This window comes from Oncorhynchus tshawytscha, linkage group LG18 (genome assembly GCF_018296145.1).
Source record: "Oncorhynchus tshawytscha isolate Ot180627B linkage group LG18, Otsh_v2.0, whole genome shotgun sequence".
Classification (NCBI taxonomy): domain Eukaryota; kingdom Metazoa; phylum Chordata; class Actinopteri; order Salmoniformes; family Salmonidae; genus Oncorhynchus; species Oncorhynchus tshawytscha.
Genome location: NC_056446.1, coordinates 14970630 through 15034217, shown reverse-complemented (window position 1 = coordinate 15034217; position 63588 = coordinate 14970630). Strand labels below are relative to the sequence as shown.

The 63588-nt window shown below is 44.0% G+C and overlaps 2 protein-coding genes across 6 annotated transcripts; one reads left to right on the top strand and one right to left on the bottom strand.

The window, feature by feature from the left end:
• Window positions 1–4351: 4351 nt before the first annotated feature.
• On the bottom strand, window positions 4352–8924 carry il20ra (interleukin 20 receptor, alpha). Of its 2 annotated transcripts, none has more exons than XM_024377949.2 (7): window positions 8687–8924; window positions 7644–7776; window positions 7273–7478; window positions 6971–7146; window positions 6626–6770; window positions 6131–6270; window positions 4352–6033 (listed from the first exon to the last, which is right to left on the bottom strand). In XM_024377949.2, the coding sequence occupies exons 1-7, from the start codon at window positions 8724–8726 to the stop codon at window positions 5119–5121; spliced, it is 1755 nt and encodes a 584-aa protein (XP_024233717.1). In that variant the 5' UTR covers window positions 8727–8924; the 3' UTR covers window positions 4352–5118. The 2 variants fall into 2 exon arrangements, with proteins under 2 accessions (XP_024233717.1, XP_024233716.1); XM_024377948.2 differs by lacking the exon at window positions 8687–8924 and adding an exon at window positions 7981–8418.
• Window positions 8925–10893: 1969 nt separating this feature from the next.
• On the top strand, window positions 10894–39121 carry med23 (mediator complex subunit 23). Of its 4 annotated transcripts, none has more exons than XM_024377944.2 (30): window positions 10894–11083; window positions 11645–11676; window positions 11862–11949; window positions 12068–12192; window positions 12279–12390; window positions 14559–14657; window positions 14751–14852; window positions 14971–15040; window positions 15155–15267; window positions 15372–15467; window positions 16001–16018; window positions 18463–18663; window positions 18873–19016; window positions 19490–19635; window positions 20305–20550; window positions 21483–21625; window positions 21856–22030; window positions 22802–22965; window positions 27327–27451; window positions 27748–27965; window positions 29665–29845; window positions 30066–30236; window positions 30623–30839; window positions 31068–31304; window positions 31546–31711; window positions 32028–32100; window positions 32431–32645; window positions 35187–35307; window positions 35833–35964; window positions 38428–39121. In XM_024377944.2, exons 1-30 carry the CDS (start codon window positions 11033–11035, stop codon window positions 38605–38607), a joined length of 4161 nt encoding a protein of 1386 aa, XP_024233712.1. In that variant the 5' UTR covers window positions 10894–11032; the 3' UTR covers window positions 38608–39121. The 4 variants fall into 4 exon arrangements, with proteins under 4 accessions (XP_024233712.1, XP_024233713.1, XP_024233714.1 ...); XM_024377945.2 differs by having other exon boundaries at window positions 10895–11083; window positions 27748–27953; XM_024377946.2 differs by lacking the exon at window positions 16001–16018 and having other exon boundaries at window positions 10895–11083.
• The last annotated feature ends 24467 nt before the right edge of the window (window positions 39122–63588 follow it).

Below are 63588 nucleotides of genomic sequence, written 5' to 3'. Positions count from 1 at the left end.
ATTAAGTACTGCAGTGCATCTCCTCCTCGTGGACTGCACCAGATTTGCCAGTTCTTGCTGTGAGATGCTATCCCACTCTTCCACCAAGGCACGTGCAAGTTCCTGGACATTTCTGGGGGAAATGGCCCTAGCCCTCACCCTCCAATCCAACAGGTCACAGACATGCTCAATGGGTTTGAGATCTGGGCTTTTCACTGGCCATGGCAAGACATTCCTGTCTTGCAATAAATCACCCACAGAACGAGCAATATGGCTGGTGGAATTGTCATGCTGGAGGGTCATGTCAGGATGAGCCTGCAGGAAGGGCACCACATGAGGGAGGAGGATGTCTTCCCTGTAACGCACAGTGTTGAGATTGCCTGCAATGACAACCAGCTCAGTCCGATGATGCTGTGACACACTGCCCCAGTCCATGACGGACCCTCCACCTCCAAATCGATCCCGCTCCAGAGCACAAGCCTCGGTGTAACGCTCATTCCTTTGACGATAAATGTGAATCTGACCATCACCCCTGGTGAGACAAAACCGCGACTCGTCAGTGAAGAGCACTTTTTGCCAGTCTTGTCTGGTCCAGCGACGGTGGGTTTGTGCCTATACGAGACGTTGTTGCCGGTGATGTCTGGTGAGGACCTGCCTTACCACAGGCCTACAAGCCCTCAGTACAGCCTCTCTCAGCCTATTGAAAACAGTCTGAGCACTGATGGAGGGATTGTGCGTTCCTGGTGTAAATCGGGCAGTTGTTGCCATCCTGTACCTGTCCCGCAGGTGTGATGTTCAGATGTACCAATCCTGTGCAGGTGTTGTTACGCGTGGTGTTGTTACGCCTGTCTCCCTGTAGCACTGTCTTAGGCGTCTCACAGTATGGACATTGCAATTTATTGCCCTGGTCACATCTGCAGTCCTCATGCCTCCTTGCAGCATTCCTAAGGTACGTTCATGCAGATGAGCAGGGACCCTGGACATCTTTCTTTTGGTGTCCTAAGTTTTCATAACTGTGACCCAAATTGCCTACCCTCTGTTAGCTGTTAGTGTCTTAACGACTGTTCCACAGGTGCATGTTCATTAATTGTTTATGGTTCATTGAACAAGCATGGGAAACAGTGTTTAAACCCTTTACAATGAAGATCTGTGAAGTTATTTGGGTTTTTACCAAATATCTTTGAATGAGTGGGTCCTGAAAAAGGGACATTTCTTTTTTGCTGAGTTTATACTGAATGGAGTGTTACAAATTTACGTACATAATGATACGAAATGCTCTGAGACCAGGTTGACTGCAGATGTGCCTTTATAGGAAAAGAGACCCATCTAGTGTACATCTATGATTCTGTTTTGATGATAGATATGAAGTTTTCGTTTCACTTGTAAGCAACAGATTGAGGGCATTGATGTGTACAGTAGCCCTGTGTTACATGCATTTATTAGCTCAACACTGAGCTAGTGCTAATATTTAAAATGTTACAATTTCAAGAATGTCTGAATAATGGGGATAAAATACTAACATCCACTCAGCTCCTCTTTTCTTAATCCTGATTGGTGCATTTTGGGCGACTAAAAGGCGAGAGTAAGGCCACGCAGTGTAAACAGCACAACACAGTTAATAATTAATTAGCACCAACCAGATGACGTTAATCCTTCCTTTTTTTCAGTTCCTCTTTTCAAAATCTTTCATCACGAAAGAGTGTGGCTTGCTTGTGTTATACCTCACAATGAACAACCATTATGCTTCAGGTAGTATGTTCCATGTTTTTTTAATACTATAGAATATGTTGTAGGCATACATCATTTAAATCTTTTTTTATTGAGAACAACAATCAAGCATTGCTTTTGTGCACACAATGATGTATGATTTAACTTCTCAGTCACACACAGTCACACAGACACCAGTAATTACACTGAACAAAAATATAGATGCAACATGTAAAGTGCTGGTCCCATGTTTCATGAGCTGAAATAAAAGATTCCAGAAATGTTCCATATGCAAAAATGTGTTTACATCCGTGTTAGTTAGCATTTTGTTCTTTTAGGTGCTGAGGAGTATTTCTGTCTGTAAGAAAGCCCTTTTGTGGGGGAAAACTCATTCTGATTCGCTGGACCTGGATCCCAAATGGGTGGGCCTATGCCCTACCAGCCCCACCCATGGCTACGCCCCTGCCCAGTCATGTGAAATCCATAGACTAGACTGATTGATTTTAATTGACTGATTTCCTTATATGAACAAGTGCGGCTTGGCAGGGTCGTGTTTAGGAGGACGCATGGCTCTCGACCTTCACCCACCTCTCCCGAGTCTGTAGTGAAATTGCAGCGATGGGAAAAGACTAACTACCAATTGGATATCACAAAAAAATCAAGGCAAAGGGTGGCTATTTGAAGAATCTCATAAAATATATTTTGATTTGTTTAACACTTTTTTTTGGTTACTACATGATTCCTTATGTGTTATTTCATAGTGTTGATGTCTTCACTATTATTCTACAGTGTAGAAAATAATAAAAATAAAGAAATACCCTGGAATGAGTAGGTGTTCTGAAGCTTTTGACCGGTAGTGTATGTTTAAATCAGTGATTTTGTTATTTCAGAAGGAATTGGCCATATATAGACCCATAATACTGAATTAGTGTGGATCTGGTTTATATTAGTGTTGGGACTCGGTCAAAGGTGTAGACCTGATTTGTAGGAGTACTGGAGCTGAGGTGCAGGGATAGACCTGGTTTACAGTTCAGGCTTCAACACATTTAGACCTGGCTTAGTTGACTAATTGAGTTCAAGCATAGGTGCAGACTTTGTAGGTATGTAAATTGCATCTGAAGTACAGGTGTAGACCTGGTTTGTATGTCTGAAATGCAGAAGTACACCTATTTCTATGACACATGGGGCTGACATGTAGCAGTAGACTTTTTGTTTTTCAATATTGGGTTAGACTTGCAGGTGTACACCTGGTCTGTAAAGAATACTGGGTTAGACTTGCAGGTGTACACCTGGTCTGTAAAGAATACTGGGTTAGACTTGCAGGTGTACACCTGGTCTGTAAAGAATATTGGGTTAGACTTGCAGGTGTACACCTGGTCTGTAAAGAATATTGGGTTAGACTTGCAGGTGTACACCTGGTCTGTAAAGAATATTGGGTTAGACTTGCAGGTGTACACCTGGTCTGTAAAGAATATTGGGTTAGACTTGCAGGTCTACACCTGGTCTGTAAAGAATATTGGGTTAGACTTGCAGGTGTACACCTGGTCTGTAAGAATATTGGGGCTGAAGTACAAGTGTCGACCAGGTTTGTATGAATGTTTGGGCACTGGGGTAGACCTGTTTTTATATGGAGAACCCATGTATCGATCTGGTTTATATGAGTCATGGGGTGTAGAGATACACAAGGCTCAATTCAGGTAATGGGTCTGGATGGACCTCTATTGCCCATTTAAAATCCTTTCTGGCAATAATTTTGTGGTAGGAAATGATTAGCGTGTACAGGTTAAGGTCGTAGGACTAAGATATGCAAATGACAGGGTTGGGATGTACAGCGACTAGCTTGATAGGTTACTGTTGGTGACGTGGGGAATACAGGCCAAATGAAAGTGGGTAACATGGCTGAGATAGGCAAGTAACATGGATGAGGTGTATTGGCAAAGGAACTGGGGTCTATGAGTAACAAATATGGCATTTGGGGCTAGGATATGGGTACTTGATTGTATCAATATTAGGGTATTTGTCACACCCTGACCATAGTAAGCTGTGTTATTCTCTGTGTTGGTTGGGGTGGGATAGTGACTTGGGAGCCTCATCTAGGTGAATTTGTATTTCTATGGTGGCCTGATATGGTTCCCAATCAGAGGCAGCTGTTTATCATTGTCTCTGATTGGTGATCATATTTAGGTAGCCATTTCCTCATTTATGTTTGTGGGATCTTGTCTACAGTTAGTTACCTGTGTGCACACAAGTAGCGTCACTGTTCGTTTGTGCTTTATTATTTTGTTTGGTGAGTTTCAATGTTTTAAATATGTGGAACTCTACGCACGCTGCGCCTTGGTCTACTCATTATGATGATCGTAACAGTATTGGCATGTGGGTGTTAGGTTTTGGACAAGGGGGTAACAGGGCTGGTTTGTGTGGGTAAGTAAGGGTGGCAGTAAGATTGGCAGGTTGCCCCTAGCGGTTAGAGCTTTGGGCCAGTAACCGAAAGGTCAATGGTTTGACTCCCCGAGCCGACAAGGTGAAAAATGTGCTCTTGAGCAAGATACAACTATGGCTGACCCTGTAAAAACAACACATTTCACTGCACCTATCTGGTGTACGTGTCAATAACAAAAACACTTTTTAAGAGGTGTATATAGATATTGGGGCTGAGAAAAATGGCTAATTGTTTGTTTGTTTTATTATAGGCAAAGCACAGTATGTTCCCATCGGTCACAATTGTGACCAAGAATAAAACAATTTTTAAAAAAAGATACTTTTCAATAAAAACTTTTTTTTTTAAACAATCTGGATTAGAAGTTAGGGTTACTAGTGGTATAACATTGCATAGTGGCGTGCCTGAGAAACAATGTGGGAACAAATGGGTTAACGGTAATTGTATGACATCGAAGTGTCAAAATATTTGAGGAAAAAACTAATGCATCCTTCATTTGCATAGACAGGTCAGTCCAACGATTTCCCTGAAAAGCTTTGTCTTCATAGTCAGAGGGAAGTACATATTGTACATAATGTACTCTGCAGGTGGAGGACAGTAAGCTTTAGTGTGTTATAAAACAACATGGTTAGAGACCATTACAGCCACACTCCTTCCTGGTTGTTAATCATCATGAGGTAGTGACATTGCATGTGCACTCAATTAAATGTTGTATGAAGCTGTACACAAAAAAAGCTATCTGGCAATATATCAATCGTAATAAGTAAGTAGAAAAGTATGGATAAAGTACAAAGTAAAAAATAAACTCTCAAAAATATGTTAGTTACAATCACAGTGCTAAAGCAGTTAAGTGTTTCAGATGAGTTTTAAAAAATTCCTTCATTTGATTTGGCAATTTTTCCACATACGGTAAACATAAACAAATTGCCATTATGAATAGCTATACCACTCTTTAGTAGTGTGTCCCCCAAAACCCAGTGTAAATTCCCAATAGGTTATTCTTCCATGTTGATCACTAGGCTCCAGTTGTTCTGTAGTTCAGTCAGATCACTCTCACCCTCACACTCCTCTGACTGCCTCACCACCACAGAGGGTAAGATCTCCACCTGCTCTAACTCCCTGTTCATCTCCACCTCCACCTCTGGAATAGGCTTGGAGAGCAGAGGGATCTGGAGGATCCCTGTTGTAGGGCTCCAGTCAACACAGTTACCGCCAGATCCATCCTCTTCCTCAGACTCCTGTGGAAACAGCGTATGCCTCTGGGTTCTGTACAGGTTGACCTGGGATAGCCGCAGGGGCTGAGGACCCCTCCTGTTAGACTGTGTCTCGTACTCTGAGGGGTAACTTTGGGGCTCCTCAGCCTTGTCTTCCCAAAAGTCCACCTCAGGGGTCTCTCTGACTGAGAAGTGCTGCGGTGCGTAGGGACCCACCCGATCAGGCTCTTTGTAACTCGTGCTCTCCTCCCCCATCTTTAGACCAGACAGCAGTGGAATTCTAAAGAGCCCTTTCTCCACAGGCCCCTGTGAACATGGCGCAGATCTCTGTGTTATGTGCGTATTGACCTGGCTGAGATGCAGCAGCAGGGTTTCCTCACTGTGAGATGCCTCACTTTCCCTCATTTCCGGAATCTTTGGGGACGCTCCAATGAAGCCGTATTCTAGGGGCTCTGGTTGGGCCTCCCTGAAGTCATCTTCCCATGATCCCTCCTGACAATCCTCTCTGCCAGGGGCTTGCTGGGCAGCGTAGGGTAGTATGGGCTCCCCCTCTGAATGTTGGATGAGGGCAAGGATAGTGTTGGGATTTATGGGCATCATCTCCATGGGCTTGGCCATGTTGACCAGTACCACGTTCACTGTCACAGCTTGCTCAGGACAGAAGGTCCGCGGTGGGTTCGGAATGTCCGATATTTCCTGAAACAGGAAAAAAGTGGACATGCATTTTAGTAAACTGCACTTCATAGCCATTGTTGAAGTCTTCTATTGGTCACATAAGTCACACAATTCTTACCAGGAAAGGGGGGCTTTTCTGTTTATTACCACAGACAAAGTGGTAGACAAGGCATCCGACCAGGATCAGCATGAAGAGGCAGATGACTGATGGGACAACGGCTCCCAGCAACATCAGTAGCAGCTGGCCATAAAAGGGATCTGTAAAGACAGTGGTGAGGTAGAGGTAAAATAAGACAGATCTATACAGTACACAGCCGTTATAGGAAAGGGAAAGCCCATAGGATAAAGCTGAGAAGACAAACCCACACTCATTCACTAGCACACGCACATACAGACACACACAAACACCCCTTGAAACATCAACATAATTCCTTCTCTAACAGGAAGAGAAAATACACCCTGGGAAAACACCTCAAGTTGTCTCATTCCTCAAGTCCTCTCGATTGTTTTGTCGTGCTGTACCAAAACCTGTTGAGTAGACTTATCCTGACAGATAGCAAAGAACACTGCACACTAGGTCATTGGAGCAAGATTAAATCGAGTCTTATCTTACCCTTTGGGGTTGTTAGGCACTGCCATTCAGATGCATGACAAGCAAAAAGAAGTGATAGGACCTGGGCCTTAGCAGAGAAACAATACTGGGTTTCAAAGGCAAGCAGCCTATATTCAAAGGATCTGTTTTCCACAGTGAAGTGTTGCTGAAAGACAAAATGTATACAGAAAGTTAAAATACACAATATAAAACTAACAATCATAATTAATCTTAGATAAATATATAATTGTAGATCACAATCTATTAATGCAGCAACTTTCACTGATTAAAGTCCCTGTAGACAGTCCTACATATTATGTAATTTAATTCTTTACACAGAGTTACAGTAACCTAAGTAACACCAACCGTTTTGTTGCTTGTGTTGTCGTACACAGACAGGTTGTAAGTCATCTGAGGGTAGAATTTCAACAAGGAGTACTCTTTTGTCATATTTCCAGTCTTCCATCTCATTGGACCCTTCAGCTTAACGGTAACACTATTCTCCTTCACCACAAGTTTGACAAGTGGAGGTCCAAAGGTTGCTGTTTGAGAAAGGTATAAAAAATGTCCTATCATATGTGGCCTGACACATTCTCTGATTGAGTGTTTCACTTTGGCTCCTCTTTCATAGATAAGGAAAATGATCTTTGAACAGGATCTCAACTTACTGTCAGCTTTGGGTTCAAAACTCTTTGCTGTGAGTGTCCATTTAGAGGATCCATTTTTGCCCAAAGCCTTGACTCTGGCAAAGTAGCCTTCATCCAGGTCAGTTGTCTCATTGGATAGATCACACCAGGTCTGAGGGATGTCTCTGCACTTCTTCTTCACCCTCCAGCGCACCCGTCTCGCTCCACCATCAATGCGGTCACCATAGCTAGGAGACAACAAATAAACACATAATGAGATGTGTCCTTAAATCCATGGATCATGGACATTTATTTACAAGTAGTTCATGGAAAGCTCAGTCTCTCGTGACAAAACCAAGTAGCTGATTTGGTTCTGGGTGCCGAGATCGTGATAAAGGCTAAAGTGTCCTCACATTGCATATTCCACTGTGTAGTTGGTGTCATTTGGTGCGTCTTTCCCAGGATGCCACTTTACAATGTTCCTCAGGTTCATGGAGTTGAAGTGTACTCCTTCGGGACGCGCTACAGAGGTAACGTCTGAGACCACTAGGAAAGGAGAAAGAGCAGAAAGCAGATGATCAAGGTCATTTCAAAATGACTGCTGGAGCATCAGTCCTTCAACAGTAAACAGTTCTAAAATAATATCATTATATTATAGAGAAATAAAGAGAGCGATTTAGACCCTTCTTTTGGAGACTGAAAATATATTTTTTTATAGAACAGGATTCAACAATAAAAGATTTCATAAACCCTCAAAAAGACACCCTGCTTTCCCTCTGACTGTACGAGACCACATCTTTGTTTCCTGTGTGATTCAGAATACCACACGAGCACGTAATTCAAGGACATCTCATGATTAGATAAAAGAAAATGAACCCTGTTCAGTGCATCATAAATGTCATTGAGCGCTCTTTTTCTGTATGCATGCCAACAACCTTTTGAAATAGCTTTGATCAATGCCTTGAGTATCAACTTATCATGAAATGTAACACGTTCCTCTACCATTTCAACTCACTATCTACATCTGCTGGGTATGCTGATGGAAAATACATTTAGAGTGAGGTTCCACATCAAGCACAAGTAAAGTGAGTGAAAACAAAAGTAAACCAAAGTAAATGCCACCCACATAACGATGAACGTGTTTGGGTGAGTTCCAAAGTAACAAAAAAGTATTGCATTGGTTAAACATGCTTAAAATGACTTTTTAAAGGAGAAAGGGGGAAACAAATTGAACAATGACAGCTGAACAATGATAGCTGAACTATTCCTGTAGCTTGACAGTTGCAACTACAATGTATCATTTGCTAAATATTGAGTATACTGTCTATAGGGCATAAAACCAAGCCAACGGTGTTCTCACAAACATTGCCAGGTGATATGTGATCAACTGGACTGCACAGCAGTAGTAAACATGTTCTTAAATGGATTATGAGCTGCAAATGAAAATTAAGCCTACCTGCGGTCCATAGAGAAATAATGTAGAGATATTTGACCATTCTTTCGCGTAGAATTGTTGGTAAATAGTTTATAACATTGTCATAACAAAAGTTTTGACACCTTTAAAAGGAGGTTTGAGCTCATGGACATTTCAACCGATAGGCTAAAGTAAATTATTCAGTTCTAGGATCTTGTTCTTCCACTTCGCTTCCATGTTGTTCACGCAGAGTGGTATTCTTATCTGATATACCTTACACTGGCCAGGTCGCTTAGTCAAGTGACATGGGCGGAGTTATTTACTGTAAAATATTAGGAATTCGGAACACTAGCACATGTGCACATGGGGAAATAAACTAGGCCTAGACGTTACAGTGTTTTTCCATATATTTTTAAACCCAGGTTATGGGATGATAACTTTTGATTTGATATGATTCAATGTTTTAACATTTAAAGTATGGATATGAAAAACACTTGTTCTGGTAGGGAACATCTGTCAGATTTGTGTAAAATGTTGTAATAACTTGTACATATTTGTTTGTGTTCATCAATGAGGTCGCTCTTGCTGCTGCTGAGTCTCTGATCCACCTCTACACAGACAACACCATTCGGTATACTTCCGGCCCTTCTTTGGACACTGTGTTAACAAACCTCCAGGCAAGCTTCAATGCCATTACAACAACTCTCCTTCCGTGGCCTCCAATTGCTCTTAAATACAAGTAAAACTAAATGCATGCTCTTCAACCGATCGCTACCTGCACCTACCTGCCTGTCCAACATCACTACTCTGGACGGCTCTGACTTAGAATACGTGGACAACTACAAATACTTAGGTGTCTGGTTAGACTGTAAACTCTCCTTCCAGACCCATATCAAACATCTCCAATCCAAAGTTAAATCTAGAATTGGCTTCCTATTTCGCAACAAAGCATCCTTCACTCATGCTGCCAAACATACCCTTGTAAAACTGACCATCCTACCAATCCTCGACTTTGGCGATGTCATTTACAAAATAGCCTCCAATACCCTACTCAACAAATTAGATGCAGTCTATCACAGTGCAATCCGTTTTGTCACCAAAGCCCCATATACTACCCACCATTGCGACCTGTACGCTCTCGTTGGCTGGCCCTCGCTTCATACTCGTCGCCAAACCCACTGGCTCCATGTCATCTACAAGACCCTGCTAGGTAAAGTCCCCCCTTATCTCAGCTCGCTGGTCACCATAGCATCTCCCACCTGTAGCACACGCTCCAGCAGGTATATCTCTCTAGTCACCCCCAAAACCAATTATTTCTTTGGCCGCCTCTCCTTCCAGTTCTCTGCTGCCAATGACTGGAACGAACTACAAAAATCTCTGAAACTGGAAACACTTATCTCCCTCACTAGCTTTAAGCACCAACTGTCAGAGCAGCTCACAGATTACTGCACCTTTACATAGCCCACCTATAATTTAGCCCAAACAACTACCTCTCTCCCAACTGTATTTAATTTTAATTTATTTATTTATTTTGCTCCTTTGCACCCCATTATTTTTATTTCTACTTTGCACATTCTTCCATTGCAAAACTACCATTCCAGTGTTTTACTTGCTATATTGTATTTACTTTGCCACCATGGCCTTTTTTGCCTTTACCTCCCTTCTCACCTCATTTGCTCACATTGTATATAGACTTGTTTATACTGTGTTTGTTTTACTCCATGTGTAACTCTGTCGTTGTATCTGTCGAACTGCTTTGCTTTATCTTGGCCAGGTCGCAATTGTAAATGAGAACTTGTTCTCAACTTGCCTACCTGGTTAAATAAAGGTGAAATAAAAAATAATAAAAGTGTTGGGTCACGATAGCATAGCACTTTTGACAGGCCCACAACATTCTTGAGATGGCAGTGCAGTGATTAATGTACTTGTATAGGCCACATTGCAAATATGTCCATGTTTGAAGACTTGTTTGACTGGTGTGAATAGTTTATTTAATTGTCATAGATCACCACCTTGTGGCATAAATGCTAACTCTCCACTTGAGGTTATTGATGACGTTGACGTTTTACATTATGATTTTGCATAAGCACGTTTACTTAGTTTAAACTGATCTAGACATATTAAATGTATCAGTATGATTAATAGTTTCATTTTAGATATGCCACAGACCATTGAAACGTAGATCGTATTGTTTTATTAAACGAAATGGCACCACAGACATGGAACAATGTACTGTGTCATATCGGTTTGTTTTTAAGGCTGCACCAACTTCCGGTTAACAAACGTTAGCCTTATAGCTGTAGAAACCATCCATAATCATTGAATGGAGCAAAGTGTCTATGTGATTTCTGACATGAATTGGTAAATTGTAGTGTTCATCGTTGAAGCATGGCGATTTCAATGGAAACCCAGCTCCAGAGTATATTCGAGGATGTAGTGGTATGTGCATTCTGTATCAGACAGACTTTAGATAGCCAGCTGACGTTAGCCACTTACCTTTTGTTAGCAGCTAACGTTACTAGTTTAGCTAGCTAGCTTTTTTTGCTAATTCACTTATGGCCGAATAGTTTTTGGTTAGCCACATTTTACAACAATCTCAGCATGCATTCTACTTAGCCTAATATTTGCTGCCTCATGTTGATCAAGCTAATGATATATGTTAATAGCAATGCCAAAACCCGCTAGCTAACTTTATACAACATTTCTACTTTAGCTATATAACGTTAGTCTATGACAACAGGGGTGTAATCATTATGCTGATTCTGTAGCAAAACCCGAAAACGAGAGGTTATATTTGACATTCAGGTAGGTCCCTCCCCGTTTAGTTCCGTTTTGCTCTTAAACGGCAAACGGTTTCCGTAATGAATACATCCTTAGATCGTGCACGTTTTGTTAGGTCATTAACTCTATATGTGATAGCTAGCTAATTTGTCGAGTGTAACATTCTAACCATTACTCCATTGATTGTCTATTCACTGAATGCATCATTTTCTTTTTCAGAAAACAGAAGTTATTGAGGAAGCCTTTGCAGGGTATGACTTCTGAAGCAGACTTGTTTTCTGAAGACATAGCTAGGCCAGATGTGCACTGTCTGCATCCCAGTTAAAGATTAAGTGCAGTATAAAAAACACTTCAGTGTCATACAATTTGTTGTAGTACTTGTGGAGGAGTTATGTTTTCATAGTTGTCTTTAATGAATTCGCATTTGTCTTCTCAGCATGTTTATGGACACACCTGAGGATGAGAGAACAAAACTTATCAGTTGTCTAGGTGCCTTTCGTCAGTATTGGAGCACTCTTCCTCCGGTGAGAGAGATGCCCAAGATTTGACACATGCAGCATCAAACATCATTCAAACCTTATACATTGCACTTGTTTCTGTAATTCCTCAGTAGTAACAAGACAGTTTGCTGCTTTTTTTCAGGATTCCCATGACCAGTGTGTGCAGTGGATTGTCCGATTCATTCATGGCCAGCACAGCCCCAAACGGATCTCTTTTCTCTACGACTGCCTCGCCATGGCAGTGGAAACCAGTCTGTTACCTCCCAGGTAAGGATGTGTTTTTCTCTGTGAGATAATGACTAGTGTTGTGTATTGTGCTGCGGACAGACAAATTAAATGTCATGTTTTCTCAGGATGGTGTGTCAGGCTCTCATAAGCTCAGATAACCTGGAGTGGGAGCGGACACAGTTATGGGCCTTGACTTTTCGACTCATACGAAAGATCATCGGTGGTGTGGATTACAAGGTAAGAAACAATGCACTTGGAGAGGCGCTGTTGGAAGCCAAGGATGTAAAACGTGTTTCCCTATAGCTCCTGAGTTAGTGACCAAATGTATATATTTAACCTTGCAAAATTGTATATATTTTTGTTTGGCCAGCCGTCTGAAGAGACCCGTAAACAATTCAGATCAAGTTTGAGAACTTTAAGTTTGTAATGTCGTCGACCCGGAAAAAAACGAAGTCTGCAAGAGCAGGCCACAGCAAGCCCGCGCCCTCTCCTGATTCGCCACCGGACGCTGCTAATGCCGGCCCCACGGAAACACTGACTGTGGAGATGCTACAATCCGTGATAGGCACCCTCAAAACCGATATTTTCGGCAAAATTGACTCTCTCTCTACCAATCTCAGGTCAGAGATATCAATGGTCAAAGACGAGCTTAAAAAATCTATTGAGAGTATAACGTTACAGAATAAGCTCGACGCACACGGAGTGGCCTTATCGGATTTGGAACGAGATGCTGCAGACCACAGCACTCGCATTAGCGAGCTAGAGGCTAACGTTGGCTCACTGACAACTAAGGTGGCATACCTCGACAATAGATGCAAAGATATGGAAAGTAGAATGCGGAGGAACAACATTCGTCTACTGGGAATACCGGAGGGAGTGCAGGGCCCAAGACCAACGGAGTTCATGGCCCAGCTGCTTCAAGAGCTGCTCGTTCTGGAGGAGAACTCACTGTTAGACCGGGCCCACCGCACTCTGCGTAGCCGACCACGGGATGGAGAACCCCCGCGACCATTAGTCATCAGGGTGCCTTTCTTTCACGTTCGCAATGACACACTGAGGAGATCGGGAGAAGCATCCCTTGTTGTACCGCATGGTGTGGAACAAATGGTTGGTTAGCTGATATTGTTAGCAGCCCGAATGGTTTGCTTATCGAAGCCAATTTTGCTGGGTTCATCGACATTTGAATGTCATTCTCTTTTTCATTTAAAAAATGTCTAACCCAGGTTGCCGCCTCTTTCAATATCTGTCTGTTTTCATGGTTCAGTCGTAGTTTTACCATCTGTATTGCTGTTAAACCGCTCTTAACCGAGGCTAGTTTTCCTTAGACTCTGTTGGGGGCCAATCTGTGTATGTTTGGCTTACTCTAGTTAAATGGTCACAAATCCCAGGTAGCACATGGTAACAGTTATCATGCTTTGCTCAACTTTTTTCTATTTAGGGTTTTGCTTGCATCTCAGTTGGGGAGATGCTTCTGGAAGGGGTTTTAACCTCTTTATTTGTATATAGTTTTTATGTCTTGTGCCTTGTCGTTTGTCTTTGTTCCTTGTCGTTTGTCTTACCTTTTTTACACTCTAAATAAATTCGGCTTTGGCTCCAAATTCATGGCTTGGATAAGACTTATGTACTCATCCCCTCAAGCCTCTGTCAGGACTAATAACACTCAGACTGCTTCCCTTTGCATCGCTCGACACGCCAGGGTTGCCCTTACCTTTTGCCCTCGCCATAGAACCACTTGCAATAACACTTCGCTCCAACCCCCTCATCAAAGGTATTGTCGGATATGGACATGAACACAAACTGTCTTTATATGCAGATTTATTATTAAAACTCATTCATAGGGCCCACTGGACCAAAGTAAGATTATCCAACATTTACACGGATGTGAACCCAAATTGTGTATGATGTAATCGGTCTCCTGCTAGTCATGTACACATGTTTTGGTGTTGCCCATCTCTTGTTGGTTTCTGGAAAGACATCTTTAACACACTCTCGGAATTAAGCGGCACACAGATTGAGCCAGACCCTTTCATTGCACTATTTGGGGTTTCCTTACCCACAATACAATTGACCAAAATGAATAAGGATGAAATTGCCTTTGTCACTTTGTTAGCGAGACAGTTAATTTTACTTAGATGGAAATCATCTGCAGCCCCTTCTCATGCTCTTTGCATTAAATCTGTTTTGAATTGCATAAAGTTGGAAAACATTTAACACACTCAATGGGTCTATAGACACATTCTATGCAATGTGGACTCCCTTATGTTAAACGAATACATTTCCCTGCAGTTCCAGAGTGATGTGTGTGTGTATATATACAACAGTGTAAATAGTTTTATTACATGTTTATTATAGGATATTATCTACTAAATAACATGAATGATGTGCTTCATTGTGTTCCATCACAGGGAGTTAGAGATCTACTGAAGGCTCTGCTGGATAAGATTCAGACCATCCCCAACACTGTTAGCTCAGCTGTGGTCCAGCAGCTGCTAGCTGCACGAGAGGTACGCCTCCTTTCCAGCCATAGGCTTTTTCACAAGAGTTTGGGGATTTCCTGTTGAAATAACCTGCTGAAATGTTTGTGTATCTCCTCGCAGGTGGTGGAGTACATCCTCGACAGGAACGCGTGCCTCCTGCCTGCCTACTTTGCCATTACAGAGATCAGAAAACTCTATCCCGAGGGGATGTTGTCACACTGGGTATGTTTTTAACCAGTTTATATTCATGTCATTTGTGTGGATGATGAATCGATTTGAACTGAGTTACATAGCATCTGAGCTGGTCAGTCTTTCACGCTATCCTTCTCTTTTATTCTAGCTTCTGGGCAGTCTCATGTCAGATTTTGTTGACAGTTTTCGACCCACTGCAAGAATTAACTCCATCTGTGGTAAGGCCACCATTTGCACCTAACCTGCCTGGTATTGAGCAATGAGATGCATATATTTATTTGGGACTATTGCTCAGAGACCTTTAAGTGACCTATCATATGTTTGACCTGTAGGGAGATGCAGCCTCCTTCCAGTGGTCAACAACTCTGGAGCTATCTGCAACTCCTGGAAGCTGGACCCCACCACATTACGATTCCCTCTCAGGGGCATGCTGCCCTTCGACAAGGTACTACTCCTAAACCTATCACCTCCATAGAAATCTTTTACCCAGACAGTGTAAAGCATGTTTTTCAAAGCTTTTGTCAAAGGATGTGGGTGTTTTTCCCCCAGGACCTGTTTGAACCACAGACAGGGCTGCTGCGATATGTGCTGGAGCAGCCCTACTCTCGAGACATGGTCTGCAACATGTTAGGGCTCAACAAGCAGGTACTTCTCCTCTCCTGCCCTGTCAGCTCTCCCCTTCCTCCTCTACCTCCCCCTTGCTCTTGGTAACACAGATACAGTACACAAGCCAAGGATGCTCCAGATGACCAGCCTATCACGTGAGGTGTCTTGTACTGTATTTAGTGCATCTGATTACCTGTAGAATCCAGATGAAGGCAAACAACAATGGTTTGCATTGCTTTGTTTCTATAAGGCCAGCCTCCAATCTATTCCCTGCCAATTCAGTGCTCTATGTTTACCCCCAGCCCTGCTTGGCAGCTCAAATCCACAGTGTTTCAAGTTCTGTCTGACTCTGCCCCTTTGGCCCAGGGACACACAACAACGAGTATTGGTGTAAGGGAATACACCAGCTAATATGCTCCGTCACATTCGCTTGATGTGTCTCTTAGGAGTACTCCGGCTTTACTGACTGACAGGGGAACTTGGAGCTGGCCTCCTAGTCACTGTTTTGTCTTCTCCTTTTTTCTTCCTTTCTTTTTGTTCTGTCCTGTCTTGCCCATCCTCCAATGCTCTAGACCTTGAACATTGCTCAGGTATGTTCACAATCTTCCTGTTGTATTGTGACTAACCAGTTACTGGACGCAGCTTCCTAGCTACACTGATCACGTCTAGACAACCCAAAAAATGACAAATAAAGCATAACATAGGGCTTGAAATTACCTTAGAGGCCAATGTCCAAGAGCATGTGAAAGAGCTGATATGACAATGCATCACATTGACAGGATGTGCAAGGGTCTACAGTTCAGCTCCCCTTGTTGGCCACGAAGTGTGGTCCGTAGATGTCACATCTCATTGGAGTTTTAATGCTGTGGCTGTTGCTGTCTGTCAAGACATCTCTCAAAGCTGTTTTGTAAGAACATACTTTCCCACAGATGCGTTGTGTTCGGTCTTGGGTTTCAGAATTCCATCTCCCGTCCCAAGATCCTGTATACAAGTCCAGAAACACAGCAGCTTGACAATTATTTTGCTTCTCTGTCTTTCATAGATTATTCTACTTCAAATTTTCAGTGTTACCTCTATACATAGCTAGACACAATTGAAACACTCTTTCAACTGCCTGTACACTGGCAAAATTAGTTAAGCGATTTACTTAGATTCTCATTTTATGGTGGCTAACTCCACTGCCCCTGTAGTCTCCCTGCATTAGACTATGAATTCATTTTGTTGAATTCATTTTGCAATTCTAAGAATGTGCAGAACAGCATTGTAAAAGCTCTCGTGAGATCTCAAGGGAAAATGATTGTAGTAAAATGTGAACAAATTGTATCAATTGCCACCAATTGATACAATTGCAAATTTGATATTATTAGAATCTACTTTGGTGTGTTATATTATTGAATACACTAGTTCCTTCCCTATTCCAATGTCCTTGAATTTAGTATCCTATATATATTAATTTTGAATGAAACAAAAGCATGTTACAAATCATTAATCATTTACAATTTCAAACATGCAACATTACCAAATCAGCAAAGAGGATCGGACATTTTCTGTTTGAAACTAGAGGTGTACGTACCTGAGAATGACATGTTAATTTCAAGCCCTGATCTGCTGCATGCCGGAATGTAGTATAGTCCTGTCTGTTTTCAACTGTGGTTCAGGTGTATCTTGACGTTTGCACTGCAAGAGTTTTCCATTTGAATGTTAACACTAGATAGGCTACGTTGTTTCAAGGTACTAGATTGAAATGCACTCCGGGAATGTCCGGAATTGACCATGTCTTTGTTCCCATAGGAGCATGATCAAATGTATCTTTTGCCATTGAGGTTACATTATTGGATTTTGACACATCCACCACAACAGGGATGATTTGGTTCAAAAGCTACTATGAATTGTGCTGACTGACTAATTACTTTGCTTTCACCATGACTTTTGGCAGACAATCTCCTGATTTTGAGTTGTTTTCCTAATGCAATGGGCTGAGCCTTACTAAAATTATCCTTATTATGTTTCATTAGAATGATTACTTGGACCTATCTTTGGTCCTGGCCCTCTATCGGAACATTGTACTAAAAGGCAGCAAAAAGGCTCAAAAGAACCTACTGTATACATAATTCCGTCGAAGATGGCTTTAACTCTTTAGATTCCATAAACCAATTCCATTGGTTAGACACCCATCAGACCAGCCTTAATCCAGTAAAGAAACCCCCATCTCAGAAGAGCATGTGTTGTGTCACTGTCTCCCCCTTTGCCCTTTGGAGATGATGCTACCCTCTGCTCACAGCGTGGTGTTGATGAATGGCAGTGTGTTCTATACCTGCATGTCACTTTCAGGGAGCAGCTGCAGTATATCAGAAAGAGCAAGTACTCTTTGTGGTGTCAGAACAGACTGGGTATATCGACGCTTGTTCTCAGTCTATCAGCATTGTTTTTCAGTAAACGTTTTGACCACAAGCCATTATTTATTCAGTGTAAGACTGATTTGTAAATGTGCAGAGCACCACCTGTTGAGTAAATATTGTCTTAACAGGTCATTTACATTGGATAGATTACTGAAATTACTTTTATCAATGATGGCAAAAGTGACCAATGTGGTGATATAGTGCAGCTACTCTGGGATCTGGGCTTTCATTGGCAGTGGTGTAGTCTTCATGTCATGCTCTGTTTTGTGTGTGTTTGAGTCAGTGTGTACCCTCTGTGTGCCCGGGACAAGCTCTGTTTGTACCCAACATTTATGAGACTCCCGTTTGAGCCAAGTGTCTAGAGTGATGTTGGTGTGAGACCGTGTTTGGAGTGGAGTAAGAGGGAATGGAACTAAAATGAAGCAGTCAATGAGGCTAGTCAAGGGCCCCATGTTTTTTTTTTTTTTTTTTTTACTCAACTACATTTCTGAATCCACTGTGCTGATTTCACTTGTTTTGGTGAGGTATGGGCCAGTGCTGAATTCCCTGTGTGAGGTACATTTGACTCTTTTTTTTTTGTATGAAAATGTTTACACACCACTCTGACAACGGTCTCTTTGGGCTCTCCCCCCCAGCACAAGCAGCGCTGCCCGGTGCTCGAGGACCAGCTGGTGGACCTGGTGGTGTACGCCATGGAGCGCTCGGAGACCGAGGAGCAATTTGACGACGGCGGCACCAGCCAGCTCCTGTGGCAGCACCTCTCCAGCCAGCTCATTTTCTTTGTGCTCTTCCAGTTCGCCAGCTTCCCACACATGGTGCTCTCGCTTCACCAGAAGGTGAGGTGGTGTTGAAACAGACAAAACTTTAATAGAAGTGGACACAGTCATTTGTCCTATTATCGTGAATGCTCTATTCTTGTTCTTGCTTCGTTTTTACCATTGACAATTGAATTTGCTCTTTTGTTCCACACTGCTAGTCTGTGAGACAGAGAGACTGTTATACAGATCATGTCTAAAATGTCTGTCTTGTGTGTGTTGCTCCTCAGCTGGCCGGTCGAGGTCTGATCAAAGGCCGAGACCACCTCATGTGGGTCCTCCTCCAGTTCATATCTGGCAGCATTCAGAAGAACGCCCTGGCTGACTTTCTCCCTGTCATGAAGCTGTTCGATCTTCTCTACCCAGAGAAAGAGGTAGCCACTGTGTGTGTGTGTGTGTCTGTCGTTTCAGCTCCTCCATCTGTCAGAGCATCGCTGCAGGAACCAGGAGGCTCCACTCTGAACTGCATCGAGAGCTGCTGTCTCCAAGGGGACGCAATGAAGGAATCTGCAGCTCCATCTCACCCCAATTTACTTCTAGCCAAGTCTTCCATTAGCATGCAAATACTGGATCTGTTTACTAACGCTGCGCTAACACAGAATCATGGCTTACTTGTCCCGCTTAGTCCAGAGCTAAGTGGATATTTATTAGCTTTCTGACCAATGATGATACAGCCAATTGTGAATGAATGAGTGAAATATTTAGTGACATAATACATTTTACTAGTCAGGTGATACAACCATTTACTTGGCGTCTACATAATTTAGAAGATATTGATATAAATTGAATGTTTATTGAAAGTTTTATTGGTATGACTGGCGACATCGTGATGTGTGTCTCTCTACAGTGCATCCCGGTGCCAGACATCAGCAAGCCCCAGTCGACCCACGCCTTCGCCATGACTTGCATCTGGATCCACTTGAACCGCAAGGCTCAGAACGACAACTCCAAGCTGCAGATTCCTATTCCCCACTCCCTCAAGCTGCACCATGAGTAAGAGAATGTCTCAATCAATCAAGTGTATTTTATAGAGCCCTTTTTACATCCGCAGTTGTCACAAAGTGCTGTACAGAAACCTAGCCTGAAACCCCAAACAGCAAGCAATGCAGGTGTAGAAGCACGGTGGCTAGGAAAAACTTCCTAGAAAGGCAGGAACCTAGAGAGGAACCAGGCTATGTGGGGTGGCCAGTCCTCTTCTGGCTGTGCCGGGTGGAGATTATAAGAGTACAAGGCCATTTAAGGCCAGATTGTTCTTGAAGACTTTCAAATGTTCATATATGACCAGCAGGGTAAAATAACAACCACAGTGGTCAACACCTCTGGAGGAAATGTCAGTTGCCGAGCATTCACTGGTCCAGGCAGCAGGTCCCACAGAAAAAGAGAATGTCAAATCAGCAGTTCTACCTTTAGAGGCCAGTATGTACTTAACACCAGCTCTTGTCTGTCATGTTGTCTACTAGAACTCTCATAAGGAATCACTTAGGCAGCCAGTCTAAAAGTGTTTGTAGTCAGTGGTCACCAACTTGCAATATAACTCACAGATGCATGATTTGTGATGCCTTTGAGATAAAAGCAACATCTCAAATCTGGGGTTCGATTACATTTAAACTGCTTGCCTCCCTCCTACCCCCTATAATATTTCACCTGTCCTTGTGTGTTTAGGTTTCTCCAGCAGAGCCTGAGGAACAAGTCCCTGGGGATGACAGACTATAAGATCGCCTTGCTGTGTAATGCCTACTCCACTAACTCTGAGTGCTTCACTCTGCCCATGGGCGTGCTTGTGGAGACTATCTATGGCAACGGCAGCATGCGCATCACCCTGCCTGGCACCAACTGTACCGCATCAGGCTCCGTCACACCACTACCCATGAACCTCCTAGACTCCCTCACCGTCCACGCCAAGATGAGGTGGGCTAGACTTACCACAGAGAGAGATACTGTATATCTCTATAGTCCCTACAACGACTACTACTGCTCCTTTCAATGGTGCTGTCAGGATATCACAGCAACATCACCAGTAATACTTCATTTAGTTAGCGCTCTTACTAGGGATTATTGAAGTAAGAATGGAGCATCCTCAGTCTTCCGAGGCTTACAGGAAAACTTGAGGATGCGTCCTATGATGTTTTTAATTAAGTAATTTTTCAAAAAAAATGCTTGAAATGCTGTGCTAAAAATAATCTACTTTAAAATGCATTATTTTAGACACCTGCCATGTTCTTTTTAAGGACACGCCATTTTGCAATTTTATTCACATTTATACTGCCCTATTTAAAATTCAAGAAGGCTTGGATAATTTGTTTTTTTATTTAAACATATAACATTTCAACTCTAGTCATCTTCCCTCGCTCTGGTTTAGTGTAGCCCAGGGTGTATGAAATGGCTCTGTGCTAAATTACAAAGAACAGATGAGTGTTGAAGCGTGGTGTCTCCTCCCTCTTCTGTTGATCACTGTTGTATTCTCCCTGCTGTTAGTTGCCATTTACAATCGAAAGAATGGAGAGTGATCATGAGTTTAAACGGCATCCACCCATTTCAACCTAAAAGATTTTTATTTTAAATTTTTTAAAATTTTTATACAGTTGAGTGGGTTTTGTTTTTTTGACAAGATGTTGTCGCTAATGAAAAATCATTTGCTCTAGCGGCTTTACAGTGGATTCAGTGCTTATTCATTTTACAATAAAGCCATCCGCAATTTCTGAGCCAATAATGCCTTGAACATTTGCACTTGCATAAGCAGTATTCTGACAGTTTAGTGATCAAAGCATAATATATAACGTGTGAACTGCATACATTGGTCAAGTCTCATTCACATTTCCCCTGTCCCCTGTACTTTTAAGCCTGATCCATAGCATCGCCACTCGGGTGATCAAGTTGGCCCACGCCAAGTCCAGCATCGCCCTGGCCCCAGCCCTGGTGGAGACCTACAGCAGACTGCTGGTCTACATGGAGATAGAATCTCTGGGCATCAAAGGATTCATCAGTAAGTCCTGCAAACTCTGAATCCCCTTACAGAGCTTATCAATCCCTGCCTGTATTTTTTTCCCAAAAGAGACCTGGCTCATGTTCCGAAAGGCACACCATAACAAAATCTTTTCTCCCTGCTGAACACGACCCTGGCCTGAGCGAGCAGAATGGCCAGATTAACTGTATTCCCAAATGCATCACAGATGTTCTAACTGCGACGACATGGTGTCTGTCTTGTTTTACCAGGCCAGCTCCTGCCCAATGTGTTCAAGTCCCACGCCTGGGGCATCCTTCACACTCTGCTGGAGATGTTCAGCTACCGTATGCACCACATCCAGCCCCACTACCGCGTCCAGCTGCTCAGCCACCTGCACTCGCTAGCCGCCGTGCCCCAGACCAACCAGAACCAGCTACACCTCTGGTCAGTAACTACAAGAGGAGGCACAGTCAGACACCATTTTTAGGGCCAGGTCCTGGTTGCATAGTAGAGTAATGGTTTTTCATCTGAAGCAATATGTTGATCCTGTTTTACTATCTCACAAAATAAATACGATTTATTTGACAAGATGATTAGTCAGTGAATCAGGCTGTCTCCGTGGTAACCAGATACTCTTTCTGCAGTACATGCTTTCAAACTACCATAAAGCCCCTTGAAGTGTGCCCTTACTTACGTAAGGTAATATTTTAGGAGCTCTATGCAATACCCTATTTCCCTTAGGTAAGAGAACATTATAATTCCTTAAGGGAAACACTTAAGATGTTTTATACAACCGTAATCTGACCAGGAAACACTCAACACCCTAGGTGTAGTCCTATACTATAACTAGAGGCCTGAATATTTCCTGGTTAGGTCATTTGACCAGTTAAAAACTCCTTCACCTACGTGGTTAGCACCACAGGGGTTACAGGCCCTTGAGCTCCTGCGCAGGCAGAGATGGCTCATTACAATCACAGATACATAAGACCAGAAAGGATTTAGTACTAGTCTATACTCTGGGGTCAAGCCAGTGCAAGCCAAGGTGTTATAAGAGGAATGATGTGCTATTGAGCGGACGTTATTCAATCATTGCCAATTTAATAAGAACGTTACATAGAAATGGGTCAGCGTTTTGCAAAGACGTAACTCTGTACATAACCACGAGCTTTCACTGTGAAATAAAAGTAACCTTTTTTTGTGTTTCTGTGTCCTCAGTGTTGAGAGCACAGCGTTAAGGTTGATCACAGCGTTGGGGAGTTCTGAGGTTCAGCCTCAGTTCACCCGCTTCCTCAGTGACCCCAAAACGGTGCTGTCAGCTGAATCTGAGGAGCTCAACCGTGCCCTCATCCTGACTCTGGCCAGAGCCACCCACGTCACAGGTCTGCCTCTATCTAACTTAGAGTACCAGTCAAAAGTGTGGACACACCTACTCATTCAAAGATTTTTGTCTTTATTTTTTACTATTTTCTACATTGTAGAATAATAGTAAAGACAATAAAACTATGAAATAACACATAGAATCATGTAATAACCCAAAGTGTTAAACAAATCAAAATATATTTTATATTTGAGCTTCTTCAAAGTAGCCACCCTTTGCCTTCAAATCAAATTGTATTTGTCACATGTACCGAATACAACACCTTACTGTGAAATGCTTACTTACAAGCCCTGAACCAACAGTGCAGTTCAAGAAATGGTTAAGAAAATATTTACTAAATTAAAAGTAACACAGTAGAATTACATAACAATAACGAAGGCTATATACAGGGGGCACCGGTACCGAGTAAATGTGCTGGGGTACAGGTTAGTCGGTAATTTGTACATGTAGGTAGGGGTAAGGTGACTATGCATAGATGATAAACGGCGAGTAGCAGCAGTATAAAAACAAAGGGGGGAGGGGTCAATGTTAATATACCGGGTGGCCATCTGATGATTAGTTCAGCAGTCTTATAGCTTGGGGGTAGAAGCTGCTAAGGAGCCCTTTGGACCTAGACTTGGCGCTCCAGTACCGCTTGCTGTGCGATAGCAGAGAGAACAGTCTGACTTGGGTGACTGGAGTTTTAGACAATTTTTTGGGGCCTTCCTCTGATACTGCCTGGTATATAGGTTCTGGATGGACTACACTCTGTAGCACCTTATGGTCAGATACCGAGCAGTTGCCATAACAGGCGTTGATGCAACTGTTCAGGATGCTCTCGATGGTGCAGCTGTGGAATGTTTTGAGGATCTGGGAACCCATGCCAAATCTTTTCAGTCTCCTGAGGGGGAATAGGTGTTGTCGTGCCCGCTTCACGACTGTCTTGGTGTGTTTGGACCATGGTAGTTTGTTGGTGATGTGGACACCAAGGAACTTGAAACTCTCGACCCGCTCCACTTCAGCTCCGTCAATGTATAATGGGGGCCTGTTCGGCTCTCCTTTTCCTGTAGTCCATGATCCTTTGTCTTGCTCACATTGAGGGAGAGGTTGTTGGCCTGGCACCACGGACAGGTCCTTGACCTCCTCCCTATAGGCTGTCTCATCGTTGTCGCTGATCAGGCCTACAGCTGTTGTCATCAGCAAACTTCATGATGGTGTTGGAGTTGTGCTTGGCCACACAGTCGTGGGTGAACAGGGAGTACAGGAGGGGACTAAGCACGCACCCCTGAGGGGAACCGGTGTTGAGGATCAGAGTGGCAGATGTGTTGTTACCTACCCTTACCACCTCGGGGCGGCCCGTCAGGAAGTCCAGGATCCAGTTGCAGAGGGAGGTGTTTAGTCCCAGGGTCATTAGCTTAGTGATGAGCTTTGTGGGCACCATGGTGTTGAACGCTGAGCTGTAGTCAATGAATAGCAGTCTCACATAGGTGTTCCTTTTGTCCAGGTGGGAAAGGGCAGTATGGAGTGTTATTGAGATTGCGACATCTGTTGGGCGGTATGCGAATTGGAGTGGGCCTGGGATTTCTGAGATGATGGTGTTGATGTGAGACATGACCAGCCTATCAAAGCACTTCATGTCTACTGAAGCGAGCTATGGGGCGGTAGTCATTTAGGCAGGTTACCTTCGCCTTTTTGGGCACATGGTGGTCTGCTTGAAACGTGGGTATTACAGACTTGGTCAGGAAGAGGTTGAAACTGTCTGTGAAGACACTTGCCAGTTCGTCCGCGCATGCTCTTATTACACGCTCTGGTAATCCGTCTGGCCCCGCGGCCTTGTCAATTTTGGCCTGTTTAAAGGTCTTGCTGACATTGGCTACGGAGAGCGTGATCACAAAGTCCTCCAAAACAGCTGGTGCTCTCATAAATGCTTCAGTGTTGCTTGCCTCGAAGCGAGCATAAAAGGCATTTAGCTTGTCTGGCAGGCTTGCGTCACTGGGCAGCTGGCGGCTAGGTTTCCCTTTTGTAATCCGTAATAGTTTGCAAGACCTGCCACATCCGACATTGTGCAAAGCTGTCATTCTTGGCATTCTCTCAACCAGCTTCATGAGGTAGTCACCTGGAATGCATTTCAATTAACAGGTGTACCTTGTTAAAAGTTCATTTGTGGAATTTATTTCCTCGTTAATGTGTTTGTGATGATGTAGATGTGGTATACAGAAGATAGCCCTATTTGGGAAAAGACCAAGTCCATATTATGGCAAGAACAGTTCATTTAAGCAAAGAGAAACAACCGTCCATCATTACTTTTGACAAGGTCAGTCATTCCAGAAAATTTCAACTACTTTTAAAGTTTCTTCAAGTGCAGTTGCAAAAACCTTCAAGCGCTATGATGAAACTGGCTCTCATGAGGACCGCCAAGGGAAAGGAAGACCCAGAGTTACCTCTGCTACAGAGGATAAGTTCATTAGAGTTAACTGCACCTCAGATTGCAGCCCAAGTAAATTCTTCAGAATTCAAGTAACAGGCACGTCTCAACATCAACTGTTCAGAGGAGACTGCGTGATTCAGGCCTTCATGGTCGAATTGCTGCAAAGAAACCACTACTTAAGGACAACTAAGAAGAAGAGACTTGCTTGGGCCAGGAAACATGAGCAATGGACATTACACTAGTGGAAATCTGTCCATTGGTCTGATGAGTCCAAATGTGAGTTTTTTTTGGTTCCAACCACCATGTCTTTGTGAGACACAGAGTAGGTGAACGGATGATCTCCTCATGTGTGGTTCCCACCGTGAAGCATGGAGGAGGTGGTGTGGGGGTGCTTTGCTGATGACACTGTCTGTGATTTATTTAGAATTCAAGACCCACTTAACCAGCATGGCTACCACAGCATTCTGCCACGATACGCCATCCCATCTGGTATGCTCTTAGTGGGACTGTCATTTGATTTTCAACAGAACAATGGCCCAAAACACACCTCCAGGCTGTGTAAGGGCTATTTCACCAAGTAGAGTGATGGAGTGCTGCATCAGATGACCTGGCCTCCACAATCACCTGACCTCAACCCAATTGACATGGTTTGGAAGGAAAATCTACCCATGCTAGATTACGGAGATGTAATTTATAAATCAAATCAAATTTTATTGGTCACATACACATGATTAGCAGGTGTAAGAATGCGAACAGCATTCGGTATTATTTTTGTCCAGATGGGATAGGGCAGTGTGATGGCGATTGCAATTTATAGATCGGCAGGGTGCTCTCGAGCTGCTAGGTGTTCTTTAGCATTCAGCCATCAGATATGCCACCAATGCTCCTTCTAGGACACATCACTGCACTCTATACTCCTCTGTAAACTGGCCATCTCTGTATACCTATCGCAAGACCCACTGGTTGATGCTTATTTATAAAAGCCTCTTAGGCCTCACTCCCCCCTATCTGAGATATTTACTGCAGCCCTCATACAACACCTGTTCTGCCAGTCACATTCTGTTAAAGGTCCCCAAAGCTCACACATCCCTGGGTCTCTCGTCTTTTCAGTTCGCTGCAGCAGCTCGTTCCAGTCGTGAGCAACACACTCAAACTGGACAGTTTTATCTCAATCTCTTAATTCAAAAACTCAAACATGGACACTCTTACTGACAGTCGTGGCTGCTTTGCGTGATGTATTGTTGTCTCTACCTTCTTGCCCTTTGTGCTGTTGTCTGTGCGCTATAATGTTTGTTTTACCATGTTTTGTGCTGCTGCCATGTTATGCTGCTACCATGTTGTTGTCATGTGTTGCTACCATGCTATGTTATCTTAGGTCTCCCTTTATGTAGTGTTGTGTGTTGTTTCGTCGTGGTATATGTATATATATATTTTAATATTTTTTTTATCCCAGCCGCTGTCCCCGCAGGAGGCCTTTGGTAGGCAGTCATTGTGAGTTTGTTCTTAACTGACTTGCCTAGTTAAATACAAAATAATGTTTTTTACAAAGCAGCCAACAAGAGCTCAGCATATGTGGGAACTCCTTAAAGACTGTTGGAAAAGCATTCCCCATGAAGCTGGTTAAGAGAATGCCAAGAGTGTGCAAAGCTGTCAAGGCAAAGGGTGGCTACTTTGAAGAATCTCAAATATAAAATATATATCTCAAATATGACACTTTTTTGGGTTACTGCATGATACCCTATGTGTTATTTCCTAGTTTTGATGTCTTCACTTATTCTACAATGCAGAACAACCCTTGAATGAGTTAGTGCCAGTCAAAAGTTTGGACACACCGTGTCTGATAATGCCTGTGAAACTCATCATAGCTCAGCGTAACGCTGACTAGTAGGTCAGCATTAACAAAACGTTCACCTAACCCAAGACTCATTTTCCTTCCACTGCTTTCTCTGATCCAGATTTCTTCACGGGCTCCGACTCCATCCAGGGTACGTGGTGTAAGGACATCCTGCAGACCATCATGAACTTTACTCCTCACAACTGGGCCTCTCACACCCTGAGCTGTTTCCCTGCTCCTCTTCAGGTACGGAGAGAGAGAGAGAGGGAGTCAATTTGGGAATTTGGGCTTATTTCTACAGGGGGCAGCATAGAGAATTATTGACTGAGAGAATCCTATTTCAAACGCAACATATCACGACGGTACCGCCCCAACCCGGCTAAAGTGAATATGTTATATTAACGGTACCTACACACAGACTGAGCCCATTCATATTTTTCAGATGAGACGGACACAAAGTCCCAGTGGAACATATGAGTATTTATCCTTTTACACAGAAGGAAAGGAGAGAGAAAAAGACATCTGTGTGCGTGTTCCCTCAGGCGTTCTTCAAGCAGAACAACGTTCCCCAGGAGAGCCGCTTCAACCTGAAGAAGAACGTGGAGGAGGAATACAGGAAGTGGAAGAGCATGACCAACGAGAACGACATCATCACCCACTTCTCCATGCAGGGATCGCCGCCCCTCTTCCTGTGTCTGCTGTGGAAGATGCTGCTGGAGACTGACAAAATCAACCAGATCGGCTTCAGGTACACCACAAAGTATTCACTACTTTTCTATTCTACGGTTGCACAACACTTAACCATTTTATTTGTGCATTTATGAAATGTATTCGACAGGGACAGTGCACATGAATCAACGTTTCCGGTTCAACATCAGGCTATCAGTTCCTATTTTAACGGTAGCAGGGCCACGTCCTGTGCATTTGTTCTCATTATCCTGATGATTTTATATGGTCATTAATAAATATTATAAGGTAACCTGGGACTGTTTTTAAGGAGGTCAACATTCTGATTGGCTGAGCCCTGTGAATGTTAAGTGGGTGGGGAACAGAGGGGTGTGGCTTCCCTGGGGTGCAGCTGCTCCTTCTCCAGACAGAGGGCAGTTGTGTGGATGGAGATGCCTGACCCCACACACACGTCCCACTTGTCATTCTAGTCACGAGCGCTGAGAGATAATGATCTTTACACTACCCGCACGCTCCGACAGCACCAATACAGCTCCGCTGCCGCTATCATCTCGTCTTTTAATTTATTTCTCTGAGCTCCCCCCCCAGACACAGTCTGTACCAGCAAGGCAGTTTTTAAAGTGCTTTCTGAAGCAGAAGTTGTGGCGACTGCCTGACGACCTGTAGCCAGTGCCCAGCTGATAAAGTGCTGTTGCTGATTCCATCTTGGTGTAGAAATCAGCACAGCCTCACAACCAATCCCTTGAGCCGGATTGCGGGTTATGTGCTGAGTGCTGCTGTTCCGTAAAGGCAGAGCTCTTCTAATTATCACCAGGCGGGAGGGGTGAAATGGCTGTGAAGGGCTGCTGTTTGCGTAACCCTCCGGAGGGAGTCTCTGTGAAAGTTCTTAAACACTCAATGACTCTCTCCCAAGCACCTTCTATACCCCTCTCTCTCGCTCCCTCCCTGACACTTTCTTTCCAACTCTCCCTCTTTCTCTCTCCATCTCTTGTCTGTAGGAAAGAATCTATGGCCTCTCCCCAACAGAGTTTGAGTGTGAGGAATGCGAATAGGCTTGTCTACTGTAAACCTGCCTCCGGCTCTTTACGTCACTACCCAGTGGAGAGTGATGGCTTTCCTTGAGTAGGCAGTCATGCACCGCACGCCACCGTTTGTAATATGATTTACCGCCAGTGAAAGGTATTTTGCAACGGGGCTTTTAAGAAGTGACTAAGGACTTTGCTTTTGCGGTAACTGGCTGCTGTTAATGACAGCCTGTTAACGCAACCGAGCCGGTACAGTAAAACTGCTCTCCTTCTGTCCTCTAAATAGGGCCTGTCTGCTAGGAAGCCAGAGTCTGGGGGATTGGGAGAGAGCAGTTGTGGTAGGGCCAGGTGGGGTGGTAGGAAGGCTGCCACAGGGGGCCACTACCACTGGGAATGGCTACTGTGGGCCCTAGGCTTGGCTCTCAGCTTCTGGATGCTGTTGAGAGGAACACACTGAAGCAGATGGTGTCAGAAGGCTGTTTGCTGGTGTTTGTGTTGATGATGGCTGTAAAGGGTGTTGATGGTGTTTGAGAACAGCTTTGCATTGAATCATGAAGTAATTGTGTTATTGACAGATGGCCTTTTGAATTCAGAGGAATAAATGCTCACTCGTTATAAAGACTCATGGTAAATAAGCAATGGTACTGTACATTATGTCAATTTGACTTGTGCGTGACTGTGCAGGTGTCTGTGTGTTGTAACACAAGGCCATCCTCCTGACCAGCCGTGTGTCCTGTCTTGCCCCAGGGTTCTGGAGAGGATCGGGGCGCGGGCGCTGGTGGCCCATGTCAGGACATTTGCAGACTTCCTGGTCTATGAGTTCTCCACGTCGGCCGGTGGCCAGCAGCTCAACAAGTGTATCGAGATCCTCAACGACATGGTGTGGAAGTACAACATTGTCACTCTGGACAGACTCATCCTGTGCCTGGTAAGGATGAGATGAAACTATGGGCCAGTCATATGGTTCACCTCAAATGAAGCCTTTGAAAGCTTCAATCACATTATGAATAATTAGGTTTTCAGATCAGACATTTAATATCTCATTGTTCAATATGAAACTGGTTGAGGTGTTCGATAACAATGTTTAGTTCCCTACTAATCTCTCGTTCCCATCGCTTCCCTTGCTCTGATCTCCCTCTCCTCTCCAGGCCATGAGGAGTCACGAGGGTAACGAGGCCCAGGTCTGCTACTTCATTATTCAGCTCCTCCTCCTCAAGCCCAACGACTTCCGCAATCGCGTCTCTGACTTCGTGAAGGAGAACGCCCCCGAGCACTGGCTGCAGAGCGACTGGCACACCAAGCACATGACCTACCACAAGGTACCGTACTGGCCCCTGACCCTGGAGCTCTGACTGACAGCTCCAGCACGGAAAGAACAGCTCTGCCCTAAAGACAGTCTGAAAGGAACCAGAGAGGGGCTCAAGGCGATACGAATGGAAATGTCAACGGGAGGCCACTATATATCAGCCTGCACCGTTGCCTGTTGACATTTGGCCCTTTTTTAAATGTCACATTTACATTGGCTGGGCTGGGATCTCAACTGAGCTTTCTGTGGTGTTAGCTGTGTTAAGTCTCCATCTGTTCTGCTGTGGTGATTGACCTCCACTCACTGTTTCACGGCTCCCAAGCTTGCTCTTTCATTAAAGCTTGCAGGTGATACAGTTCCATTTGACTTGGACTCTTGTTTTCTTCCCTATTGTAACAGAAATACCCGGAGAAGCTGTACTTTGAGGGATTGGCCGAGCAGGTGAACCCGCCCATGCAGCAGCAGTCCCACTACCTGCCCATCTACTTTGGTAACGTCTGCCTGCGCTTCCTGCCCGTCTTTGACATCGTCATCCACCGCTTCCTGGAGCTGCTGCCCGTCTCCAAGTCACTGGAGACCTTACTGGACCACCTAGGAGGACTCTACAAGTTCCACGGTGAGGAGAGGGTACAAGACCACGGGGACGAGTTCTGGTCTGTTGCTTTGATTGTCCATACAGCCTGGAGGTATACGGACATCACGAAAGAGCCCTGATAGAAAACCCCCTTTATGAGTCAATGTTACACTTGCACTTGAAACATTTGGAATGATGTTATGTGACGAGGTCAGTTCAGATGGACAGTCTAATTGAACTGAATTTTGTGTTTCTCTGTGTCGTCTCCAGACCGCCCGGTGACCTACCTGTACAACACGCTCCACTACTACGAGCGTCACCTGCGCGACCGCACCAACCTGAAGAGGAAGCTGGTGCACGCCATCATGAGCTCTCTGAAGGACAACCGGGCGCCAGGCTGGTGCCTGAGTGAGACCTACATCAAGTGTGGCATGAACCCCCGCGAAGACAACGTCTGGATCCCCGATGACACCTACTACTGCAAGCTCATCGGACGCCTCGTTGACAATATCCTTTGCTGCAGTTTGTTCCCGAGCACATTTGACCTGTCCAAATCATTATCAGACACTTTTCTCTATGTCTCTGTCCTTCTGTGGGGATGTTCAGATCGATGACAGTAGTCTCGTGACATCTACGAGGGAATAGTTGACGTGCTAGGTTGCTAGAAGGTCTTTCCTAGAATTAAAGTCTATGATGTGTTCACACACTGTTGTGTAGCTGGTGTATCATCCTTGACCTGCTGTCTCACCGATGGCTGGCAAGTCCCCCGGGCCGTTCCCAAACTGTGACTGGAGGTTCAACGAGTTCCCCAACCCGGCCGCCCACGCTCTCCACGTCACCTGCGTGGAGCTGATGGCCCTGGCAGTGCCCGGCAAGGACGTGGGCAACGCCCTGCTCAGTGTCGTCCTCAAGAGGTCAGAATGGGGTCATAGATCAAACGGGGGGCAGTAAGCAGCCAATTAGAGGGGAGATTGAAAGGTCTCTATGCTATGTAAACGAGCACAGTCTTGTGTGCTCTCGTGACGCACGTGTAAATGTGTCCATTTTTATGCGGAAGTTCTTGTGCGAGGAATGGACGATGAGTCATCTTGAAGTGGTGCTGAATCAATGCAGTGTGTTAGCTTTCTGCAGAGCTCAGTTAGACCTGTGTGCCCCTCTGCATGACAGCGGCTGTATCTGTATGGTGTTGTGATTGATTGTCCTCCTGATGTCATGTGAACTCCCTCACAGCCAACCGCTGGTGCCTCGGGAGAACATCACCGCCTGGATGAACGCCATCGGCCTGGTGATCACCGCCTTGCCTGTAAGACTCCTCTCTGTTCACACACACATATCAGTTAAATATCAGCAACTTATTGCGCCAGAAATCTCAAGTTCGCGGCACACAGCAAACCTGTTTTTTTTCCATTCGCGTGGTCAAGTTTCCACTATCCATGAAAAACAAGGTTCATAAATTGTTGTTCTTACTGCTCACAGTGTAATTCTGGGCAGCCAGACAGTAGTGACAGCTTTACCCAAATAAACATCTATTTCATCCTTCAGCCGTCCTGCAGACTCCAGAGAACTGTCTGAGGTCTGACAAGTCAGCTAAACGGTATGCGTGTCTGTCTGCCTGTCTCTCTCCTTTCTCTAGGAGCCTTACTGGGTGGTCCTGCAGGACCGTATAGTGAGTGTGCTGGGCAGTCCGTGCTTCACCACAGAGACTGAGTGGGTGGGTTACCCCTTCGCGCTGCTGGACTTCACCGCCTGCCACCAGTCCTACTCTGAGATGTACTGCAGCTACGTGTTGGCCCTGGCCCACGCCGTGTGGCACCACTCCAGCATCGGACAGCTCTCCCTCATCCCCAAGTAAGAACCAACATTAGTCCCCCAATTTAGCTGTTCTCCAGCCTTCTAGTCCTGGTCCACCAGCAGTCCCCTGATTAGCTTTTCTCCAGCCTTCTGGTCTACCAGCAGTCATCTGATGAGCTGTTCTCCAGCCTTCTAGTCCTGGTCCACCAGCAGTCCCCTGATTAGCTGTTCTCCAGCCTTCTAGTCCTGGTCCACCAGCATCTCCCTGTGGTCGAGGAAAGTGTTAATTCATTAGTAGGTGAACGGAAGAGTGTTCTCCCCTCAATAGCCACCTTTCAGCGAGGATAGTCATGTATATCCTACTGCAAGAATATTTTTTACATTTGCCACACCCACTTTGAATCAGCTTTTGTTTTGTCAGAAGGAGAAAACATGCCCTCTTTACAATAAAACAATAAGTAGCATATCGTTTCTATCTATAAAATATCTGGAACAACTAACCTCATTTGTTTCCATCACTTTCCACATTTATATTGGGATCAGCCCTTGTAAACGTAATTTTCCTAACGACGCGGAGAAGGACCCATCTCAATTCAAGCAAGCGTATTTTTGTCCACTCTCAGCGACTCTTCTCGATTAACTTTGACCTTCAAAGGAAGGGATAGAGGACGCAGGAGGTGAGCAAATCTAATTGACAAAAGGCCATTTACTTTCAAATGACTGAAGGGAAGTGAACAAGTGTACAATTTGGGAGGAAAGAGCCCCTCTAGCCTGCTCCCTCTTGCCTCCCTCCATCCCCACCATCTTGTCTCCTCCCTCGGCCCAAGCTGCTCACTCCTGACTTATATCAGATGGGGTTTTGTTAAGAATTTGTCTGCTTCACGCCTACCCTGTGTTTTATCTGGACACAGTGGGATAGTCTTGCTGCCTCCCAGCTCAGGCTTAGCTTAGCAGGCCTTCTCATCTAGCCTGGGAATATCTTCCCCTATAACGCTGTGTGTTCAGGCTTCGCTTAGTAGGCCTTCTCATCTAGCCTGGGAATATCTTCCCCTATAACACTGTGTGTTCAGGCTTCGCTGGACTTCAAGCCCAAATAGTTATGCTCCCTGATGTGTCAGCAAGTGCCCTTGTGCTCCTGTGTGTCTGCTGGACTGTCATGTGAAATGACAGCAGAGCCCTGGCCTGCTGGGATTACATTACAATGAAGCAGATGGAAATGCCTTGGGATGAGACCGAGAAGTACAGTACACTATGTACTGGGCTGGCTACAGCTTTCTGACATTATTCGATGCTACTGTTTAAGATTAGTAATGTGCCCGTAAATTGGACTGGGCATGGGGATTCTAATTTCAGGAATTGGTGCATATATGCCTTCATACTCTTTGGTCCAATAACATTTCTGTACATGTTCTACTTGCATAGTATCTCAGATTTCACTGATGATTAAATATTGTAACTTTTTATCCCCAATTTTGTAATATCCAATTGGCAGTTAGTCTTTTCCCATCGCCCCACGGCCTCACGGGAGAAGTGAAAGTTGCGAGCCACATGTCCTCCGAAACGCGACCCTGCCAAGCCACACCCGCTCTAGCCGGAAAGCCAGCCGCACCAATGTGTCGGAGGATACACCGTCCAGCTGGCGACTGGTGTCAGCTTGCAGGCGCCCAGCCCGCCACAAGGAGTCGCTAGAGCGCAATCGGACAAGGATATCCATGGCCGGCCGAACCCTTCCCTAACCCGGATGACGCTGGGCCAAATGTGCGCCGCCTCATGGGTCTAACGGTCATGGCCGGCTGTGACAGTCTGGGATCGAACCCGGGGCTGTAGTGACCCCCTAGAGCGCTGCGCCACTCGGGAGGCCCAATATTGTTTATCTTTGAGATTGAATTTGAAAAGCAACCAGAAATACTACGAAAGCAATTTATATTCAAAAGCTCATCAGTATGAGTGGGCAAGATGTATACGATGACCTCTCCTTGCCAGACAGTCATTGTGATGGCTCTCAGCCTGTGTTTGTGTTAGTGTGGAAGCGCTATCACATTATTGTGACGGGCAGGTTGCTGCTATCCCCAAGCTGTCTTCATCAGTTTGGACCGTGACGCGTGGGAGCGGGGCGCGTGGGAGATCTCAGCAGGCGTCACGGCGTTCTGACAACCGAGCCCGGTGACGAGACGCACCGCCTGTGGCTCGGGCAGCCGAGTGGGTACGCCTCACGCTGAAGCTTCTGGAACACAGATCACACATGACAAGATTCCAGTGGGATCCATCTTGTCGTCTACAAACACAGAGGCTTTGGTCCTGCTGTACCTGGTTTATATTCCACTGTCTGTTCATTCAGAAAAACCCTGTCAATTATCATTCAAGTTCAGTGCCTCCACTGTCTTCCCTCCATTTGCATACAGCTCTCACAGTTAGAGCCTTAGTCACTTTTGAACATCGGGTGCTTGGCTTTACAAATCACTTTCTTTCATTTCTGGGGAGATTTTTCAGTCCTTTTCTCCTCCATCCCAGCATGTCTTTGAACGAGCGCAGTCCGTCTTCTCCTATTCAGTCTGTCTCTTTACGAGAAGTGTAACATTCTCTCCCCTCCCTCCCCAGGTTCCTGTCTGAGGTGCTGAAGCCCATAGTAAAGACAGAGTTCCAGCTCCTCTATGTGTACCACCTAGTGGGGCCCTTCCTCCAGCGCTTCCAACAGGAGAGGACCCGCTGCATGCTGGAGGTACTGACTACTTCTGTCAATATATGCCCCCCCCTCCTCTCCTCCTCCATCTCCCAGTACAACCCTATTACACCATACAATCCCACACAAAAGGCCTGTCAATTAAATTCCCTTTCACACTCCCTTGACCATTAAAGAGGATAGAACTGATTGATTGTGTGTGTGTGTGTGTGAAAATGGACAATAGCTGGTTAGGTGGCTCACTGAGAAATCCTGTTATTTGTGGAGAGGGAGAATGAAGGTCCTTGGTCTCCTCTCCCAAGAGGCAGTGGCTCTGTGCTGGGGTTGTGCTGTGGCTTCCCATGGACAGCTCTAATGAATCTGCAGTTCTGCTGTTGACCAGCCTGCCACCCCCCTGGAGCGGCTCTGACCAAAAATATCCGTTCTGAAATAGCCATTCATTCTGTTTTTCAGTCTGGCTTTGTGTTAATCAGATGTGTGACTCACCATTAATCAATGACTGATTTTTGTCTGTGCCATTTCTTAACGATCTACGCATTTATGTGTGTGTGTCGTGAACTGCAGATTGGAGTGGCGTTCTATGAGATGCTACAGGCTGTGGACCAGCACAGTCAACACCTGTCCTACATGGATCCTATCTGTGACTTTCTCTACCACATCAAGTACATGTTCACCGGGGACAGCGTCAAAGACCAGGTTCGAGAAATACTCAGGGGTTAATGTTCTTCGCCACTCTGGTGTTCAGATGAAGGGATTGAAATAGTCTGTAATGCGCACCACTGCAGCGCTTAAGTCAGTCTGCTGTGTGTAGCTTACTTTAGCTGCCGGCAAAGTTATTCAAAGCGTATACTCTATCACTCAGGATTTAACTTTCCACTTCAACAATTTTTTTCCATGTAATGTTATTTAAGCCAAAATCGGACAAGCCCATAGTAGAATAGTTCACCTATTTACCTAGTCAGCTTGTGTGTTCTATGCCAGATAAATATTCCTCTTGAGGCGCATTCAGGTTGCGAGGGCCATAGGAGGGAATCTGGTAAGCAGTTGACGCACAGCAATTCTTTATGCAGTCATGGGGAAACACTTTTGAAAGAAGTTTTGGCAAATATGTTTTGAAAGCAGTTTAGACCTTTTTAAGAAAGGGTGGGCTCCCTGTTTTCCATTGCTGCCACATTTATTTCTCTACTCCTTCCTTTGAGCGTGTGGCATCGTTTACAAATGCAGTTTTTACAACCGGAGTCTAAAACATGGTTTAGGCGCAGCTGCGCAACAGAGCTCTTAAAGGTGCAGTGTCGTCTTAAAAGATCAATTACATACATTGTAATAGAAACCTATTTTTCGAGTGAGAAAAAATTCATAATTATTTATGTATTTATAATAAAATATTCATTATTATTAATAATAATAATAGCAACAACAACAATCAGGATGTTGTTCTGTGGGGTAAATGCAGATGGACATTCTTCAAGTGCCTTCAGAAAGTATTCCTACCCCTTGACCTATTCCACATTTTGTTGTGTTACAGCCTGAATTCTAAATGGATTCAATTGATGAGCGAGAACATGTTTTTGAAATGTTTGCGCATTCTTTTAAAAATTATTTTAAAAATTCTTCAAGCTCTGTCAAGTTGGTTGTTGTTGAAAAAGAGCCAAGTCTTGCCATAGATTTTCAAGAAGACATAAGTCAAACTGTACCTCCGCCACTCTGGAACATTCAATGTCGTCTTGGTAAGCAACTCCAGTGTATATTTGGCCTTGTGTTTCCTGCTGAACGGTGAATTTGTCTCCCAGCGTCTGTCGGAAAGCAGACTGAACCAGGTTTTCCTCTGGTTTTCCTCCAGAAAAGATAAAGCATTGGATTTGCTCCAAACAACGCTTTGTGTTCAGGACATAAAGTACATTTCGTTGCCACATTTTTTTGCAGCTTTACTTTAGTGTATTTTTGCAATCAGAAAGCATGTTTTGGAATATATTTTTTTCTCTTTACCAATAGATGCCCTTCCTTGTGAGGCATTGGAAAACCGCCCTGGTCTTTATGGTTGAATCTGCGTTTGAAATTCACTGCTCGACAAGGGGCCTTTACAGATAGTGTGTGGGGTACAGAGATGAGGCTGTCATTAAAAAAACCATGTTAAGCATTATTATTGCACACGAGTCCATGCAACATATTATGTGACTTGTTAAGCACATTTTTAGTCCTGAACTTATATAGACTTGCCATAACAAAGGGTTGAACTACTTGACTCAAGACATTTCACATTTTCGTTTTTTATGAATTTGTAAACATTTCTTAAAACAATTCCACTTTGACATTATTGGGATACTATGTGTAGGCCAGTGACACAAAATCTCAATCATCTATTTTAAATTCGGGCTGTACCACAACAAAAAGTCAAGTGGTGTGAATACTTTCTGAAGGCACTGTACATTTTATAGTCACTATGCTTCATCAGTTGTGCTACAGGCGATAATGTTTTTTGCTAATAGCACATCCTGATAATATAGACCGTGCTTAGGCTATAAGATTGTTCCAATGTGTTAATATTTTTTACTGAATTATTACAAATATGTTACTGGGCCCATTTCTGGAGGTGGAAATTATATTTAAGATGCTGTCAGCAGCATTTTATTTTCATGTCCTTTTAAAAAGGTCATAAGTCATGCGGCTGGAATTGTTCAAATCACAGTTTAATACATGTACAAAATGATCCTCTCTCCCTAAAAGCATGTTGGTCATGACTTTCTTACATGACAAGGGGAGGTTAACTTGGCCCCAGACAATCGATCTGAGATTGACAAAAGTTTCAGTTGTGGGATTTTTTGTTGTTGCTTTAGCCCCTAAATAATGTATACTTTATGCCTTTCCTTGACCTCAATGTTTGCTCATTCGGTTTTCTGTCATGTCCTGCATTGGTATTCTGCGCCTCCTCTCCTCCTCTAATTATATCAACACACCCTGAATTTGAAATTCTAATTTGTTTGTCCTCCAAACATTCCCACTTTTACTTTTGAAGTCACTTGCTGCACGTCCCACTTCATTTCAGGGTCTGAGGCTGAAGTTGGCTTCTCTCCTCAGTAGTACAGAAGAGATTAGTTGAATTCTCCTCCCAGCTTATCCCTAGTCTCCCCTAGTGTTGTCTAATGGTGTGTGTATTCCCAGGTGGAGAAAATCATCCTGACCCTGCGTCCGGCCATGAAGCTCCGTCTGCGTTTCATCACCCACACTAGCAAGATGGAGCCTGCAGCCACCAGCGTCCCCCAGCCCTCCTCCTCTGTGTCCTCACCCGCCCCACAGAGCAACCCTGGCCCCTCCAACCTCCCCCTGTCTGGGGCCCAGTAAAACACACACACACCAAGGAAGGAGTCTCAGCCCCATGGCTGTGGTCCCACTGTCACCAGCTGGAGTATTGAGATGGACACACTCCACGAATGTTTAGGTCAGGGTCGAGACAGACAAGATGACCCTGAGAGTCTGGTCTCTTGAGGCTGACATTGCAACGCCCCAGTGCTGTGGTGTGTTCCAAAGCTTTAAACAGCCATTCAGTCCCGAAAAGCAGCATAGAAGAAAACAGACATGAACTGTTACACAACAGACATTACCTTTTTATAACCTTTAGCTTTGTAGTGCTTTTTATTGTTGAGTGTATTGGAAAAAGACAAGTGTTTCTGCAATCATTGGTCTGCTGGAGTATGTATATAAAAGGAGTTGGTGGCGGCTCATTCTGTTGTTGCTCTCCCTTTGTCATAACATGAGATGGTCCAGTGCCTTGCGACTCCCCACTTAATCATGAGAGGCGATTTATGTTGTGTTTTTCACACAAAGTAAAGAAACAATAAAAACGCCTTTAGTATTCTGTGTTGGTTTGTCGTCTTGTCTGATCTCCTGCTGTTCTGCTCTGTCGAGAGGACCTGTATTCTGTCAGCTCAGGACCTCTGCCAGGTTTCTGAATGTTGTTATGGCTGCACAAACACTAAGGTCAGAACAGGGTCAACAACTCCCAACTCTTTAAACACAAACTGGACTGGAGCTGCGTACGGAGCTTAAAACACTATCTCTACATGGTGTGAAAACATGAGCATGGATTTTTAATGAGGACGGGTTGACAGGCTCAGAGCAGCGTTTCTTAAACCCCACCCCCCTTCCCATTAATTTTTTTTTGCCCTAGCACTACACAGTTGATTCAAATAAGCAAAGCTTGATGAGTTTGAATCAGCTGTGTAGTGCAAGGGGAAGGGGCAGGACTGAGTTTGGGCACAGAGGACCCTCTAGAACTCCTCAAGCAGAATAAGAACCACTGAAGTGGATATGAATTAATTATTATATTTACCCTCTTGTGGATTCCCTTCTCTTGTCCTTAATATTCTCCCTTTATGAATATAAAACATACTGTATTGTTAGGGGATGACTGCCAATGTTTTTATTTATTTACCTGTTATGATAAGTGGCTAAATCAGTAGAGTTTAGTTATGTAATTTGTGTTATTATGCAAAGCACATGCCTTCACATCTCCCATAAATTCAAGTATAATTTGGCTATAAAGGACTGAGTCAATCATGCCTTCAAAATCAAATCTTCCCTGCTGCTTTCAGTGCCGGCAGCTTTCAACAATTTTTCAGATATCAACAGTAAATTAGGTGTTGCTGCTAAAGCAGTCTCATAAGACATTACCAAGTTGTAGAGTAGTCTCTGGCAAACAGCATTACCGCACTAGTAGTCAGTGTGGGAATGGGTGATTTCACATCGGCGGTGATGCAAGCCCTGTGCTAACTGGCAGTGGTGTAATGTAAAAATTCTTTAAAGTACTAAAGTTGTTTTTTTTGGGGCTATCTGTACTTTAGTATTTCTATTTTTGACTACTTTTACTTCACTACAGTCCTAAAGAAAATATTGTAGTTTTTACTCCATACATTTTCCCTGACAACCAAAAGTACATGTTACATTTTGAATGTAATGAGCAGGACAGGAAAATTGTTAAATTCAAGAGAACACGTGGTCGTCCCTACTGCCTCTGGCCTGGCGGACTCCATAAACAATATTGCTAGAGGTATGATAGCAAATACACCCCCAGTTTTCATCATTGCATGCGTACTGCACCAGAATTACAATTACTGTACATTATAAACTGGGTGGTTCGAGTCCTGAATGAGAATTGGCTGATGACAAAACATTTATTTTTACTGCTCTAATTACGTTGGTAACCAGTTTATAATAGTTAAGGCACCTCGGGTGTTTGTGGTATATGGCTAATATACCATGGCTAAGGGCTGTATCCAGGCACTCCGTGTTGCGTCGTGCGGAGGAACAGCCCTTTGCTATGGTATATTGGCCATATACCACACCCCCTCGGGCCTTAATGCTATTATAAACTGGTTACCAATGTAATTAAAGCAGTAAAATGTTTTGTCATCAGCCAATCAGCATTCGGGGCTCGAACCACCCAGTTTATAATGTACAGTAATTGGAGTGTGCAGGCAATGACACGCTAATTCAGAAATGTGCCTGATGGAAAAACTGGGGCAGTGTATTTGCTGTCTAGCAATATTGTTGGTATAAATTTAGCTGAACATATACGTTTGAATTTTTTCTCTCCCATCTATTCATTTTTTTTCACTGGAGAATTACATTAGCCTAGACATGTGGACTTTTCAGACTGGAAGATAGAATCACCTCTCTGGCCCCTATTTGACAGTTGGGCTGCTGCTCAGCTCTAGACATTGGGGCAGCTGTGTCTTCATCTGTCATAGATTTAGGATGTGGGAAATTGACTCAACACTTGAAATGAATCAAGTAGTTGCTGAAGCTCAGTAAGATGAATCTGCTGGGTGACATTGATAGGAGGTATTCTCAGTATGATAAAATACAATGCAGAAATGCATGGTAAAGGCAACACAGGCCGTGGATCAAATAGAATGAGAATAGATTTTATGTTCGGTTCAGATTTCTACTTTATGGGTTTATGTAAAGAGTGTCACTTGTCTAATAAAGAATTACACAAAGGCTTCCAGTAGCAGTCCTTACTCTCCGACACAACCAGGTCTCCAGAACAAATCTATTACTTTACAGAGAGTCATGACTTTGTTACTGTGGAGAGACAGGGCCATGTCTTCATCTCCCACTGCAATTTTTTGAGAAACCCACCTCACCTCTACTTCCTGTTAACAGTCCCAAGGACCTGCAATCTGTGGTCTGCTGATGATGCGGTTGCCATGGTCACTGTGACCAGCCAGACCTCTCAGACCAGACCAGAGATAGCATGTGACTCCAGGGGACCTGGGGGAGTGGGCAGGGGAAAGGCAAAGATAGGGATGGAGGGGGAAGAGAGGGAGGGGGTGTGGACTGTCTGGGTAAGGCGCTTTGCTGATTCCTGTGTCCAGAGGATCAGGCCCTCTCAGTAGGGTTGCATGGCCGCTACATTAAGCATGATTGCTTTCAGTAATCCCTGGCTCAAGTCGAGACATTCCATTAAAACAAATGATGCTCCTTGTACAAGGGTTGAACCTTTCTGCTCTGTTGAAGGGAACAGGCTGAACATATAGGAGAGTAATTTTAACATTTTTAATCCAAAATGCAATACGATCATTTGCGTTTCTGGAAATGCATGCTGTGTCTGATGTTTGATTGTAGGTTGCACTGTAATTGCTGCTATTCCACCCACCTATTCAGTTTCTGTTGACAGCTACATTATTTCCCTTGCGATATGCCACTTTTATTCTCTCAAGTGGGTTTATTTGTTCACTGCTCTGAAAATGCCATGCGTTCTCAGTCCTTGATGTTCTCCCAGCAGGGTACAACAAGCCCTCTCTCGAAATGCCACACTCACTGGTCTAAGAATGAATTATACAGACCTGTTGGTAATCTGCTCAGATGGTCAGGTGGGGCATCTGTGACAGACTGACTTGTCTGTCTCTTCCCAGCCCCCCAGAACGTCCACCCCAACTCCCCTGTCTCTCAGTCCCTCTGCCTCTCTGTTCCTCCAACCCCTCAGCCCCCAGCCTTCCTCATCCTCTGTGCCTAGCGTTCTGCCCCTGGGACTCCTAATGAAGAGTAATCAAGCCAGAGCTGTCATTAAGACTGAAGAGACAGACAGCCCTGCTCCGGATGACAGGGGAGCAGCCATGAACTATGTGACAAGGAAAACCTCAGCACCACAGTCATGAATGGCACAAGTCAATGAGATTTTTTTCCCGACCATACTAATCTCGCTGAATGTAATAGGCGCATGCATTTAACAAGTTGACTTGATACAGATAGTTGATATGCAGTCGCTACTTGGAATAGAGTCTAGACTTGATTCAATTATTAAGCCTCTGCGAGAGAGGCACAGTTGTCATGTTTGTTTTAAACTGATGTCTTATAATCTCCCCTGATGACATTACAATTGCAGAAAGAGACACATCTGATGTGAACAATTGAATTTTTTTGGACAGACTAAGATGAATAGTGTCTGAGCGCGTGATGTCACAAGATTCTGCTCTCTGAGGCTACAGTGTGTCTCAGTGATTCAGGGGTGCCTGCCTCGTCGTTGCACATTAGTCGGTCGTCTCAGATTGCTGTTCCTGTGTTACCTGGCAACGTAAATGTAGACTGCACCCTGAAAAGCCAGATTCTGCCTTTGTCAGAGACTTCATGCCCTCACAATTCAACAGTAACTATATTTCCATTTTAGGATCATGTAAGTTCATGAAAGTTCACACACTGAGTCGTAGTTGTATACATTTTTATGATGGTCTTAAAAGTAGCCTTAAGTAGCCTTTTGCATCAAAGCAGGGACCGAGAGACTGAAAAACAGCTTCTATCTCAAGGCCATCAGACTGTTAAACAGCCACCACTAACATTGAGTGGCTGCTGCCAACACACTGACTCAACTCCAGCCACTTTAATAATGGAAATTGATGTAAAATATATCACTAGCCACTTTAAACAATGCTACTTAATATAATGTTTACATACCCTACATTACTCATCTCATATGTATATGTATATACTGTACTCTATATCATCTACTGCATCTTTATGTAATACATGTATTGCTAGCCACTTTAAACTATGCCACTTTGTTTACATACCCTACATTACTCATCTCATATGTATATACTGTACTCGATACCATCTACTGCATCTTACCTATGCCGTTCTGTACCATCACTCATTCATATATCTTTATGTACATATTCTTTATCCCTTTACACTTGTGTGTATAAGGTAGTAGTTTTGGAATTGTTAGGTTAGATTACTCGTTGGTTATTACTGCATTGTCGAAACTAGAAGCACAAGCATTTCGCTACACTCGCATTAACATCTGCTAACCATGTGTATGTGACAAATACATTTGATTTGATTTGATTTTACACTGTTGCAACCTAAAGGTTTCATGATCATCTCTGTCTCAGAAAAAAAAGAGCTGCGTCGATTTGTATTCTGTCTGAATAGCTTTAGCCATAATGACCGAGCCGTCGACCTGATTCCATCTCCCTGCCTGCCCTTGTGACTGTCCTGTATAAACACTTAGGGAGTAGGAACTGCATACCTATTAAAGCAAACCCACAACTCATTTACTTTTGTCTCTTTTTGATAATGTGAACTGAGGTAACCAATTTCTACTTAACCTGATGGAACATTTGCCTCTCCCCAGGAACAGATTTGCCTTCCCCGCCATCCAGTGCCTGGATACAGTTCGCTATTTTATTGAGAAAGTTGAATACTTATCTAATCAAGATATAGTAGTGTTTTATTTTTCATTCATTTGTAATAAACGTAAGAATTGTAACATTACTGAGTATTTTGTGTAGATCGTTGACCAAAAATGAAGTAGAGCCAGTTCAGAAACTAAACCCAAACGCCCCGCCTCAGGCAGACGCATCAGCTGAGATGGCATCAATTAGAGGCTAATATCAATCACGCCTACCTTATTTGGTGGTCTATTTAAGCTGAGTGGGTCTGCTCACTCATCCTGCTGCCTCTATGCGTTGAGTGCTTGCTTCAACCACCACCTGTAGGAGCAGAGCCTATAGCGCCAAGACTTGCATTATTCATTGCTTAATTAATGGTTAAACGTACTGTATTTCCCCATGGCGTTTTCTTTCTGAAATGACAGTTAAATCCATTTTTATCCTACTTTGTAACACAACAAAATGTGCAAAAAGTCATGGGGTGTGAATACTTTCTGAAGGCACTATAAATCCATCCACATATGTCTTTGGCCTCTAGTCAACTCCAGTCATGTGCAGTTGAATAGGAAACTGCATATTTATGCCGACATCCTTAGTGCTCTATTTTCTCACCGCCAGCCAGGGTTTCCATGGTAACGGGGTGCATCGAGGGGGATCGGTGTCTACCTGTTGTTTGTCTGTCTATCATTGCCCCTCCCCCCCGCCCACCTAATCTGCCCTACCGTGTGTCTTGTTAAACTGCCTCATTCGCTTTTCATTACTTCTGCTACAAGCACTCAAATCAGCCTCCTGAGGACGAGAAGGAGACAGACGAGACCCCTCGCGCCAACCACAGGCTTCTTCAGTCCAGCGACAAGAGCCTTTATCTCTCCCAGCCTCCCTCACCCTCTCCCCAAAGAGCAGCCTTGGCCTGGAGATGTGGGCTGCTGTCCAGAGATATTGTGTTTTGGAGGAGTGTGTATTTGTCCACGTGTGAGTGCTTGTGTGTGTCGAAGAGAGAAAGATAAGAGAGAGCGAGATAATGCAGTATCTCATGAACAACGACATAGTTCAATCCACAGTGGGGACAGTGTAATGTGGACAAGAGGTAGAAACAAAGCCAGAGCAAACCGAGTTCATGCCTTCAGAATGGTCACACCAAAGTCAGACGGTCAAAGCTACCTGGTCACAAAGCAGTGTCACAGGGATTCAATAGACATGCCCCACCGGGCACACCACGTCAATTCAACGTGGATAAGTTGGTAATAATTGGTTGAGATGTTGATCAATGACATGAACCTATATTCACCTACTCAAATAGACAGCAAAAAGTTTGTGATAACACATTGGAAATCCAGCTATCACTATCAGATCACGTCTCTGTTCCTTCAAGCAGCAACTCAAGAGGAAGCCACCAACACAATGAGGCCTGGACAAAGGAGACAGACTCAATGCTGCAGGAATTTTGAGAATACTGATTGCATTATGTTCAAAGAATCGTCCACCCAGGACTCCTCCATCAACATCGACAAATATATATCGTCAGTCAGGCTTCATTTGGAAATGTGTTGATTTTATACCCACAATAACAATCCGAACAAAGCCCAACCAAAAACCCTGGATGAACAGATATCCATACCATGCTGATAGGCCGTACTGCAGTATTCAATGTCAGCAGAGCGAATCCCGATGACTCGGTGGCACGCAACGCGTACAACAGCTGGCGGGTATCATCAAAGCTGTCATCGAGGCAAAGGGTGTCTACTTTGAAGAATCTCAAATATATTTTGATTTGTTTAACACTTTTTTGCTTACTAAATGATTCCATATGTGTTATTTCATAGTTTTGATGTCTTCGCTATTATTCGACAATGTCAAAAATAGTACAAAAATTAAGAAAAACCCTTGAATGAGTTGGTGTCTCCAAACATTTGACTGGTACAGGATATATATTTTATATTCAGATCCCCATTATCAATCAAATGCATTTATAAAGCCAATTTTACATCAGCCGATGTCACAAAGTGCTATGCAGAAACCCAGCCTAAAACCCCAAACTGCAAGCAATGCATATGTAGGATAAACTCCCTAGAAAATCATGAACCTAGGATGAAACCTTGAGAGGAACAAGGCTCTGAGGGGTGGCCAGTCCTCTTCTGGCAGTGCTGGGTGGAGATTAGAACAGTACATGGCCAAGATGTTCAAACGTTCATAGATGACCAGCAGGGTCAAATAATAATAATAATCACAGTGGTTGTAGAGGGTGCAACAGGTTAGCACCTCAGGAGGAAATGTCAGTTGGCTTTTCATGGCCACGCATTCAGAGTTCGAGACAGTAGGTGCGGTAGAGAGAGAGTCGAAAACACCAGGTCCGTGACAAGGTCTTATTCTCCTCAATTAGGTTGGAAAAATAGGATGATCAAGCAGCGGTGAGGGCTCTTCGATATTACACGGTACTGTCTTCCCAGGCTAGTCAGAAGACTTCCAGTTTGGTGGAGCGTCATTTCCATCCCAATTTTCTGGAAGCTTGTTTCTGTTAGGCGGAGCGACACAGGGGAACCCAAGAGCAGACTCAGGTGAGGAAACAGGGATGAATGAACCAAGATATTTAGTGTAACACAGGGAGATATGGAGTGCAGATCTGGGGAAACTCAGATGAGTTGTAGAAAACCAGATGTGGAGACTGAGGTTGGACCGGGTAAACAGGTCCGTAGGGAAATCCAAGGTAGTGGTGGTGAGCTAAATCCAGAACAGGGTAGTAGGGTGGTGAGATGTGGAACGGTAGACAGAGATAGAGCGGTAAACTGCAATGAGAGGATAAACAGTGTCAGGCAGGGAAACAGGCACAGCAGAGTATCAGGACCTTGAATACTCATAAATAGCTAGAACCATGAACTGACTGAGCAGAGATTAGGATCTGGCAGAGTGGAAGTGGCAGGACTGAGTATTTGTAGAGGTCTTGATTATGGAACGAGTTGCAGCTGGTAGGGTTCTGCTCTGACTCCAGCACACCTGTCTCCAACCACACAATCACACAGAGAGGGTGAGGGAGAGAGAGAGAGTGTACTGGGGGAGTAACTGCAGGTCAAGAAGGCACCGGATGAATACAAGAGGGTGAAGCAGGAGCAGATGTGACAGCTTCAGGGTTTGGGTATTTTCTGTATACCAGGGAGCTAGTTTCTTATGACAAATGTTTTTTGTTTTTCAGGGGTGTGAATGCATCTAGGGTATTATGCAAGGTTAAATTGAGCTCCTTGGTTAGGTGGGTAACCGATTTTTGTACTCCGATGTCCTTGGGTAGGTGGAGGGAGTCTGGAAGGGCATCTAAGAATCTTTGGGTTGTCCGAGAATTTATAGCATGACTTTTGATGATCCTTGGTTGGGGTCTAAGCAGATTATTTGTTGAGATTGCAAATGTAATAAAATGGTGGTCCGATAGTCCAGGATTATGAAGAAAAACATTAAGATACACAATATTTATTCCACGGGACAAAACTAGGTCCAGGGTATGACTGTGGCAGTGAGTAGGTACGGAGACATGTTGGACAAAACCCACTGAGTCGATGATGGCTCTGAAAGCCTTTTGGAGTGGGTCTGTGGACTTTTACATGTGAATATTAAAGTCACCAAAAATGTGAATATTATCTGCCATGACTACAAGGTCTGATAGGAACTCAGTGAGGGAACTCAGTGGATATAAAAAGTGATTGAGTAGGCTGCATAGATTTCATGACTAGAAGATCAAAATACAAAAACTCAAAATTTGGCTATCGGAAATGTTAGCAAAACCTCTGCATTTGCGGGATGCGCAAGAGATACGGTCACTAGGAGATGAGAGGCCTCATTTAACACAGTAAATTCATCAGGCTTAAGCCATTTTTCAGTCAGGCCAATCACATCAAGATTATGATCAGTGGTTAGTTCATTGACTAGAACTGCCTTGGAAGTGAGGGATCTAACATTAAGTAGCCCTATTTTGAGATGTGAGATATCACAATCTCTTTCAATAATGACAGGAATGGAAGAGGTCTTTATTCCAATAAGATTGCTAAAGCGAACACCACCATGTTTAGTTTTGCCAAACCTAGATCAAAGCACAGACACTGTCTCAATGGGGATAGCTAAACTGACTACACTGACCATGATAGTGGCAGACTCCACTAAGCTGGCAGGCTGGCTGACAGCCTGCTGCCTGGCCTGCACCCTATCTTATTGTGCAGAGAGAGGAGTTAGAGCCCTGTTTATGTTGATAGACAAAGGGTAGAGCTGCCGCGTTCAAGGAGCGGGACTCTAATCCGGAGGCTTATAAGAAATCCCTCTATGCCCTCCGACGAACCATCAAACAGGCAAAGCGTCAATACAGGACTAAGATCAAATTGTACTACACCGGCATCCGACACTTGTCGGATGTGGCAGGGCTTGCAAACTATTATGGACTACAAAGGGAAGCACAGCCGAGAGCTACCCAGTGACACAAGCCTATCAGACTAGCTAAATAACTTCTGTGTTCGCTTTGAGGCAAGTAACACTGAAACATGCATGAGAGCATCAGCTTTCCCGGATGACTGTGTGATCATGCTCTCCGCAGCTGATGTAAGTAAGACCTTTAAACAGGTCAACATTCACAAGGCCGCAGGGCCAGACGGATTACCAGGACGTGTACTCAGAGCATGCGCTGACCAACTGGCAACCTCTCTCTGTCTGAGTCTGTAATACCAACATGTTTCAAGCAGACCACCTTAGTGCCCAAGAACACTAAGGTAACCTGCCTAAATGACTACAGACCCATAGTACTCATGTCTGTAGCCATGAAATGCTTTGAAAGGCTGGCATGGCTCACATCAACACCATTATATCAGAAACCCTAGACCCACTCCAATTCGCAAACCGCACGAACAGATCCACAGATGATGCAATCTCTATTGCACTGCACACTGCCCTTTCACACCTAGACAAAAGGAACACCTATGTGAGAATGTTATTCATTGACTACACCTCAGTGTTCAACATCATAGTGCCTTCAAAGCTCATCAATAAGATAAGGACCCTGTGACTAAACACCTCCCTCTGCAACTGCATCCTGGACTTCCTGGCGGGCCGCCCCAGGTGGTAAGGGTAGCTAACAACACATCCGCAAAGCTGATCCTCAACATGGGGCCCCCTCAGGGGTGCGTGCTCAGTCCCCTCCTGTACTCCCTGTTCACTCATGACTGCACGGGCAAGCACGACTCCAACACCATCATTAAGTTTACTGATGACACAGCAGTGGTAGGCCTGATCAGCGACAACGATGAGACAGCCTATAGGGAGGAGGTCAGAGACCTGACTGTGTGGTGCAAGGACAACAACCTCTCCCTCAACGTGATCAAGACAAAGGAGATGATTGTGAGCTACAGGCAAAGGAGGACCGAGCACGCCCCAATTCAGGTTGAGAGCATCAAGTTCCTTGGCGTCCTCATCACCAACAAACTAACATGGCCCAAGCCCACCAAGACAGTCAAAAGAGGGCACGACAAAACCTATTCCCTCTCAGGAGACTGAAAATATTTGGCATTGGTCCTCAGATACTCAAAAGGTTTTACAGTGCACCATTGAGAGCATCCTGACGGGTTGCATCACTGCCTGGTATGGCAACTGCTCGGCCTCCGACTGCAAGGCACTACAGAGGGTAGTGCGTACGGCCCAGTACATCACTGGGGCCAAGCTCCCTGCCATCCAGGATCTCTATACCAGGCGGTGTCAGAGGAAGATCCTAAAACTTGTCAAATACTCCAGCCACCCAAATTATAGACTGTTCTCTCTGCTACCGCATGGCAAGCGGGACCCGGAGCATCAAGTCTAGGCCCAAGAGGTTTCTGAACAGCCTTTAGCCCCAAGCCATAAGACTCCTGAACAGCTAATCAAATGGCTATCCCCCTCTACGCTGCTGCTACTCTCTGTTATTATCTATGCATAGTCACTTTAATAACTCTACCTAAACTCAGCAAAAAAAGAAACGTCCTCTCACTGTCAACTGCCTTTATTTTCAACAAACTTAACATGTGTAAATATTTGTATGAACATAAGATGATAATATAAATGGGTGAGGACCTGCCCTACAACAGGCCTATAAGCCTACAAGTCCAGACTCTCTCAGCCTATTTCGGACAGTCTGAGCACTGATGGAGGGATTGTGCGTTCCTGGTGTAACTCGGGCAGTTGTTGTTGCCATCCTGTACCTGTCCCGCAGGTGTGATGTTCGGATGTACCGACCCTGTGCAGGTGTTGGTACACGTGGTCTGCCACTGCGAGGACGATCGCCTGTCCGTCCTGTCTCCCTGTAATGCTGTCTTAGGTGTCTCACAGTACAAACATTGCAATTTATTGCCCTGGCCACATCTGCAGTCCTCATGCCTCCTTGCAGCATGCCTAAGGCACGATCATGCAGATAAGCAGGGACCCTGGGCATCTTTCGTTTGGTGTTTTTCAGAGTAAGTAGAAAGGTCTCTTTAGTGTCCTAAGTTTTCATAACTGTGACCTTAATTTCCTACCGTCTGTAAGCTGTTTGTGTCTAAACAACCGTTCCACAGGTGCATGTCCATTAATTGTTTATGGTTCATTGAACAAGCATGGGAAACAGTGTTTAAACCCTTTACTATGAAGATCTGTGGAGTTATTTTGGATTTTTACAAATTATCTTTGCAAGACAGGGTCCTGAAAAATGGATGTTTATTTTTTTTCCAGAGTTTACATGTACATATTACCTCAATTACCTCGACACCGGTGCCCCCGCACACTGACTCTGTACCGGTACCCCCTGTATATAGCCCCACTATTGTCATTTACTGCTGCTCTTTAATTATTTGTTATTCTTATCTCTTACATTTTTTTTAAAACTGCGTTGTTGCTTAAGGGCTTGTACGTAAGCATTTCACTGTAACGCCTACACATGATGTATTCGGCGCATGTGACAAACAAAATTATACGATTATACGATACGATGAGTCCATCACTCCTCAGCAGGCCAGGCTTGGTCCTGTTTGTGGATGAGTCCCTCTATAAATTATATATTTTGGGAGGGGCAGAAAACAGTTTTCAACAATCGATTGAGTTGTGAGACTCTGCCTGTCAATCACTCCCCCTAACAGAGACAATTAGCTGTTGAAGAAGCTGTTGAAGATACAGCAGCTATTCTTCCTGGGATCCACGCAAAACATAGAACATGACAAATTACAGAATACAAATTCAAACTAAGAACGCCACGACCAAAAACCTACAGGACTAGTTAAAAAAATAACAACAACAAGAAAGAGAAAACAAAGAAAAACAAAGAAATTCAGAACACTATTCTCAAACATTAAAGTGCTTTGATATGTTGACACTTTAGGCTGTTGCAGTGTGTGTGTGTGTGTGTGTGTGTGTGTGTGTGTGTGTGTGTGTGTGTGTGTGTGTGTGTGTGTGTGTGTGTGTGTGTGTGTGTGTGTGTGTGTGTGTGTGTGTGTGTGTGTGTGTGTGTGTGTGTGTGTGTGTGTGTGTGTGTGTGTGTGTGTGTGTGTGTGTGTGTGTGTGTGTGCGTGTCTCTTCACAGTCAGCATTGTTCCTTGATGTGTTGTTTTATCCGGGGTTTTTTAAATATTAATTTGTAGACTCAGCAGATCTTTTGCATTGTTCAGTAGTTGCTGTGGGAGGGTCAGAGTCTGTAGGGTGGAGGAGACGACTGATGGTGGAAAACAAGGTCCTGGGACTTCCTCGGTCGTTGTCTATAATGGCAGATTCAAATCAAATCAAATCAAATCAAATTTTATTTGTCACATACACATGGTTAGCAGATGTTAATGCGAGTGTAGCGAAATGCTTGTGCTTCTAGTTCCGACAATGCAGTAATAACGAGCAAGTAATCTAACTAACAATTCCAAAAAAAAAAAAAACTACTGTCTTATACACAGTGTAAGGGGATAAAGAATATGTACATAAGGATATATGAATGAGTGATGGTACAGAGCAGCATAGGCAAGATACAGTAGATGATATCGAGTACAGTATATACATATGAGATAAGTATGTAAACCAAGTGGCATAGTTAAAGTGGCTAGTGATACATGTATTACATAAGGATGCAGTCGATGATATAGAGTACAGTATCAACGTATGCATATGAGATGAACAATGTAGGGTAAGTAACATTATATAAGGTAGCATTGTTTAAAGTGGCTAGTGATATATTTACATAATTTCCCATCAATTCCCATGATTAAAGTGGCTGGAGTAGAGTCAGTGTCATTGACAGTGTGTTGGCAGTAGCCACTCAATGTTAGTGGTGGCTGTTTAACAGTCTGATGGCCTTGAGATAGAAGCTGTTTTTCAGTCTCTCGGTCCCAGCTTTGATGCACCTGTACTGACCTCGCCTTCTGGATGACAGCGGGGTGAACAGGCAGTGGCTCGGGTGGTTGATGTCCTTGATGATCTTTATGGCCTTCCTGTAGCATCGGGTGGTGTAGGTGTCCTGGAGGGCAGGTAGTTTGCCCCGGTGATGCGTTGTGCAGACCTCACTACCCTCTGGAGAGCCTTACGGTTGAGGGCGGTGCAGTTGCCATACCAGGCGGTGATACAGCCCGCCAGGATGCTCTCGATTGTGCATCTGTAGAAGTTTGTGAGTGCTTTTGGTGACAAGCCGAATTTCTTCAGCCTCCTGAGGTTGAAGAGGCGCTGCTGCGCCTTCCTCACGATGCTGTCTGTGTGAGTGGACCAATTCAGTTTGTCTGTGATGTGTATGCCGAGGAACTTAAAACTTGCTACCCTCTCCACTACTGTTCCATCGATGTGGATGGGGGTGTTCCCTCTGCTGTTTCCTGAAGTCCACAATCATCTCCTTAGTTTTGTTGACGTTGAGTGTGAGGTTATTTTCCTGACACCACACTCCGAGGGCCCTCACCTCCTCCCTGTAGGCCGTCTCGTCGTTGTTGGTAATCAAGCCTACCACTGTTGTGTCGTCCGCAAACTTGATGATTGAGTTGGAGGCGTGCATGGCCACGCAGTCGTGGGTGAACAGGGAGTACAGGAGAGGGCTCAGAACGCACCCTTGTGGGGCCCCAGTGTTGAGGATCAGCGGGGAGGAGATGTTGTTGCCTACCTCACCACCTGGGGGCGGCCCGTCAGGAAGTCCAGTACCCAGTTGCACAGGGCGGGGTCGAGACCCAGGGTCTCGAGCTTGATGACGAGCTTGGAGGGTACTATGGTGTTGAATGCCGAGCTGTAGTCGATGAACAGCATTCTCACATAGGTATTCCTCTTGTCCAGATGGGTTAGGGCAGTGTGCAGTGTGGTTGAGATTGCATCGTCTGTGGACCTATTTGGGCGGTAAGCAAATTGGAGTGGGTCAAGGGTGTCAGGTAGGGTGGAGGTGATATGGTCCTTGACTAGTCTCTCAAAGCACTTCATGATGACGGATGTGAGTGCTACGGGGCGGTAGTCGTTTAGCTCAGTTACCTTAGCTTTCTTGGGAACAGGAACAATGGTGGCCCTCTTGAAGCATGTGGGAACAGCAGACTGGTATAGGGATTGGTTGAATATGTCCGTAAACACACCGGCCAGCTGGTCTGCGCATGCTCTGAGGGCGCGGCTGGGGATGCCGTCTGGGCCTGCAGCCTTGCGAGGGTTAACACGTTTAAATGTCTTACTCACTTCGGCTGCAGTGAAGGAGAGACCGCATGATTCCGTTGCAGGCCGTGTCAGTGGCACTGTATTGTCCTCAAAGCGGGCAAAAAGTTATTTAGTCTGCCTGGGAGCAAGACATCCTGGTCCGAGACTGGGCTGGGTTTCTTCCTGTAGTCCGTGATTGACTGTAGACCCTGCCACATACCTCTTGTGTCTGAGCCGTTGAATTGAGATTCTACTTTGTCTCTGTACTGGCGCTTAGCTTGTTTGATAGCCTTGCGGAGGGAATAGCTGCACTGTTTGTATTCAGTCATGTTACCAGACACCTTGCCCTGATTAAAAGCAGTGGTTCGTGCCTTCAGTTTCACACGAATGCTGCCATCAATCCACGGTTTCTGGTTAGGGAATGTTTTAATCGTTGCTATGGGAACGACATCTTCAACGCACGTTCTAATGAACTCGCACACCGTATCAGCGTATTCGTCAATGTTGTTGTCTGACGCAATACGAAACATCTCCCAGTCCACGTGATGGAAGCAGTCTTGGAGTGTGGAGTCAGCTTGGTCGGACCAGCGTTGGACAGACCTCAGCGTGGGAGCTTCTTGTTTTAGTTTCTGTCTGTAGGCAGGGATCAACAAAATGGAGTCGTGGTCAGCTTTTCCGAAAGGGGGCGGGGCAGGGCCTTATATGCGTCGCGGAAGTTAGAGTAACAATGATCCAGGGTCTTTCCACCCCTGGTTGCGCAATCAATATGCTGATAAAATTTAGGGAGTCTTGTTTTCAGATTAGCCTTGTTAAAATCCCCAGCTACAATGAATGCAGCCTCCGGATAAATCGTTTCCAGTTTGCAGAGAGTTAAATAAAGTTCGTTCAGAGCCATCGATGTGTCTGCTTGGGGGGGATATATACGGCTGTGATTATAATCGAAGAGAATTCTCTTGGTAGATAATGCGGTCTACATTTGATTGTGAGGAATTCTAAATCAGGTGAACAGAAGGATTTGAGTTCCTGTATGTTTCCTTCATCACACCATGTCACGTTGGCCATAAGGCATACGCCCCCGCCCGTCTTCTTACCAGAGAGATGTTTGTTTCTGTCGGCGCGATGCGTGGAGAAACCCGCTGGCTGCACCGCTTCGGATTGCGTCTCTCCAGTGAGCCATGTTTCCGTGAAGCAGAGAACGTTACAGTCTCTGATGTCCCTCTGGAATGCTACCCTTGCTCGGATTTCATCAACCTTGTTGTCAAGAGACTGGACATTGGCAAGAAGAATGCTGGGGAGTGGTGCACGATGTGCCCGTCTCCGGAGTCTGACCAGAAGACCGCTTCGTTTCCCTCTTTTCTGAGTCGTTTTTTTTTTTTTTGGGTCGCTGCATGGAATCCACTCCGTTACACTGGTTGTAAGGCAGAACTCAGGATCCGCATCGCGAAAAACATATTCTTGGTCGTACTGATGGTGAGTTGACGCTGATCTTATATTCAGTAGTTCTTGTCGGCTGTATGTAAAGAAACCTAAGATGACCTGGGGTACTAGTGTAAGAAATAACACGTAAAAAAACAAAAAACTGCATAGTTTCCTAGGAACGCGAAGCGAGGCGGCCATCTCTGTCGGCGCCGGAAGTAATCCGGCGCCGAAGGTGGAGGTGAAGGTGGAGCGGGCTGCTTTTAAAGCCTGGTGGTCCTTATACGCCTGCAGGTGGACAGTTAGGCCAGTACTTCTCCACAGATGCTCTAGCTTACAGTCATGTGTCTTCATGCTGCACAGCTTCTTTGTGAACCATGGGGAGGACCATTGGAAGGATACTTTGCGTGTTTTTTTCGGGGTCAAGGCTGTTTAAGGTGTTCCTTAGAGTGCTTTTATACAGGTCAACCACCTCATCATGACAGCTTGTAGGGCAAACAGACTCCTTTGAGACGGTTATGTCAAGGGACTTGATGTTTCTGAATTGAATTGCGCGCTTGTAGCGGAGCTGAAGTGCAGGCGTACTCACAGACATTGTTACTGCCCTATGGTCAGATACACCTATCTCATGTACATACAGGACAGAGGCAGCAACTTCTCCAGTGATGATGAGGTCTAGTGTATGTCCACGATTGTGTGTGGGGACGTTGACTTGCTGTACCAGGTTGAAACAGTCAAGCAGATTCAGGAAGTCAGTGGCAGAAGAACATTTTGTTGAATCAATGTGTATGTTGAAATCACCTAGGATAACAACATTGGAGAGGGTAGGGCACAGAGAGGTGATCAGCTTAGAAAACTCTGTAGCAAAAGAGACAGTGTTTGTTGTAGATAAGTATCACAGTGAGGGGACTGGGAGACTTCATTTTAAAAGCATTGCACTCAAATGATAAGCCAGCATGGACAAGCAACATTTTCAGTTCAAAACAGTCTTTGTGGAAAACAGAAAGACCACCAGCCGTGCCATTTTCCAGATATTTATAACCAGGTGGAGCTGTTTCATTGTGTAGATAGAAATCACAATTTCTGGCAATTGTTACTGATTAACTCTTGTAATAGTAGTCTTATTTGTTAGAGACTGTGCATTAAACAGTCATAAAGGGGCCTCAGTGAGAGGTGGAACTGACTTTTTTTAACTGGCTGAAGAGAGACTCTTTTGGCTTATGAATCGCTGTCCTCGATGTTTAAGCTTTTTCCATAGGATTCCAAGTTGAAGAAGACCTTTTTTGAGCTCCTTACTCAAGGTTTGTTTTATCCTCTTAAAACTATGAAGGAATCCTCGTGTTCCCCATTCCTGTGCTTTGTAGTCCTTTGTTGTCCTCCATTAGATAATAGGTAAAACTCTTCAATGCAGGTATTCAAAAGAAAACAATCAGCTCATTATACTTTTGTTGGTAACCGAAAAGTCAAATTTCTTGTCCAATTTCAGGTAGAAAAAATATTAGATCAAAATTATCAATACTTGACAGTAAGCAAGCTAAAAACAACAGGTTATTCAAGAAAAATGCACAATAAAAAACACTTAAAACAAACAATTGTAATTAAAATAGCAGAGCAATCAGCCTAGGCTTTTCCTGGTTAAATAAAGGGACTGGGGGGCAGTATTGAGTAGCTTGGATGAATAAGGTGCCCAGAGTAAACTGCCTGCTACTCAGGCCCAGTTGCGAATATATGCATATCATTAGTAGATTTGGATAGACAACACTCTGAAGTTTATAAAACTGTTTAAATGATGTCTGTGAATATAACAAAACTCATATGGCAGGCAAAAATCTGAGAAAAAAACCTGACCAGGAAGTGGGAAATCTGAGGTTTGTCGTTTTTCAAATCATTGCCTATCAAATATACAGTGTCTATGGGGTCATATAGCACTTCCTACGGCTTCCACTAGATGTCAACAGTCTTTAGAACGTTGTTTGAGGCTTCTACTGTGAGGTGGGGGCTAATGAGAGCTGAATGAGTCAGAGGTCTGTCAGAGTGGCATGAGCTGATCACGCACGCTCACGTGAGAGTTAGCTGTGTTCCATCGCATTTCTACAGACAAAGGAATTCTCCGGTTGAAACATTATTGAAAATTTATGATAAAAACATCCTAAAGATTGATTCTATACTTCGTTTGACATGTTTCTACGAACTGTAATATGACTTTTCATCTGAACTTTTGCCTGGACTTGCCCCCGCGTCGTTATTTTGGATTGTGTACTAAACGCATGAACAAAAAGGAGGTATTTGGACATAAATGATGGACTTTATCGAACAAATCAAACATGTCTTGTGGAACTGGGATTCCTGGGAGTGCCTTCTGATGAAGATCATCAAAGGTAAGTGAATATTTATAATGCTATTTCTGACTTCTGTTGACTCCCCAACATGGCGGATATCTGTATGGCTTGTTTTGTTGTCTGAGCGCTGTACTCAGATTATTGCATGGTGTGCTTTTTCTGTAAAGGTTTTTTGAAATCTGACACAGCGGTTACATTAAGGAGAAGTGGATCTAAAATTCCATGCATAACAGTTGTATCTTTTAGCAATGTTTATTATGAGTATTTCTGTAAATTGATGTGGCTCTCTGCAAAATCACCGGATGTTTTGGAACTAGTGAACGTAACGCACCAATGTAAACTCAGATTTTTGGATATAAATATGAACAATATCGAACAAAACATACATGCATTGTGTAACATGAAGTTCTATGAGTGTCATCTGATGAAGATCATCAAAGGTTAGTGATGAATTATATCTCTATTTCTGCTTTTTGTGACTCCTCTCTTTGGCTGGAAAAATGGCTGTGTTTTTCTGTGACTAGGTACTGACCTAACATAATCGTTTGGTGTGCTTTCGTCGTAAAGCCTTTTTGAAATTGCACACTGTGGCTGGATTTACAACAAGTTTATCTTTAAAATGGTGTAAAATACTTGTATATTTGAGGAATTTTAATTATGGGATTTCTGTTGTTTTGAATTTGACGCCCTGCAATTTCACTGGCTGTTGGCGAGGTGGGACGCTACCGTCCCACATATCCCAGAGAGGTTTTAAATAAGTAATGGCGCAAACAATATGTTGGATTCACATCTTCATATCAACCAAAAATCTAAGTTAATGAATAGGACTAAATCAAAACAAATCTATCTTTTAAATGCACTTTAAGTAAAGTTTGATTTGATTTAGTCCTATTCTTTAACTTTTATTTTTGGCTGAGATGGAGAATCCAACATACAAAATTAATTAAAATCAAATGTTATTTGTCACATGTGCCGAATACAGCAGGTGTAGACATTACAGTGAAATGCTTACTTACAAGCCCCTAATCAATAATGCAGTTTTAAAAAATACAGATAAGAATAAGAAATAAAAGTAACAAGTAATTAAAGAGCAGCAGTCAAATAACAATAGCAAGACTATATACAGGGGGCTACCGGTACAGAGTCAATGTGTGTGGGCACCGTTTAGTTGAGGTAATATGTACATGTAGGAACAGTTATTAAAGTGTCTATGCATAGACGATAACAACAAAGAGTAGCATCGGTGTAAAATAGTCCGGGTAGCCATTTGATTAGATGTTCGGGAGTCTTATGGCTTGGGGGTAAAAGCTGTTTAGAAGCCTCTTGGACCTAGACTTGGCGCTCCGGTACTGCTTGCCGTGCGGTAGCAGGGAGAACAGTCTATGATTAGGGTGGCTGGAGTCTTTGACAATTTTTAGGGTCTTCCTCTGACACCGCCTGGTATAGAGGTCCTGGATGAGGCTGAGCAATTGCCATACCAGGCAGTGAGGCAACTCTCGATGGTGCAGCTGTAGAACCTTTTGAGGATCTGAGGACCAATGCCAAATCTTTTCAGTCTCCTGAGGGGGAATACGTTTTGTAGTGCCCTCTTCAAGACTGTCTTGGTGTGCTTGGACCATGTTAGTTTGTTGGTGGTATGGACACCAAGGAACTTGATGCTTTCAACCTGCTCCACTGCGGCTTCGTCGATGAGAATTGGGGTGTGCTCTGTCCTCTTTTTCCTGTAGTCCACAATCATCTCCTTTGTCTAGATCACGTTGAGGGAGAGGTTGTTGTCCTGGCATTCATTTGTAGACAAACTGGAATTAAAGACAAACACAATTCAATATCACTAAATATACTTACATTTTAAATCAACCAGAGCTTGAAACCCTATTCTTATTCTACTGTCAATTTTTTTCTGGGTTGAATTGAAACAATAGCTGTTGATGAATTTGCAAATGCTATATAGGCCTAAATAGCATCATTGATGTTACTGTATATGAGTGGTCACTTTTCATTTTCTCTGTTAAACCTACCCTTTGGAATGACACCGATAGCAAGTAAATAGATTTATTTTGTTTTTAAGTGGAGATTTGTCAACAATCATAGCCAATAGCTATTTTCTGATAGTGTATATACTGTAATGTTGAAGATCTGACGTTGTTTTAAAGGTACAAATTCAACATATTTTATATAAGGTTTTTCTATGTTGAAATGAGGTTACCATGATGACATAATCCTGTGGTTGAAATTTAAACTTTAAAACAACAGTTTATGTCGATAACTTTTTTCAATTCCAATATATTTTCTACGTAGATTCCATGTCGCAATAAGTTGACAAATTATGCTGAAACAACGTTGATTCAATGAGTTTGTGCTCAGTGCGGCAGTTTAATTCAATTCAATAGATCTTTATTGTTCCCGAAATACAATTCTTGATATTTCTTCCCATTGTAAAAAAAGGTTACATACTGGCAGGTGCAGTTATATCAGGCAGGCACACTGTAGTATAATGAGGCATGTAGGAGGAATAACAGTATGATTATGACATGGTGGATCTGTTGAAGAAATACTCCTCCAACTCATACACAGTGTGGCATCCATCATTGCTACCGGGACCACAGTAATTGTTGATGTAATATAGGCTTAATTTTTTCACAATTGAATAGACATCAGGTGATTAGGCGGGCCAGCCACTCGGGCAGGTCTGGAGGGTTTGTAAGGGAATTAAATTGAGGTTGAGAGGAGTTTTGGGGGAGCGTTCGAGATGACAAACCCTCATTTCGGTCATCACACTTGATGAATAGAGCCCAGTCCACCCACACACATCTTATCAAGACAGAGAGGCAGCCAACGCAAGGCTGTTGGAAAGGCACTTGCACCTCTCATGGACAAAACAGAACAGTCCTGGGGAAATAGGTGGATCCGGGATCCGTGTGCTTGATTCCAACTGAAGGTTGCTTTTTCTTACCATGAAAGTGATGCTTTTCCAGATGAACATAAATCCGTGCAACAGTATATGGCTCTAAGCTTTCTGTTCATTGCAATCCCTCAAATTGGGTTTAGGCATTGCCTCGGGGGGGGGGGAAGCTGAAAACTTGGCCCTGTCTCCCACAATAACCAAGTCAAGACATTCTCTGCAGATGAAGACATTTTGTTCTGCCATCCTGGTTGTTTGGGAGAAAGTAAACTCTGCTACTTGGAGGCCCGAGCAAATCGAGACCAAGTCAAGACCGAGACTGCAAGGGGTGCGTGTGGGGTCCAAGACCGAGACCAGAAAATGTCCACTTCAAGACCATGATTGTAATTGTGTCAAATCGCCAACATAATAAGAGTTGTTGTGTTTCTGTGTTCATATTTCAGAAGAATATATGGATGGTTTAGATCAAGGATGGGCAACATTGATGGGGGGGGGAACAAAACATCTGAACTCACCACCACAGTGGCTTGCGGGTCTGCGTACCCACATCCTTAACACAGCCAACCCTAGCCTGTTGGCGGTCATAAGCCCAATTTTGTTGATGTTACGATTAAAGTAGGAAGCCCAGGTTTCAATTTTATTTTATTTATTTATTTAACCTTTATTTAACTAGGCAAGTCAGTTAAGAACAAATTCTTACTTACAATGATGGCCTACCCCGGCCAAACTCTAACCAGGAAGATGCTTGGCCAATTGTGCGCTGCCCAATGGGACTCCCAATCACGGCCGGTTGTGATACAGCCTGGAATTGAACCAGGGTCTGTAGTCACGCCTCTAGCACTGAGATGCATTAACTTAGACCGCTACACCACTCTCAATAGGCAATAAGATATTTATGTGTCATGAAAGGAGTGTAGATATTTGTCCTGGCGAATCGGTTTTATACGCTGACTGAATAGAAGCTGACAATTATGATATGTTTTCCTCTGCTGGTCTTGGGAAGAAATGATGTCCTCACTGTCTGAGACCGAGTCAAGACCGAGTACATATATATCTGACACAGAGACAAGTCCAAGACAATGTGTGGTCGAGACCGGACTCGAGTACTACAACAATGCTTTATGTAATTATTTATTAGACAATAACCCCATCTTTGTATCATTAAAGTCTAAAGATAAATTATATTTTCATGAGCTTGATTAATCATGAACTAAAAGTTTATTTTATTTGTAAACCTACAGTGTCTTGCGAAAGTATTCACCCCCTTGGCGTTTTACCTATTTTGTTGCCTTACAACCTGGAATTAAAATAGTTTTTTGGGGGGGTTGTATCATTTGATTTACACAACATGCCTACCACTTTGAAGATGCTAAATATTTTTTATTGTGAAACAAACAAGAAATAAGACAAAAAACCTGAAAACTTGTGTGCATAACTATTCACCCTCCCCAAAGTCAATACTTTGTAGAGCCACCTTTTGCAGCAATTACAGCTGCAAGTCTCTTGGGGTATGTCTCTATAAGCTTGGCACATCTAGTGCCCATTCTTCAAGGAAAAACTGCTCCAGCTCCTTCAAGTTGGATGGGTTTCGCTGGTGTAAATCATACCACAGATTATCAATTGGATTGAGGTCTGGGCTTTGACTAGGCCATTCCAAGACATTTAAATCTTTCCCCTTACACCACTCGAGTGTTGCTTTAGCAGTATGCTTAGGGTCATTGTCCTGCTGGAAGATGAACCTCCGTCCCAGTCTCAAATCTCTTGAAGACTGAAACAGGTTTCCCTCAAGAATCTCCCTGTATTTAGCGCCATCCATCATTCCTTCAATTCTGACCAGTTTCCCAGTCCCTGCCGATGAAAAACATACCCACAGTGTGATGCTGCCACCACCATGCTTCACTGTGGGGATGATATTCTCAGGGTGATGAAAGGTGTTGGGTTTGCTCCAGACATAGTGCTTTCCTTGATGGCCTCAATTTTATTCTCATCTAACCAAAGTACCTACTTCCATATCTTTGTGGAGTCTCCCACATGCCTTTTGGCGAACACCAAATGTGTTTGGTAATTTTTTTCTTTAAGCAATGGCTTTTTTCTGGCCACTCTTCCGTAAAGCCCAGCTCTGTGGAGTGTACGGCTTAAAATGGTCCTATGGACAGATACTCCAATCACAGCTGTGGAGCTTTGCAGCTCCTTCAGGGTAATCTTTGGTCTCTTTGTTGCCTCTCTGAGTAATGCCCTCCTTGCCTGGTCTGTGAGTTTTGGTGGGCGGCCCTCTCTTGGCAGGTTTGTTTTGGTGCCATATTCTTTCCATTTTTTTAAAGAATGGATTTAATGGTGCTCTGTGGGATGTTCAAAGTTTCAGATATCTTTTTATAACCCAACCCTTATCTGTACTTCTTCACAACTTTATCCCTGACCTGTTTGGAGAGCTCCATGGTCTTCATATTGCCACTTGCTTAGTGGTGTTGCAGACTCTGAAGTGTATACAGGTGTATATATACTGAGATCATGTGACAGATCATGTGACACTTAGATTGCACATAGGTGCACTTCATTTAACTAATTATCTAACTTCTGAAGGTAATTGGTTGCACCAGATCTTATTTCTAAGCTTCATAGCAAAGGGGGTGAAAACATATTCACACCACTTTTCCATGTTTTCTTTTTAAATAAGTTATTTTTTGCATTTCACCTCACAAATTTGGACTATTTTGTATGTCTATTACATGAAATCCAATACAAATCTACTTAAATTACAGGTTGTAATGCAACATAATAGGAAAAATGTCAAGGGGGGGGGTGAATACTGTATGTATCATCATGATGGTTTTGTGTCTCCTCAGAGCTTTAAGGATAAGTGTCTGAACTGTAATTTGGGAGGTAATATCACGTGGATATCACAGCTCCTGCAGGAGTAGCACAATCCCACAGGAACAGCACTGATTCAAATGATAATGGCATAGGTTATAGGGTGCACTGAGCTATTGAATAGATACCGCTCCCACATTCACACCTACACACACAGTGAAACACCACACTATGCTCATCTGCAGCACACCATGCCTGGTAGATATCTGGCTGCCTGTGTTGTGTCACCCTGTTGGAGCGATGCTATGCTGTGGATTAGTTATGCTGTAGGATGATAAAAGACACATCTTTAGACGGTTTGACGAGGCATATGAGACTCGTGCATGTATTACTGAGCCTGCGGTGTGTCAGAGCAACACAGTTGAGGGAGGCAAGCTTGCTAGAGTCGTGTGGGCCTCAAATGCTCTCCTCAACATCATTATTCTAATGAGAGATAGAACAGCCTCCCTCCTCCCTCTCTCACAACATCCCTCCTTTCATTATAATGTGGACGGCTGGACTCCCAGCTAACAATTCTAAGGAGAGAGAA

What these genes read in the sequence shown, in the direction of transcription:
- il20ra (XM_024377948.2), bottom strand. Translation starts at nt 8,026, where the DNA reads ATGTGGTCTCGTACAGTCAGAGGGAAAGCAGGGTGTCTTTTTGAGG. An exon ending in TACACAGTGGAATATGCAAT is followed by an intron (nt 7,479 to 7,643) that starts GTGAGGACACTT and finishes GTTGTCTCCTAG; the next exon opens with CTATGGTGACCGCATTGATG. An exon ending in AGAAAAGCCCCCCTTTCCTG is followed by an intron (nt 6,034 to 6,130) that starts GTAAGAATTGTG and finishes TTCCTGTTTCAG; the next exon opens with GAAATATCGGACATTCCGAA.
- med23 (XM_024377944.2), top strand. Translation starts at nt 11,033, where the DNA reads ATGGCGATTTCAATGGAAACCCAGCTCCAGAGTATATTCGAGGATGTA. An exon ending in AGCTGCTAGCTGCACGAGAG is followed by an intron (nt 14,658 to 14,750) that starts GTACGCCTCCTT and finishes ATCTCCTCGCAG; the next exon opens with GTGGTGGAGTACATCCTCGA. An exon ending in TGCTCTCGCTTCACCAGAAG is followed by an intron (nt 18,664 to 18,872) that starts GTGAGGTGGTGT and finishes GTTGCTCCTCAG; the next exon opens with CTGGCCGGTCGAGGTCTGAT.